The sequence below is a fragment of the Gordionus sp. m RMFG-2023 genome, chromosome 2 (genome assembly GCF_954871325.1).
Source record: "Gordionus sp. m RMFG-2023 chromosome 2, tfGorSpeb1-WG-v2, whole genome shotgun sequence".
NCBI classification, from domain to species: domain Eukaryota; kingdom Metazoa; phylum Nematomorpha; class Gordioida; order Chordodea; family Parachordodidae; genus Gordionus; species Gordionus sp. m RMFG-2023.
The window spans coordinates 45570675-45626589 of NC_088776.1; the positions used below are offsets into that span (position 1 = coordinate 45570675).

General features: G+C 25.7%; 1 protein-coding gene across 5 annotated transcripts; it reads right to left on the minus strand.

Annotated features, from left to right (window-relative positions):
- Window positions 1-23743: 23743 nt before the first annotated feature.
- Window positions 23744-46118, minus strand: LOC135923386 (set1/Ash2 histone methyltransferase complex subunit ASH2-like). 5 transcript variants are annotated; one of them, XM_065458092.1, is made up of 11 exons: window positions 45975-46118; window positions 45813-45904; window positions 45677-45769; window positions 38088-38171; window positions 37226-37539; window positions 33098-33390; window positions 32844-32921; window positions 32661-32750; window positions 32140-32405; window positions 31746-31838; window positions 23744-24288 (listed from the first exon to the last, which is right to left on the minus strand). In XM_065458092.1, the coding sequence occupies exons 1-11, from the start codon at window positions 46045-46047 to the stop codon at window positions 23878-23880; spliced, it is 1887 nt and encodes a 628-aa protein (XP_065314164.1). In that variant the 5' UTR covers window positions 46048-46118; the 3' UTR covers window positions 23744-23877. The 5 variants fall into 5 exon arrangements, with proteins under 5 accessions (XP_065314164.1, XP_065314165.1, XP_065314167.1 ...); XM_065458093.1 differs by having other exon boundaries at window positions 23745-24288; window positions 45943-46015; XM_065458095.1 differs by lacking the exon at window positions 45975-46118 and having other exon boundaries at window positions 23748-24288; window positions 45677-45750; window positions 45813-45875.
- Between the last annotated feature and the right edge of the window lie 9797 nt (window positions 46119-55915).

The following is a 55915-nucleotide window of genomic DNA, read 5'->3' on the forward strand; positions in this document are numbered from 1 at the left end:
ATATTTTGCAAGTAAAAATTAGATAGTTGAACGTTAAACAACGCGGATGTTTGGAATGTATATTATGCTTTGCAAGAATGTTGTTTTGGGGTATGGGCTAGAAATAATAATGCAAATTTAAAATTAATACAAAGTTTTAAAAAATTAATAGAGTAGGTAGCAGGGTTTAAATTAATACATTTCGCCATACATTAGTAAAATTAATTTTTTCTTCTGTATTAAAACCTCAGGCTCTTTGGGGGTTCCAGTGGCCAAGGAACCTACTTTTTAATAAACAAGTAACAAAAAATACAAACCAATAGTTCAGTTATTAATAAGGCGTCAATAGATAAATCATCAGAGCCGTCAAAAATTGTCATCTCTGTCAGATTAATGGGATTAACTTGAGTCGTTTTGGAGGATAAGTTTAAGTAATTACAATCAACGTTTAAATTAGGAGTTAAAGCTATGTCGAATAAAGTTACCTTGAGTCTACCGTACGAATTACCCATGACGGTTAAAACCCAAAAATTGTGAGCTTTTTTAAAAATATAAATAAATCAAAATATAACGAAAAATAGTTAATTATTTAAAATATAAAAAGCGAATATTTAAAAGCTATCAATATTTTTACTAGAATTATTTAATCAGTATATTTCATTTCCATTATTAAAGGCACATGCGCTACAGGGGATATAACGCATGATCGTCATTCAAATAAAATTGTAAAGGGGGGGGGGAGGGGGTTAAATTTTTTTTAAAACTAATTTTGGGTAAAAAATATTGTAGAAGGGGATAACATTTTCACTGGCTAAGAGAGGGGGGGGATTGCAAAAGTTGCAAGTGTCGACAAAACTGATAGATAATTTTCGATCAAAATAATTTATTCAGTTAAAAAATAATGTTAAAATATAATTCAATAGTAATTTATGGACCAATTTAATATGATATATTATATTTTTTGAACTAACTGCATTTTTTATGGGTGCTCCAAAGTCGAAAAATTTTTCAAAAAAAAAATGATTCTCGCATATATACATTATGCGTCCAAACTCGATTTCACAAATTTCAATAATAAATAAATTTTAAAAAAAATAAAATTGTGACTTTAGGCGAACATTTATATATATAACTAGACCTGTGCGCCGACAAACTATCGGGGGCCGGCGCAATTTTCAAAAAATCCTATAGACGGCCGGTGGCGCGCCGATTTTTAGCCGCCGTCAACAAAATCGGCGTAAATCGGCGCAGTTATAAATTTTTATAACATAAATTTTTTTAATTGCTTATTATTTAAAAAAAAACGAATATACATTACTCTACAGATATCTCGGCATATTTTTTAATATTTATTTAATAGAAAACTCATTATAAATCCAAAATCGATTTCGTAATTTTATAATTATCATGTATAAAAATTATTTTATTTAAATTTTCGGGATAATAATGATCCCCTTGAATTTAATGTCAATCCAGCGGTAGAGAAAACTCTTTCACTAGGTGTGCTAGTCACCCAAATGCAAAATTTTTTTTGGCAAGCCTGGAAAGATTGGGAAATTTACTCTTCTTTTCTCTCCAAAAATTTAGAACGTCCATATCTTGAGAATATCGTTTTCCAAGAAAACTGTGGCATTCTTGTTCTAAGTCACCTAACTTGGAATCATAATTTATATTTGTTGAATGTTTATTTGCCAATTTTGTCAAATAACTTAAACTTAATAATTCATCTTGATCCTCATTAGCTATATTTACTACCTGATTATCATCATTCTTGTTTTATTATAAATTCTGAAGCTGAACAATTTTGCTCTATTAAATACTTTGACACAATTGTCAATTTTTGAAATTTTGAATCTAAAAGAGAGACCAATACCTAGATAATTTTAAATAAAAAATAAAATATACTTATATATTATTACTTGCAGACTACACCGCGAAAATCGTAAAGTTTTTTTTAGCATATTTTCCTTAAGTGAAATGATTTCAGAACTATCACTATCATTTACTATTCAATTTGTTTCAATTTCACTTCTAAGAAGTAACGCCAAGTTTAAAGTAGGCCGTTTTTGTAATGAAAGAAATTACAGTTTCTTTAAATTTTGAAAGAAATGCTAATCGTTCTTCTACCAGCTTAGATTCATAATTTGATAATTTGAGAAAGTGCTTCCTAATTCTTTTCAAAACATTATTAATTAAATTCTTATTTAATCCAGATATATACTATGCGTGGAATTATTATCATTGGAATTGCCAATTTGAAAACGGGTATCCGGGTATGGATCAATGCTGTCAAGATCTAACATGTCTGATGTTAAATTTATTGTACTTAGACATTTTTTTGATCTTCCTCGAATTCAAATTCAACCTCTGCAGTTTTATATCTTAGAGCAGTAATAATTTCTCTAATTCTTTTGCAAAAAAATTTCCAGACTATAGATTTTTTTCAGAGTTGTTAAAGTATTAGATACTGTATCTAGATATAAAAATGTGGTATCTGTATCTAGATAAATTTTTGATTAAAGTATCCGTATCTGTATCTAGATATTATTTTAAAGGTATCTGTACCTGTTTTAGATACTTTTTAAGATACATTTTGATATACTTCTATTTAACGCTTTTTTATATTATAAATTACTTGAATGTAAAATTTATTTTATTTCATAAGAGCATATAACTTAATATTAATATATATATTAAAAAAAAATATATATATATATATATGTAAAATATTAAAACTTATATATAAAAAAGAATATATAAATATTAATTAAATATTATGTCCAAGTTATCAATAACAAGCAAATTCTGATATTACAATCCATCACAAGGAATTTGACATTTTTAATTACAATGGAATTGGTATTTTATTTTATTTTATTCTTTATTATATTAATTTTTAAGATTAATATTGATGACGAAAATGACAACATTCTTCCATGGTCAATTTATAGAACATATTTTAAAATAATATCTCAAAATAAAGAAAACAAATCTCTGTTAGTAAAATTTTTGTCATGTCTACCAAAAAATATGCAAATTTCAGTTAGCATTACCTCAACTTGCTACATTGTAAAACATTTAAGGGTATAGATACTAAATAAATGTTTACAATTTTAATTTTAAATTTTAAGAGAAAACATCAAACACTCTTAATCCAAATAAAAGAGGGGAAGGAGAAAAAATCTATTAAAGAAAATATTGGACTAGGCTCATCGTCCATTGATTTGACCTCAGACTTTAACCCAAACCACTTTAGATGATTTAATAACTGATTTTATTATAGATAGCATTCAGCCATTTTCAATTGTTGAAAATCCTTCATTTATAAAAATGATCAAAACATTAGCTCCACAAAAAAATATAATTTGCCGACAGACAGTGGTTGTTACTGAAATCTAATAATTATTTATAATCATATATTATATTATTTTATTAATGATATATAATAATTATTTATATTAATCAAATATTATATTAATATCTAAAAATCATTATTTTAGTTATATTTTGATAAATGTGATATCGAGTCAATAAATTTTTAGATCATTTCATAAATTTTTACAATAAAATCCTAATTTAGGTTTATTCAAACCTTATCTAAGAGTATAATAAAAAATGTATCTGTACATAGATACATTTTAAGTTATATCTGTATCACGATAACTTTTTATAAGCTGTATCTGTATCTAGATAAATTTTTAGACGATGTATCTGTATCTAGATTCATTTAAAAAGTATCTTTTAACAATTCTGGATTTTTTTATTATCCAGAGTTAGGATACTAAAATTATTTATAGAATTATTAAATGTAGATGCATCCATTTTAAAAATATGTATAACTATTCAATTAAAAATTATTTTAATTCAAACTTTTTACAGCGAGCCCTTAAATTCATTCATTTCCATCAATTATATATATCTAAAGAGACTAGGTATAAAGGAGAACCAAATAAAAATTTTGAGATAAAAATGATTATATATTTAATCCATAATTTAAAATATTAAAATAAAATTAATCGCTTTATATATCAGTAGGGATGTATTTGATACTAAGGAATATGCGTTTCACCCTAATAATTTTACAAAAATAACGTTTATAGGAGTAGTGTAGATCAAATCCTAGTTTTATTTTATTTACCTGCCCCCCCCCCCCCCCAAAAAAAATCATATGACATAGCTTTCTCCAAAAAGGAAATGACGATATTTTTCTAACAAGTTAATATTATTCAATCAAACCTTCTCTGCAAACTGTTATTGCATGACCATTATTGCATCTGTATATACCGCCTCCAATAATACGTGCACATAAATCAACTATAATATCCGGTTCGTATCTAAAATAATCAATAAAAAAACAAAGATATATAAGTTTAAAGTTATAGTTATATTATCATAATATTTTAAAAATTCAATAATATCAACTTATTTTAATATAAATCAGTGGGCATCATTAGGAAGTATAGTTGGGTAATTACTACATTTTTAGCCGTTTAACTCAATTTTTAGCTGACTATCACTTTGTTCCAGATTTTTCTTAAAAATATAGCAATTTGAAAGAAACTAATATAAATTAGCCTTAATGTTACCGGATTTTCTCCGGCATGCGCCTGTAGATTGAGATGGCCAACATTCAGCATTACCCAACTATACCAGGAAGGAGCACGCTACACTAATTTGTAGTTTTTATTGTTAAACATATAAATGAAATTATATTTTTATAACTTGGATTTCAAATTATAATTGACTTCACCATTATCCGAGTGATTTTTGGATTCCGTTGTCAAACCGATTTCCGCATCAGGTTTTCTTTCGCGTATGATAGTTTTCCATATGATAATATTGCCACTGACGGTAACGCAAATAAGGAATTGTTGATCATCATTCTCGTGTAATGTGTGATTTGGAGGAAATTTTTTCGAAACGATTTTAATTTTAGCTAGGGTGCTGCTATTAAGTTGTTTATTTTGGTTCGAAGGTTCAAGCCAAAACATATCTATTGAAATATATTTTTTTTTAACAAATTATTTTTGAAAAATATTTCATTTTCTAATACGACACAAAAAAATGCAAACAAAGTATATTTTAATTTTAATTTATGGAACATAATAAAATTAGAGAAAGGAGTTAAATATTCATTTATAGCGCAGATTTTTAAAGTATACTAACATGTAATTAGAATACCACTACCCTGTAAATATCAGTAACTAACCTTTGAACTACCTTGATTCATCATGAATTAAAAATATCAATTTTAGGATAAAATTGTCTGAAACCAGTAAAAACAGATATTTTAAAATTTAAAAAAAATGGGCGTTGAGATTAAAATTTTTTTAAAAAATTTGGAAAGAACCCGGGTATAAGAAACATAATCCTGAATTCGCCAAACTTCTGTATATATGCACTAAGTGTATAAAAAAATTTGATATTTAAACTGAAATGTAAATTTTTATAAATCTAAATTTATAATTATAGCCAGGGGGGATAAATCTATAAATGTTTTTTAAAAAAATTGAAAACTACAATAATTCTTTTCTAGTGATGGTCGAGCGACACTCGTTACCCTTTCCTGCAGGCACATGATACATGAAAATTTTTTTTCTTCCGAAAATAACAAAAATATAAGTGTTCTTCCTATAAACAAAGTCCATTTTATTCCCGTGACATTTTAATATTAGGCAATCTAGACCACTTGGCTTTCTTCTAGTGATCCAAAAAGTATCTTAAAATATCGGACTAGAAATATGAACCTTTCATTAATCCGTGATTCTATATTATTTCATTTCATATATGTTTTAATGCTATATACTTATAGTTAAAATTAATATAATGATTAAAATTATAAAAATAAATTAAATTAAAAATAAAATTAAAAATATCTAAATATATATATATACTTGCGAAGGAAAGATTGAAACACTTTTTAACCACTTCGGAGTAAGATGAACAAGAAGTAGGTTGTTCCTGAAGATATTCAGAAGAAGCGAGTAATACATCTTCATCAAACCATTCTTCATTTCCTTGACAAATTTCATAGTATTTAAGAGTCAAATTGGTTATCTAAATAAATAAATTTCATTTTTAGAAGACATACAGGGTCATTCAAAAAAGGAAAAGTCACAATCAAAAAGGAAAAGTTTCAATCATAAAAGGAAAAGGTCCGATCAAAAAGGAAAAGGTTCAATCAAAAAGGAAAAGGTTCAATCAAAAAGGAAAAGTCCAAATAAAAAGGAAAAGTGTCAATCAAAGAAGGAAAATTCCCAAAAAGAAAGGAAAAAGTCCGATCAAAAAAGGAAAAGTGTCAAACAAAAAAGGTTCAATCAAAAAAGGAAAAGTGTCAAACAAAAAAGGAAAAGGTCCAATCAAAAAAGGAAAAGTGCAATCGAAAAAGGAAAATTCCCAAAAGAAAAGGAAAAGTGTCAATCAAAAAAGGAAAATCGTAATTTTTTAAAATTTTTTAAAAAAAAATTATAAATATTTCAATTTTTCTTAAATTTTATTTATTTTTGTCATTCCTTCTTATTTTATTTCTAACTTTTTGCGATTTCTTTACTTTATTTGTATCTTTTCTCAATTTATTTTTCTTCTCATTTTTGATAATTCTTTTGTATTTTTAAAAATAATTTATAAATTTAGGTCCATTTTTTTAACAATTCTTTACGTTTTTTTTTCATCATACATATGTCGTAATTTTAATATCCGGGATCTTCACGGGATTTAAAGTGATCCCTTTAAAATTTCAATTTTTTAAAGGATAAAGAACTATACGGCATTATCACGTTTGAACCATGATATAGAAGAATCTAATTTTAAAAAGCGTTTTTCGCGCGTTTCGTTTTTTAATTTTATTGTTATTCATTAATTGTCAATGTTGTTTTTTTTGGCCTTATGAATTAAGATATATCTAACATAGGGTATCAATCGATAGCTAATCAAAAGATCTATTCAACTGGAATTCAATATCTCCCCCATAATGGGCTGGTTTAGGTCTTGGGGGATCAGAAATATTTTTATCAAAACAAAATATCGATATGGGTATTAAATAAAAGCTAAATTTAATATGGTTTGACTGAAAGTCTTCATTCTTGGTCTGGATGGGTATGACTTGGTCTGGGTGTAAAGAGGAGGTGTATGGAGGGGGGGGGTGTAAAAATAATTTTTTTTGATATGGGTATCAAATAAAAGGTAATAATAATATTTTTTTATTGTAATAATAATAATCACTCATAGAGGGCGGGTCTAGGTCTTGGGGGGTCAGGAATATTTTTATCACCACAAAATATCGATATGAGTATCAAATAAAAGCTAATTTAAATATTTTTAGATTGAAATTATTCATTTTTTTTCTTGATGGGTATGACTGTCAGGCCCTCAACATATTAACAAAATGTCTAGTTGAATAGAATTTACAGAAATAAAAGAGAATGAAGATAAAACAATTTTTTAAATCTTTTTTCGGTTCCACAGTCATACCCATCAAGACAAAAAATGAATAATTATAATCTAAAGATATTAAAATTAGCTTTTATTTGATACTCATATCGATATTTTGTGGTGATAAAAATATTTCTGACCCCCAAGACCTTTTCCAGCCCATTATGGAGGTGAGATTGACTAACAGTTGAATAGATCTTTTGATTAGCTATCGATTGATACCCTATGTTAGACATATCTTATTTCATAAGGCCAAAAAAATCAACATTGAAAATTAATGAATAACAATAAAATTAAAAAACGAAACGCGCGAAAAACGCTTTTTAAAATAAGATTCTTCTATATCATGGTTCAAACGTGATAATGCCGTATAGTTCTTTATCCTTTAAAAAATTGAAATTTTAAAGGGATCCCTTTAAATCCCGTGAAGATCCCGGATAGTTATAATCCCTTTAAAAATTACGACATATGTATGATGAAAAAAAAACGTAAAGAATTGTTAAAAAAATGGACCTAAATTTAAAAATTATTTTTAAAAATACAAAAGAATTATCAAAAATGAGAAGAAAAAATATAGTAAGAAAAATAAATTGAGAAAAGATACAAATAAAGTAAAGAAATCGCAAAAAGTTAGAAATAAAATAAGAAGGAATGACAAAAATAAATAAAATTTAAGAAAAATTTTAAAATTTATATTTTTTTAAAAAAAGATTTAAAAAATTACTATTTTCCTTTTTTGAATGGGAATTTTCCTTTTTTGATCGTCACTTTTCCTTTTCTTTTAGGAATTTTCCTTTTTCGATTGACACTTTTCCTTTTTTGATTGGACCTTTTCCTTTATTGTTTGACACTTTTCCTTTTTTGATTGAACCTTTTTTGTTTGATACTTTTCCTTTTTTGATCGGACTTTTTCCTTTCTTTTTGGGAATTTTCCTTTTTTGATTGACACTTTTCCTTTTTTGTTTGGACCTTTTCCTTTTTGTTTGGACCTTTTCCTTTTTTGATCTTACCTTTTCCTTTTATGATTGAAACTTTTCCTTTTTTGAATGGGAAACCCTGTAAGCCAATTATACGAAATTAACCCTATCATGCACATCACAAGCCTAATTTTTTTTAGTAAAAATAATAAAATTCTATTTTTAAATTAAAACTCGTAAAATAGTGTAAATATGTTAATTAGAATATTTTATACATCCCTTTCGACTTTTTATTCAGATCTCTCCCCTTCTTTCCTCTTTATATATAAATATTGTATTTATTTTTTCTTAATCACAATTTTAAACTTCTATATTTTGTTTTATTCGTCGATTTACTCTTTTAATTATAATTTTATTAATTGATTAAAATATTTAAATAAATCATAGTGTATTATATTAAAACATTATGATATAATATATGAAAAAACGAATGGCTTATTCATATCAGGATTTTCTTAAGAGGGAGGGGAGGGGGTGAATAAATTTCTGTGGGGGGAGGGGCGTTCTGTCGTATTTTCTTAGCCTATATATAGCTAGAAAATATTTTTAAAGGATAGGATAATTTTAATAAAATACGAAATTGGTTACCGATGGTATAGAAAAAAGTCAGAAACAAATAAGAAATATATTTTTACTAATTTGTATAATAAATAATAAAATCCATATATACATTAATACAAAAACGTAGTAATCTAATAACTAATAATGTAAGATCTAATTTTTTTTTTAAATTTGATAATTCATTAATTATTTCAGAATTAACTGGTTAACTGGTATTAATTCCCGATGAATATTTAAGAGGGCTAAACTAGTGAATTTTATCTTTAATCTCATCCGAGGATGACAAAATTTGAAAGTTATTCAACAATTTATGATTCAATAAACGTTCCTTAATTTGGGTTAAAATGTATCCATAAGTGGTATAAAATCGTCATTATGTTCAATTAGATGTAGCCCCCAAAGATTTCAATATATTAGAGTATATATGGACCACTTAATAATTATAAATTTTCAAGAGACCCTTGTAAAGAGAAATTAAGATTTGAATTTATTGATTTAAAATTGGCGCCTACTCACCTTCACAAAATTAGGCTTATTGTACTTCACAAAATTGGGCTTATTGTAAATATTGTGTTTTATTTGGATCAAAATATGTTGGTGAAGGTGAGCAAAAATTAAAGTGATTGGTGAATTGCCCATATATACATTGGAAAGATGCGGAAGAGAATTTTGAAAACCTCAAAACCCGCAAGAGTACCAATTTCATAAGCCACCCTTTAGGGTCTCATATTTTATACCCTTATAACTACTTATTAATTTTATAATGATCAAGGTAAAAAAAAAATAGCAAGTGAAAATAAAAGAAAAATATCTCCTATTATAGATTCAATTACATGTGAAAATCAATGCTTTGCATTATGAGGACATCTAGATTTAGGTTCTATAGTTAACAATTATACCAATGAAAATGATGAAAATTTTGGTGAAATTCTCCGAAAACTAGCCATTGGGGATGAAGAGATCAGGATTGACTCATTGTGCTACGTATTTAAGCCATACTATTCAAAACAAAATCATAGATGTGTGCAATGATTTGATATTTAAAAAGCGTAGTATCCAATAAGTCTCCATTCTTTTCAGTTTTGACTGGTGAATCAACAGACGTATGTGTAGAGCAAATGTCGTTTTGTGCTCGATATTTATATTCAGAAAATGTATATTTAATTTGTATAAAGTTATTATCATCTATAAAGATGAACATGAAGTTCAAATAAGAGGATATTTTGCAGTTTATTCCTATTCAAGATATGAGAAGCGAAGATCTTGCAAACATAATTGGATTTTATCTAAAAAATTTTTAATTAATGTCAATTCTATACGGAGACAAGAATATCATGGTGCCCCGGCTATGAGTGGTCATTTATGTGTGGTTCAATCTCAATGGAAAAAAAATACCCTCCATCAATTTATGTTGAGTGTGCGTTTAATTCTCTAAATTTTACTATTTCTAACTGTTGTTCAATTCCTGTTATTAGAAGTACCATTGGTTTATTAAAATTTTATTTTAATTATAAAATATTATATAAAAAGATACAATAGGCAACGTGTAAGATATTTTCAAGTATCCAATGAGATCCAATGCAAGTTGTCAACAAGAGAAAAATTTATTTGGGAACATTGATCATAAAATTGTCAAAATGTGCCCAAAAAGATGGATTTTTCGACTAAAATCAATTACGGTTTTTCTTGAACTAATAATATACATGATAAATGTTGCGTTCGAAGAAATACATGAATGTGCAAAAACGCCAGTGGTGATAGAAGGAAATAAAATAATGAAAGCAATTCCAGATCCTGAAATTTATTGGTGTTCATTGCATTAACACGCTCTTCGGCTACACAATATTATTATACAGAGCCTTGCAAAAGTGAACCAAGATATGAAGCATTGATCTTAGCAGAAGATGCAAATGATGCTGTTTTACCAATTTTTTAAGATTTTTAACATGGTTCAAAAAAATTGCATTCATATAATATGATAATAAACAATAGATTGGCATCAATATTCCATTTGTTTTTGTCACCACTGGCGTTTCCCATTCACGTATTTCCTCGAATACAACATATCACGTTTATTAGCTCAAGAAAAACAGCAACTGATTTTAGTAGTAAGCTCCATATTGTTGGGTACATTTTGTCAAGTTTATTATGACGGTTCCCAAATTCTTCCTTTATTAGGCAATCCTTGAGGACATTGGATCTCTTTGGATACTTGAGAATATAATACACTTTACTTATCGTTCCTTTTTAAGTATATGATTATAATTAAAATAAAAGTTTAATAAACCCATGGTACTTAATAACAGGAATTGAGCAACAGTCCGAAATATCAAGAAATGAGACGCAGAGTGAACATGAATTGCTGTAGGGTATTTTTTTAATTAAGATTGAACCCCACATAAATGGCCACTCATAGCAGGGGCACCATGATATATTGTCCCAGCATGAATTGATAATTTTAATTTTTTTATGATAAAAACCAGTTATGATCACAAGACATTCGTCTCTCATATCTTGAATAGGAATAACCTGTAAAAATTTTCTTATCTGAATTTCATCTATATAGATGATAATAAATTTATACAAAATAAATATAAAGTTTACCATTTTCTGTATATAAATATCGAGTACACAACGACATTTGCTCAATCCCACATATTTCTGTTGATTCATGCACCAAAACTGAAAATAAGGGAGACTTATTAATATTGGATACTATTATTTTTAATATCAAATCATTGCACACATCTTGATTTCGTTTTGAAAGGTAGGGCTTAAATATGTAGCATTTTTTGGTTCAATATGTTAATCCTGATCTCATCTTCTTCAATGGATTGATCCAAAATTCCCGGTTTAGAGACATTTTACCATGCGACACTTTATGAAGGGACCAATATGTATTTATTTTTATTTTTTAAGAAGTCAAAACTTAAAAAATATATACATTAAGTATAATTATTTAAAAGCAATATATAAAAAACTAACAAAAATTAAAACTTTACAAAAATTAAAAATCGATAAAATTTAAATACAAGAAATTAAAAATATTATAGAGGCATAGATTCGTGAATGGATATGCAATTGGATCTAAATTATTTCAAGAGATATTTCTTGCCTGAGATAAAGATTTATGGTCGTCGAAGATGTAAAAGTTGTTTCCCTAAAGTTTTTAGGGAAAGTGAAGCTATGCCAAAGTTATCTAAAGTGGCAGTGACAAAGGTAAAAATATGGCATTTTCTAGTAAAAAATGTGTGAGTCGCTTCGAAGTGTTGGCGGCCTATAGTCCCAAGCCAGATGTAGTTTTCTAGCCCAATGAGTGGATGTTATTCCACCTGGAAGTTTGTTGTCTAAGCTATTGAGTCCTACAGACTCTAGCATTGCCTGAATGAGAGTACCTTTCGTAAGAGAGCATTATTTGAAAGATGGTGCGAATATCTGCCTTTAGAAAATCTGCAATAGACTTGAATTTGTAATAAACAGCAGATGTGTGGGGTAACTATATTTGCGTTGAGAGAGAGACCAATTGAGATCAGTAGTTCTTCTGGGAATAGATAAGTGCTAGATTCTTAGTTAATTTCATCTGATTTTATAACATAAGCAATAAAACAATTTAATTTATACTCTTTATTAGTAATCAATATATCACAAATATATATTATAAATAAAAAATTTAATTGCAAGAAATATGGGCAATCGCTTTTAAAAATGTGAAAAATATCGAAATTCCTGATTTTTTAATATCTTCATATTTCTCTGAGAAGTATGATGTTTTGCCCATTACGACTTAAAGATATAGGGCCTTATGTATGTGCATATCTTTATGACCCCCTTTAAAAATTTTCAAAATGGCGAGAACATTAGCATAGTGATTTAATTCCATAAGGCCAGCCTTGGACACAATTGTTGTTCGGAGGACATCATTTAACATATAATTGTACTTCACATTACATTATAAGGAGGAGGTGCAAAATTATATAGTTGTCCTATAATTTATAAAAAAAATATATAATTTTAACTAGGATTTCTACGTATTCGGATGTAGGTCTACTCAATATGATATAAGCTCAGAGGAGCCTTTCATTTATCCAAATATTTCAGCTATGGTTTCAAGTGCATATCCAAGATTATCCTCTGGGCATAAGTAGGGGTCGATAAACAAATGCTATACAATTGGAAGTCATCATTAGACTGATAGACTTATTTTAGTCCCAAATAATTTATTTTCAAATACGCGCTCCATTTTAGATAGAAATAGCATTTATCTGTGCCTGTTCAGAATCCATTAACATCTTCATCGGAAGTGCTATCGATTATTGTTTTAGCTCTTAAAATTTAAATTATGTCTAATTAAATATAAATGTTTACGTTTATCATCCTTGCATATGACTCATTCGCTAAATAAAATCATCACATCTTATCAATCAAGGCAGCCGAAACTTCGAATTTTACATTTTGTCACTTATACATTAGGTGACTTTAGCATTAAAGCCTCATTTTTCCTAAAAACTTTAGGGAAAGATCCAATTGCACATCCATTCACGGATTTATGCCTCTATATTTGTAATTTTTCATATTTTTTTAAAAAATTAGAAAAATATGAAAAATTTTTTTTGAAAAAAAGATAAATAAATAAATAAAATCGTGTGATAAAATGTCGCATGACAAAATGTAGCTAGGTAAAAATTCCCATCATTTTATTTGTATCATTATTAAATATAGGACCTGAATCTCGATGTTCTCTTAATGCTCTACGTCCCCATATAATTATTGCCAGAGTTGGGCAGCGCGAATACTTGTATCTAAGACACAAGAACCTTTTGTATCTTGTACTCAGTATCTTTCTGACATTTCTAATAAGATATTAGTATCTGTATCTAAGATCCTTTATTCTGAAAAGAATCTTGTATCTTTTTCATTTTATTGACTTAAGATACAGATTCTTTTTAAATTTATGTTTAAAATTTTACATCTTACAGTATATATTATATTCTCTTCGAGAATCTTGTATTAATTTCCTTATTTTTCCCACCATTTTTTAATATATTGACATCCAAAATTAGGTGAAAAATTTACAACTCATATTAAGGTAGATAGATAAAAAATAACAAAACCAAAACGATAAGTATAGATAATATTTAATATATAAAGATAGAGTATTATTACCAATTTTATTTAATATTTTTAATATGTAGGATGATTAACACTCATGATAGTGAAGAAGAAGGTAGTGAAATTTAAATTATAGAAATAAGTTCCCTGAATCATATTCCAATCTTAAAATTAATTTTTTTTAAAATAAGAGTTAAAAAAGACAATGTACTGGTTAGATGTAAAACTTGTATAAACAAAAAAATGATAAATAGTTAAAAAACAAATATTGTTAAACTTATTAAAGTATATTATTTATGTGTAGTTAAAAGGGGCATAAGTTATCTTAAAAAATCAAGTTTACAATATTGTCTACCTTTATTAAAAGCTGTCCAAGATGGTATGGGCAAAATATTTTAAGAAAATATTTTCATATGATTTGAATATAATGAGGCTTTTCTTGGCATCAAATCACATCCATATTTTAAGAATTTATGAATTGAGTCGGTTCTTAAAAAAAATACCTTCAAAATATAATTAATAGAAACCCTAAATGTAGTACCAATGTATATAATCAAGCTAAAACTATAACACCAATAGATAAAACAACTAATAAAGAAAATGATGATGATTTTTCTTTTGGTGAAGCAAATGTTGCTGAGTTCAATCATACAAATAAAATCAAATTGGAAATTTTATAAAGAAAGTCGAAATACATTATAAATGCTTAATTATTATCCTTACTTTACGGAATTTTTTTTAAATATAATACTGCAATACCTTCATCAGCTCCAATTGAAAGGTTATTTAGTTTTGGCACAATGTTAAGTACGCCGAAACGGCAAAGGTCTAATGATAAATTATTTGAAAAATTTGATTATCTTATAAAATAGTGAATGTATTTTAAATACTCTTTTGCAAATTAATATTTTAACTCCCATAAAAATATCAGTCTCTATCTCAATCTATGCTAAGAATGGGCTAATACTAATATTAAAATGCCTGATTATTATAATTAACTCACCATTAAATATTTTATTTATTATTGTAAATATTCATTCTTATTATATGTGTATGTTATGTTCTTCACAAATAATTATTAAAACTGTATTATATAAGCTATTCTAATTTAATTGGTAATGATAATTTAAAAGTATCTTGTATTTAAGATACTCTAATTAAGCAAAAGATACAAGTATCTTTTATATTTTTGTATTTTAAAAGATACAAGTATCTGTATCTAAGATTCATTTTTTAACAAAGAATCTGTATCTATATCTAGATTCTTTTTCCGAAGGACCTGCCCAACTCTGATTATTGCATCTATAATAATAGATATTTTTCTCTTATTTTCACTTGCTATTTATTTAGTCACCCTCACAATCCCCTAACATTAACCCTCCAATAAATGAGGATCGATAGGGAATAAAATATTGATATCTTTATTAATTAATCAACTTTAATTTGGAAGGATTTTTATATACTATAAGTTCTTTCTTAATAAAAATTAATAAAACAATGGACAAATAAAAATACACAAAGGTTTTGGGTAATTTCTTTTAGGCCATTTCCAAACCAAACATTTTTTCAAAAGGCTAAGATATGTTTATGTCAAAATTTTTTGCTTCCAAACAACAAACGATTTCTATTATACAGCTGATTTTTTAGAAAGTATGCTACTCTTAATCTAATATTATTGTTTATTAAAATATAAAAAGTATATAAAATAATTACAGGGCCAAATCCTTTTCAAATAGGCTATACAAACAGAATAAACAAGCTAAATATTTATTTCTTAAATTGATTACTTTTATTAAAATATTATTCAAAAGTTAAGTTTATTTATATTATAAAATTTGCATTATGACCTAAAAAATGAAGGCAATGAATATCCTAAATATATAATACATGTTTTACAATATTTAATTAAAAGATGCATATAAGAAAAAAATAAAGGATAATGATAGAAAATTTATTGATGCTGCTATAACTTATAAAGAATTAAAATTGCATTATATGGCATTCCCCATAACTGTGGAATAAATCAGTTGCAAGGTTTTTTTTGTAAATATGTAATAATTTATAATATTTCAATAAATATGTGTAAATTGTATAAAATTTTTATAAAAATTTATGCAATTGAAAAAAAATATTTCAATAGATATCAATATTTAATATCTGTACTGTACAGCCCTATTTATGTCTAATCTTATACATTATAAATATAGTGTGGTAAATAAATACACATTCAAATTGAAGAGATTTATGAATTAAATTCATTCTTTTAAAAATACATAACAAAAGGCTATTTTGTTATTTTAAATGAATTTTGAACTTATATTTTTTGACGTTCATTTCTTAGGCTTCTTTTCTATATTTCAATTTTTTAAATTTAAGCAAAATTAATTTTAATCCTATTTTGAAATCAACAAAGTTTGTTTTTAAAGCTTAGGTAAATTGGGGTATCATAACCCTGGGCTATCAAAAGTCTCTGTCTGCCCCTCGTCAGATCCCCTAGATTTTAGAAGGTATGAGTAATAAATGAATTAATATTTGGATGAGAATTTGTTTTCTCTTATTTTTATAAAGTATGGTAGCAAATCATATATTTATTTTATTTTAGGCAATGATTTAGTTATTACTTTTGATAGATAAATTAGAAATTTGTCTATCTTTTATGTATGAATCAAAATTTAGCCTATTTTGATGAGAGGTGGTTCCTAAATTATTCTTTATTTTAAAAAATGTTAATACAGTATATTAGTAACTTCAATATGAATAAATAATTGTGTAGGTAATAATAAATCATCAACAAGTTATAATCTAAAATAAGGTATGTAAAACCATCATCTAGCAATAGTTTACAAATAGAGAGGTGTTAGTCAAATTTCCAATTCAAAATCAAACAAAGAAGAAATATCTGGTGGCCCATCATTCTTGACAGGTTAGCTATTAATTATAAAACAAAAATTTTCAGAATTAGGGATATAAGGCTACTCTTAACAAAAAATCAATTTGTTTCTTTTTTACTATAGAGCAAGAGAATCTAAAATATTATAATTTATCATATTCATAAACCAATAAAACAGATTTAATTATATTTAAATCCATAAAACAAATTTTAATAAAAAAATAATTTTAATATTAAAAAGTGTAGATAAGTTAAATATACCTTTTTCCCACTACCATCACCATGTTCCAACTTAAATAAGCACAAATCATGATTGACATTCAAAGTAGCTACTAAAGGCCTTAAAACATTGTAAATCAAATTATCTACAATTATTTACAAAGTATCACATTTTAAATGAGAAATGGCAGCCTTTGTAAAATAATGATCATATATATTAGAATTTGGAGGGGAGAATATTGTTCTTTCAAGTAATGCAGGTATAGCTATATCTAAATAAAATTTTAACATAAAAATATAATTAGCAGATTAGAATAAATATTAAGTGTTATAATTTTTACTAATTATTATTTTAAAAAAAATCAAGCATATAAAATGAATATTTATAATAAAAGAAAGTTTCAAAAATATAATTTACATTTGGGTAATGACTCAATAATAGATATTATATCAATTCCAAATTTATTTTTAGGTATTTCTCTTGATGCAGTAATTAAAAATGTGTAATATATGGGCCCAATGATATTTGAAAATGGTTTAAGGGAGGGTTTCTGAAAATAAAAAGTCGGTATATACTTGTAGAAGCATTTATACTAATATAAAGATCCTATCGTGAAGAAGAATTAAAATAAAATTATCATTATTCCATTTTATACAGTGCGAAAAAATTAAACTACTCGGATAGTTAGAGGAAAATATAGTTTTCAAATTTTTATTCAACATGTGCAAAGTTTTTTTAAAAATTTGAAACCTAACCAAATAACAATGCACTATTTTTTTTTGTAGAAATACAGGTATGATGCAGTTATTTTCGCAAAGAATTTCTCATTATGTAAAGACATTTTTCATATTTTGCTATCATTCAATTTGAACATCATATAAGAATATAATTAGAAAAATGTCAATATCTCTATTTTTATCGTTCTTTTTCATATTTATCAAATAAAAAGAATAAACCTTCATAAATTGATTTTATTTAATTTTATTGGAATAAGAGTATCGCCTCTGATAGCGATACTCTGAGTTAAAATTTTGTTAACTTTCTCTTTATATTTTTTTTATTATTATAAAATTAAATTAAATCCAAAGTTTATATAAAATGAAAAAAGTGATTTTTACAATTTCGTTAATGTAATAAATATCATCAGTCATTTACATAAAAATTAATACATCTGTTAAAATAAATCACTTTATCAAATAAAATATACATTAAAAAAGTGTACATTACAACATGCCACCCATTACTAAACCCAAGTGTTAGGGGTGATTGATAATATATGACCAATAATATACGAAATATAAATACACATCTGACGTTTTTCATTTACTCCAAACTATATATTTAAACATTCCGCTTATTTTGGTGTCTATAAAATTTTCGCCGAAAATAAATTATCTTGATCGACTTTATAATAAAGAATTAAGAAATGCGGCTTTATGTCCATAGGAGGACGCCGTTTGATTCGTCTCACGAATAAGAATAAAGAAATGCGGTCTTTTTTTGTTTTTTTTTGTCCAAAGGAGGACGCCGTTTTAGTCGTCTTACGAATAAGAATAAAAATATTATATAATTTCTCCGGCTACAATTTCTCTGTAATACCGTAAATTTATATTTCCCCAATTTGCATAAAGAATAGAATATATTTTTTTAAATATTTCATCATAATTTTCTCCAATTCGAATACAGAATATAATGTAAACAATTTATACTCAAAATTTTCATACACATCTTCCCATTATTATCGGTAAATCATTTAATATAATTTCGAATATGATTTCGCAAACATTATTTGAATATCCTGGAATAATTTCCTTATATTCTTGAATAATTTTATATAAGGCTTTAAATTAAATTTTTTTTTAGCGAAGCAAACATAACGTATACAATATCTTTAAAAAATTGGTCTTTATAGGAATTTCATTTCTTTGAAAGAATACCAATAATGTCATAGATAATATAGTAGGTTAGGTAAAGATTTCAAATAATTTGATGCATATATTTTATTCCGCTATTACTTTAATAATAATATTCACTTGAAATAAAACAAATTCTCATTTAAAATAATTAATTGTTTACATTAAACTTATAATATATTCTTTAAAAAAATTCTAAATAAATTTATTTGCATGAAAATTTTTTTTGCAACAATGGTATTGAATAAAAGTATATCTTATAATAATTAAAACAATCTCAAAAAATTAATTTATAGGGTTACAATTAATATTAAAAAAATTAATATATTGTTATTTTAGTAATTAATAGGCATCATGATTAAGCAAGAATTTATATATTTTACTACAAGAGAAAAATATCCTTCATAATTTTGTGATTGATAGATATAGATTTATAAGGGGAAAATATATATGTCATAATTTAATTAAAATGTTAAATTATTGATTACCCAGTCCAACTAATTAATTTCCCATGCAATTTACATTAATCAGTATATTTGATATCAATGAACATATTTCTATTTAGTATATTCATGATATGACACATAATGGTTATTTTAGAAAAGAAAATTAGTTAATATCATCTTAAACTCCATCATTAAAAAAATTTGATTCTACATTACTTTCCTTATAAGGCAAATTATTTTCGTAAATAAAAAATAAGAATATTTTAGGATTATTTTATATTTAACATTTTTTTTCTCTTTGAGCAATATTTTCTATAAAATAGAGCATAACTTCTATATGTTCAATTTGTCTATAGATATTCTTCTTTTTTTAAAAAATAGAATATTTTATTATGTATTTTTATATAGTTGCACAAAGTTATTTTAAGCTAATAAATTTAAAAAAATTTTTTAAATAATTTATAGACATTACACTGACTTTTAATGAAAAAATTATATTTCGTGTAACAAATTTTTTTAAAAATGAATGTTAGTTTTGAATGAGAAATTGTTTAAAAGAATAAAAATAGGAGTATTGACATTTTTTAAATGTTTGAATTGAATTATGACAAAATTTAAAAAATTCTGTTTGCATTTGCTCTCATAAGAGTTTCTGTAAGAAAAAAAACGCCCAATCCAAGTATTAGCACGATTCTCTTTAGAGGCAGGTCAATAACAATTGAGGCAAGCATGCTATTCTCAAATAAATATTGTAGCATATATAAATATATATATAACTTGGACTTCATGATATTCTCTATTGCAATTAAATAACCATTTATACAAATTATATAAATCATCTATAACCGATAACAACATTATAATAATATAATCATAAACATCCAATATAAATATCCTCATCCCATTATATAATTCCCAGTAATCATTCTGAACTTTTCTCCATCTCCAAAACCAGAGGATGTAGATTTATTATTCTTGTCTGTCAATCACCGTGTTCGGTAGCTAATCACTACCAATATATTAAAATTTTATATAATCATTTAATTTAACCCTTCACTACAAAGGTGGGGTAAATACGACCCCACAACTTTTATAATAATTGTAATACAAAACCTAGAAGATATTCCGACCTGGTTTTTTCAGTAGTTTAATATTTTGTAACAAGGAATACAACTTCCAAATTTCATGATTATTGATTTGATAGTTTTTGAGATATATGCTATTTGTTGAGCTTGGGGTAAAATATACCCCACCTATGTAATGACGTAATTTTTTTTAATCCAATTTTTTTTTGTTACTAATTATATTTATGTATGACAGGTTAATAAATATAATTGAAAAAAATATAATTATATCTATTTTTTGATTGATATATATGACTATAAATTTGAAAATTTTATATTATTTATTTTTTCGGTGGAGTAAAAAATCATAAATTTAACATATGATTTTTAATTTGAATTATTCTGGTGGGCCTTCATATAATTCACGTCCGCTCATTTTGGGCAGGTCTATGACCAACGTGCTAGATAAGATAAGAAGTGACATTTTATACTTTGAAAATAGAATTATATGCTGGCAATCAGCCTGAAGCACCATATAAATTGAGAAATAAGCCTTTTGATGTGGTTGAAAGGTTAATTCAGCCCATTTCTAAGAGTAATAGGAATGTCACCACAGATAACTGGTTTACCAGTTATGAACTTGCTATACATTTATTAAATTCCCATTCATTAACAATAGTAGGAACTTTAAGAAAAAATAAAAAGCAGTTTCCAACATCATTTAATTAATTTTAAAAAGAAAGATATTTGTTCAAGTTTATTTGCCTGCTAAGATAATATGACATTAGTATCATATGTACCAAAAAAGTATAAGCATGATGCTTTCTACCCTTCACTATGATAATAATATTGATACATCAACTGGGGATTTGAAAAAACCAGAAATTATCACATTTTACAATCTCACCAAGACTCGTGTTGATGTTGTGGATCAGCTATGTTCAAATTATTCAATATCCAGAATAACAAATAGATGTCCTATGGCAATTTTTTATAATTTGTTGAATATATCTTGCATAAATTCTTTAATAATTTATAAGTCCAATAATTTAAAGGAGATTAATAGATCAAAGTTTATATTAGTACATAAACTGCTAAGGGATAATATTGGGAATATGCTTAATATAGAAGAATTAAAACCTATATCAACCAAACAAAAAGGAAGTGCTCCTCTTGTCCAAGAGTTAGGGACAAGAAATCCTCATTTATTTGTTCAAAATTTATATGCAAAGATCATATTTATGTAACATGTCGTGAATATTTTTAAAAAAGATGCATGAACTTTAATATCAAATATTTTTTTTAATATCTGATGTTTTATTATAAAATTTATTTAATTATTACTATAAAATATTGAATTAATAAAATATATAATCAAATTTGCTTCCTTTCATTTATTTTTGGTCATATCATATGATTAAGAAAAGTTCCAAAAAAGATTTTTTTTTTGAGCAGCTTTAGTAAAAATATCATAACTTTATTTAGAAGTAAATGGAAATCTAGAAATTTTGTATTTATTATCTCAATATTTTTACAATAAGTGTGTAAAATTTTAGGTCTTAAATTTTATTATTTTCTGAGATATAGCTATTTAAAATTTGGGGTAAAATAGACCCCACCTATGTAACCGCGGGAGTTTTTTCCACCTATGTAGTGAAGGGTTAAATATATAATTTCGAAATAAAAATTTATTTCTTTTTATATTTAATAAAATTTCAAATAAATTTGTGATATAATAGAATAAAATTATTAATGATTGAAAAAGATAATAATACCAACCGAAAAATTTCGGGAGTTTATGCAAAAACATTAGAATCGCAGGGCAGTCAGTATGACACAATCACATAATGGTCATTTAACATACACACAGAAGGGAAAGGTATAACGGAATTCATCTTTTTATTTGAAATTTATGCTAACCCATAAGATATGAGAACTATATACACCTTCTTGCAAAAATATGTTTTCTTATTTTTATAATTTTAAAAATTATTTATATATTTAAAAAATGTTAAACTGAATGTTATAAGATATATTCGATTTGTCACATTTTTTAAAATAGGTGATTTTTTCTCAAATAAGATCATATCTCATTTCCCAATGCGTTGATTTTTCCAAAATAAAAATTCGACTTGAAATTTTTAGGTTGGTAATTTTTATTTTATATCATTTTTAACAGTAATACCCCCCCCCCTCTTCCCCACGACTATGTATTAGTTAATTTATTCTTTTTATAATATTTTTTTTCATTATTCAAAAATAACTTTTTTTATTTTTATTTTAAAATCAAATCTTTAATTGTGTTAACATTAGGTTTAATTCTTTAATGTTTATAAAATTCGTTATAAAGCTATTTTCAATGAATTTATCTTTTTCTATTCAACTTAATAAATATATATATATAATAAACACGTAAAATTTTAACTGTATACCCCCTCCCCTAACCCCATAAGTCCAGGTTTAAAAAATCAATATAGGCTTAACAAGCTACACCTCTAAAATTAATAACTTAAATAGGTACCAGATGATACCGTAGTGGTTTCATTATATATGTTTCAAAATTTGAGCTACAAATACAATTGTAAAAATATTAAATTTTAAAATTGTGTCGAAAGGGACCCAACTAAAGTAGTTTTTTATAAGTTATGGCTACCTATCATTTTATTAATAATTTTTTAAATTTTAGTTAATTAAAATATAGTTTTTTTATAGGAGAGACTTGCAAATGGTAAAATTTTTTGGCCCGGCGTGGAAGTTTAGTTAATGACTGGCCAAGCTCAATTTTAGATTAATCCTGCCCAGTTTCAATTTTTTACTAAGGTTACCCAGTCTAGCCCATTTTATAAATTTGTTTTTAATTATAAGGCCTAAACCAATATATGTGTTGATGCACACCAAAATAAACAACTTATAATTTGAGGGAGTGATTAAATTAATAACACTATACTTATGAATTATCGCTTCTATGAAATATCAAATTGCTCAAATATACATATAAATTAGAAAGAAAGAAAGCTTATGAATTTGGTGTGCATATAATGACTATATACTTTTAATGTTAAGAAAATTACTTATTCGTAAGCCATACTTAACGAGAAAACTCGTGAGATACGATCATATTTTTTTGTGGCATGACATCAATATATTGATATTTTATAAAAGTGGGTTCGGAATTATTCACATATGACAAATAATAATATACAAAAATCAAAATAATTATATTTACAATCCAAAATGTGTCATTTATAAACATAATTTAACAATTTAATATCTAAATATACTCGAGATTATATCTTTAACTTATCTCGATTACATACAAAATATAGAATATCATTTAAGGCTTGTTGAGCAGAACAATAACTAACTAAATCTGAGACTGGTAATGCCTTCATGTTACAAGGAAAGATAGAAGGAGGGTATTCAAACTGAGGACCAGGATTAAATGAAACAACGCTATTGAAATATATAGAGATGGCTGGATGGTAGGTTCCCTGAAATACATTATCGAAAGCTGTGTAGACCTGAATTTTTGAATCGTTAAGTGTATTACTTTGATTAATTTCTTCTTCGCTAGCATGGATTTTGAATTCACGATGATTATTTGAAAATTGGTTATTATGGCTATAATCACCATAAGAGAGTGATTCTTTTGAAATGTCTTTCTTCTCGACCAATCGTCCATTTTTATAGAAGGCTATCTAAAAAATTTATTGTTATGAAATTAGTAATATATTTTAGACTGTGTCCAAAACAACAAAAAATTAAATTCACCTACTATCGATTTAACGAAAACAAAAATAAGATATTTTAAATATAAAAATAAAAAAATTCCCAAAACATAATTCTAAAAATTCTATAATTTCATTAAAATTTGCGAATGTCTGTACATTTCGAATTTTTTTAAATATTTGCCCGAAATAAAGACGTTATCAATTAATATAATTTAAACTCTATAAATAATACAATTTTATAAGGTTATAAGTTATGACGAACCTGAATAATTAAATATAGAGAATAAAATCATTTAAATCAAGTTATAATTTATTATTTCCAATTATGTATTCAACTAGTAAATCCTTAAGTTGATTTTAATTTTTCTTTTTAAATTTAATATAATTTTTTTTACTATATCTTAATTAAAAAGCAAGGAATTTTACAAAAATTTTTGTTCATATTTATTTTTTACTGCCACGCACGACCATACATATATGTTCCAAATATTCCATAAGATCCTATTTTATTATATTTATTTATTTATATACCAATTTCATAGTAAAATATATTGTTTTATAAATTTTAATAATAAAGTTAAATTTTACGCAAAAAAAAGGAAGATAAGATTGAAGGTAAAGTATGGGTATTTAAGGTTTAAATTGTTTTATTTGAATAAAAATAAGTTATAAAGAGTGAAATATGGGTTTAAAGAGATTTATTTATTTTTTAAGTTTATCATTTAAAATGTTAACAATATATAAATGGAGATATAAATGGAGGAACCATTATATATGTTATAAAATATACTTTTGGGAATTTTATTTTGGACCCATTGGATATAATGGGAGGTAATAATATTTTTGGTATTATATGTGTTGATTTCAATTTTTAAACCCAGTATTTTTATAATAAGTGTTATTTTATGTTATTTGGTAAGCAAGCCTCAAGACTCATTGAATGGAGAACAGGTATCCCGTCATAGGAAAATCAGACCTCAAGATATGCAGGACAGAAAAGATTGCTTAATATTTACTTAAATTTTGGATTATAATTGGCCTGAATGAATTTTTTTTTGAAATATACTATAAAAAAATTATAAAAAAGTTATAAAAAATGGTAAAAAGAAATAAATATGAAATATGTAAATTAATTTTAAAAAAATAAAGAAAGAAATTAGGTGATGAAGATGGATTGATAATCAAGAATGGGTTATAAATAGTTCAAGTTTTTTTAAATAGAAAAATAATGTGTAGAGGTAAATTGATAAAAATATTTTAGATTTTATATATATAAAATGTGGATTTATTTATGTAAATGATAATAATGGAGGGAGCCATTATATAATATTAGAATATTTTTATGTTTAAAATGTTGATTCAAGGTTTATTATATATTAACGTCATATTGTATATATATATATATATAAATATTCTTGATTTTATGAATATAAATGTGGATTTATAATAATGGAGAGAGCCATTGTTTAATAATAGAATATTTATATGTATTAAATTTTGAAAGTATAAATGAAATGAAGAAAATCGGCTATTTGATATTTAAGATCCAGGGAAAGGGAGAAAGTAGTGGAGTTCATCATATAATAAAAATATGTTAATTGGGATCAGAAATTTTGTGTTTAATATTTGAAACTTAGGATTAAGATTGATAGGGAGAAAATATATTAGGGATAATGTAAAAGGAATGAATAATGATTACATTTTGGATGTAATTAATAAAATTTTGTTAATTGGGATCAGAATATTTGAAATCTAGGATTATGATTGATAGAGAAGAAATATATTGGATAATGTAAAAGGAATGAATAATGAATACATTTTGGATGTAATTTAAAATAATTTTTTTTTTACTTATTTTGTGTAATATTCTGTGTAATCAACTTAATAAACTACAATGATGCAATGGATCTATGACACATTAACCATTAAAATTAAATGATAATCAACAGTAATATTCTGTCTAATCAACTATAATGATTTTGTCCAATAAATTATAATGATGCTGGATAAATATACCAAGCTTAAAATAGAATGATCATGACTGACCAGTGATACAATGGATAAATCAAGCTATGACTCATTAACAATAAAGATTTAATGATAACAACAGTGCAATGACAATTGTTATGTATAGTCAAAAAAAATAGGTAGTGACAGCTCAATGAAAATTATGTATAGTCAAAGAAAAAATATACAACTTCCTGAAAAAAAATAAGAAAATATATGATAATAATTTTTATTTAATAACCTTTTATTTTTAAATATTAAACTTGGATTCTTATAAACTCAAATTGTTCATAACACTATTTTATTTTTCTTCGTATATATTTAAAACAGATAATGATATAATTTTTCGCAATTACAAAAAAAATATTATATAATAATAATCTCTATTTTTCTATATAAACAAAAAAATAAACATACATTTTTATTAATAATAAAAAAACAAACACTTATCGAACATGTACCCCCTTTTCAAGATAAAACATGGGGTACATGTAAAAATCAGCGATATAAACTAACTACATATATATTTATTATTTTAACTAAAAGTGTTAACTATTAAAACTTAATCAAACACAAATTAAGGAGCATTAATCAAAACATCTTCCATATCTCTAGAAATTCCTTCAGCTCCTATCACCATTTCATTCGGAATCCTCGATTTAGAATTAATAGGTTCCCTGAATTCATTTATCAATCCCTCCCTTGAATGCATCATGTTCGAATATCTTGACATCCCATTTAATGAAATCATTCCTCCCATTTCTCTTGCCATTTGTGTTGTTCTCGGTTGTCCGTCATGTGTCAACCTATTCATTCCATTGCTATGTTGAATCCTACCACTTGGACATTCCTTGGTTTTATGTCCTTTTCCATTGCAATTGAAATATATCACGTTTATCGGCAATTCTACGCCTCGCTTGCATATTGGATATATTTGACCATTCATCATTCTAACCCATTCCATTTGATGATGAAGGACTATTAGACAACGCTAATCCTTCTCCTATTTGTTGCTTGATCCAATTGTCATGCCATACATTTGAGAGTGGATTGGACATGTCCAATGAATTTATTTGCAACATGGTACGATTGCATTTTACATAGAAGGTATCCATTTTTATTTTCTTTAAAATTAATTTTCACAATTTTACTACAAATCAAACTTTATAAAAGTAATTCTTTTTTTTAAAAAAAAAACCAAACAACCTCATTATTATCTTCACTTTTTTTTGTTTCTTTCTTCTCTTACCCTTTATTTCCCTATTTACTACCAGTTGTCTTTTCACAATTTACATTTTTTCTCTTCTCAATTTTTACTTCTTAATTCTTTAATAATTAATTACTTTTATAACCAACAATTTTATATTACAAACTTATTACAATCCCAACTCATTTATCTTCCCATCTCCTTTTACCAACGATAAATAAATGCCTTTTTCGAAATTTACGTTTCTTCTCTTCTCAATATCGCTTACAATTTTTATAATCTTCTATTTTTGAGTAACGCTTAATCCGTTGGTAGTAGAAGTAAAATATCCGTTACCAAGAATGGAAGAGATTTTGGCGAACTTAAAAGGGGCAAAATATTTTTCGAAAATATATTTATCATGTGCATATTTACAAATACCTATAAAAGAATGTACAAGGAAATTATTGACAATAACAACGTTTAAAGGATTATTTACTTTTTGTCGGTTACCGTTTGTGTTGAGTGTGTCAGCTCAGATTTTTCAGCGTACGTTGGCTGCAGTTTTTCAGGGTTTGGAAGGAATTTTTTATTATATGGATGATGTTTTAGTGACAAGGGTAACGGTTGAGCAACATAATCAGAGATTGGAGGAAGTTTTCATAAGAATCAGAGATAAGGGTTTAAAAGCTAGTCGTGAAAAGAGTGTTATGGGAGTAACTGAAGTTGCATATTTGGGACATAAGATGAATGGGTCGGAAGTAAAACCGATTGATAAGAATTTGATGAGTTTAGCGAATATGCATAAACCTGCAAACAAATCTGAAGTTCAAGTTTTCATAGGAATGATTAATTATTATCATAGATTTATAGCGGATTTTGCTAGAATAGCTGCGCCTTTGCATGAATTATTAAGGAAAAATGTAAAGTTTGAATGGTAGGAGGAACAGGAAATATCATTTGAGAAATTGAAATTAGTAAAGAACCTGTTTTGGTATATTTTAATAGTAATTTGGAGGTAATTTTAGCTGTAAATGCTTCCAACAAAGGAGTGGGAGGAGCGCTGTTACATGTAATTGAGGGTATGGAAAGGCCGGTAATATTTTTCTCGAGAGTATTTAGAGATGTAGAAACGAGATATTCGGTGATAGAGCAAGAATCATTGGCGGTTATTTATGGATTAACAAAATGCCGGGAATATTTGATTGGAAAAAAATTTGTGGTGCTCACGGATCATAAACCGTTGATATATTTGTTTAAGAAGGATAATAAGGAGTTGATGATGTCACCAAGACTTCAGCGTTGGTTGTTGTAAGGTAGTTTTGATTTAAAATTGAAATATAGGCAGGGAAAAGAAAATCATTTACCAGATGTTTTATCGGGATTAGGAATGGATGAAGAAAATAATAGAAAAGAGGATGATAAAGTAGAGGCATTGATTCGGATATTAACGGGAAGTTTTAAGGGTAGTCCAACTATGTGGAAGGAAATTCAAAAATATACTTTAGAGGACAGGGAATTGGATTTGATAAAATTATGTTTGACGGGAAAAAAAACGTGGAATGATAAAAGGAAATAAATTTAAAATTATAGAGACGGAATTGATGATTGTTTAATGAGAGGAAATAGAGTAGTTGTACCCAGAAAATTTAGAGAAAAAGTTTTAAATATGCTACATGCGGGTCATCAAGGAATAGCGAAAATGAAACAATGGGGAAGAGAATATGTATGGTGGCCTGGGATGAATGAAAAAATTAATAATTTAGGTAAAAGTTGTGAAATTTGCAATGCCTGGTCTAATATGCCCCGGAAAGAAAAGGGTTATAGTTAGCCAAAATGTAGAGGTATTTGGGAAAGGGTTTATTTAGATTTCTTTGAATGGGAAGGAAAAAAATTTATTTTGAATGTGAATGCATTTTCTAAGTGGATTGAATTTGAAGAGGTATATGGCTTGACCACGGGAATAGTTATAAAACATTGCAAGAAATTTCCGAAATTTGGGATTCCAGGTATTTTAATGTCGGATGGCGGGCCGGCGTTTGTGAGTTCGTTATTCAGGGATTTTTGTTGCAAAATGAATGTGAGACATATAATGGCACCACCATATCATCCAAGTTCGAATGGACAGACTGAACGAATGGTAGCCATTGTAAAAAGTTGGTTAAAGAAACATAAAGAAGGGAAAGCTGAGTTGTGGATAGTGCAGTGGGAAAAGATGGTAAATCACCTGCGGAAAAAATGATGGGAAGAAAAATTAATATTTTTTTAGATATGTTGAAACCTTTGGATAAAGATGTAGGAATTGAAGATAATGTTATTTTTGAATATGTGATTAATCAATTGGTATGGGTTAGGATGTATGGAATAACTGGAAAATGGGAGAAGGGAGTGATTATAGGTAATGTGGGAAATAAAATATTTAAGGTTAGATTGGAGGATAATAGTGAAGTAACGAGACTTCGAGATCAACTGAAATCGAGATCAGCTGAAAACAAGGATATAAATGAGTATTAAAATTTAAAAGAAATATATATATATAGGAGGATTGTAAATGCTTGTTATCTGAGGGAATTATGGAATAATATATTGTAAAAATATTTAAGGGGTAAAATGGTTATGAATCGCTTAGTCCAATGGTAAAAATAAAATGGTTATGGATCGCTTAGTCCAATGGTAAAAATATATGAGTGAATGTATAGCATTGTGGTAAAAAAAAATATGTGTAGTTGATTAAGTTGTTGTTTTAAATTGTATATAGGAGGGTTCAAGTGGTATTATGCCAAAGTTTAACTCTTTTTAATTTTTTTTTATTTATCGTTGGTAAAAGATGGAAGATAAAGTATGTATATGAGTTGGGATTGTAATAAGTTTGTTATATAAAATTGTTGGTTATAAAATGTAATTAATTATTAAAGAATTAAGAAGTAAAAATAGAAGATTATAAAAATTGTAAGCGGTATTGAGAAGTGAAGAAACTTAAATTGCAAAAAAGGCAATTTTATTTATCGTTGGTAAAAGGAGATGGGAAAATAAATGAGTTGGGATTGTAATAAGTTTGTAATATAAAATTGTTGGTTATAAAAGTAATTAATTATTAAAGAATTAAGAAGTAAAAATTGAGAAGAGAAAAAATGTAAATTGTGAAAAGGCAACTGGTAGTAAATAGGGAATTAAAGGGTAAGAGAAGAAAGAAACAGTAAAAAGTGAAGATATTAATGAGGTTGTTTGGTTTTATTTTTTTTTAAATTTGTTATGAGAAATTGTGTTCTTAAGTTTGTTTTATTGTGAAAATTAATTTTAAAGAAAATTAAAATGGATACCCTCTAAAATGCAATCGTAACATGTTGCAAATAAATTCATTGGACATGTCCAATCCACTTTCAAATGTATGGCATGACAATTGGATCAAACAACAAATAGAAGAAGGAGTAGCATTGTCTAATCGTCCTTCATCGTCAAATGGAATGGGTTCTGGGAATGGTGAATGGTCAAATATATCCAATACGCAAGCGAGGCGAAATGTAGAATTGCCGATAAACGTGACATGTTTCAATTGCAGTGGAAAAGGACATAAAGCCAAGGAATGTCCAAGTGGTAGGATTCAACAGATGTCTTTTAGCAAAGGAATGAATAGGTTGACACATGACGGACAACCGAGAAGAACACAAATGGCAAGAGAAATGGGAGGAATGATTTCATTAAATGGGATGTCAAGATATTCGAACAATATGATGCATTCAAGGGAGGGATTGATAAATGAATTCAGGGAACCTATTAATTCAAATTCGAGGATTCCGAATGAAATGGTGATAGGAGCTGAAGAAATTTCTGGAGATATGGAAGATGTTTTGATTAATGCTTCTTAATTTGTGTTTGATTAATTTTTAATAGTTAACACTTTTAGTTAAAAAAATAAATATATATGTAGTCAGTTTATATCGCTGATTTTTACATGTACCCCATGTTTTATCTTGAAAGGGGGGTACATGTTCGATAAGTGTTTATTTTTTTATTATTATTAAAAATGTATGTTTATTTTTTTGTTTATATAGAAAAATAGAGATTATTATTATATAATATTTTTTTTTGTAATTGCGAAAAATTATATCATTATCTGTTTTCAATATATATGATAAAAGAAAAAATAAAATAGTGTTATGAACAATTTGAGTTTATAATAATCAAAGAATATTTAAAAATAAAAGGGTTAAAATTAAGGTTATTTATTTACTATGCTTCCTGGTAGAGATTTCATTTTCTTCAATTGCGCTTCAATTTCATCTTTTTGTTCAAAGTAGAAAAATCCTTTAAATTTGACTAAGGGCTTCAATGAATAAAAAAATTATAATCCGATTTTAGGTATAGTATATAAATTAAACCAGAAAGATTAAAACTTTAAAAATGATATATTCTATTTTTGGACAATGTCCTAATGATAAAATATATGCATTTTTCCTCGTAAAGCATCATTTCAAACTTTTTTGATTATGTTTAAATATAATAAGTTTAAAATTACAATTAATAAGTTTTAAATGCTTATTTTAGATAAAATGCTATAAGGGTGAAGTAAGAAATATTTTTTTAATTAAAAATTATTCAATATTCATTACCATTTCATTACTTACATTAATTTTACAGCTATCGTCGATCAGAGAATGGCCACCGGGAGATAGCAATTCCTTATCATTCTCTTTTAAATGGGTAGTTTTAGCATTCAGTTTACTCGTATAAATTAAAGAGGGCAAATGAATATAACAACCTATCACATCACCTACATTATAACTAGCAGAGTTGTTGAAATGAACCCCTTTTGATTGATGAAACAAGGTTCCGTGCTTAGAGCGGCAAGAATAGCCAAATTTATCGTAACCTAATGGCGCTTGTAGATTGGCTTCGATATATGAATTTAAATATTATTTTTTTAAAAAAATTTTTTAATTTATGTATGGTAAAATAATGTTATAAGTAATATTTAACTCGCAATAAATACATTTAATTATAAGCCACTAAATAATTATGCCAAATAGATTTTAATATTTCTTAAGTAGTTTAATTATCAATTAGCCTAGCTGTTACATCCTAATTTTTAGTCTAATTATATACTGATTCAATAAATATTTTTTTAAATAATATAAAATCTAAATACCATAAGGCTGAGCCCATCCTATTCTAGCAGCAGTATTTTCAGACATTTCTACAATTTTACATTCGAAATACCAGGTTCCATGATTTATTCCTTTAAAATATGGTATATATTTTTTTTTTCAAAATGAGGAAATAAAAAAAAAATTGTGTAAAATAGTGGTAAAAAATAGTTTAAAAGCATTACCATGAGTAGCTCTAATCATAGAGTACCCTTTCTCTCCAGTCACTATTAGGCGATTATCATTAACCTTCAATTGATGTGCTTTTATAAAAAAAATTATTTAAAAATCAATCAAAACATGGCAGCTTGAGTAAATATATTATATTATAAATAATATAATCTCGAAATATTCTTAATTATCTTACTATGAATTATTATATATAAATGAAGTTATTAACTCAGATATAAATTATTTGTAAAATGTACTGAACAATTACCTCTATCATTGAGTGAAAGCGTGACATGCGGTGGGACAAAGGTTCTGTAAAGAAAGGGGGGTATGGGTTTACCAGCTAACCACCCGCTTTCTTCACTGTGAAATTGAGAAGCATATGGGGCATTCGGATCTGGTTCCGCCAGAATGTAGCGATAACCATCCTTGTTAAATGGGTATTCAGTGGGGTTATACGAACCATAATTCGCAAAATTTGGAGTGCTTACAATATTTGTAACGTTTGAAACGACTGACGAAACATTTGAGAAAGTTAGCGTAGATGTGATAGTAGGTTCACTGTAGGAGAAAATACGGTAATAAAAGTAAAGTAAGATATACACTTATATTATTTGCGTTAAATTTTAATATGTTTCATATTTTATTTAATAATTTGATTTATTTGTTTAGAAAAATTTCTCATTTAATTATGTTATAATAAACAGCCAATGGCGACCAAATAAGACATTTCTTGGTGTCAAATCTTAAGCTATTAATTCAACGATGTATCAATATTCTTTTTTTTCCTGCTGATATCGATACCAATAGGGTATTGGTGAGGCCAATCACAGCGATACCGATTTTTTTTAAATGAAATATAATCCACAATAACTTTTTAAAAAAATTTATAAGATTTTTGTCAGTTTCTATTACCACAACTTCATGCTAGAGTCTATAAGAGGAATAAAAAGATTTGGTATATATCGTATATATAAAAAAGGTGTGCATATCCCGGCTCTCGGCCCTTAAGAATATTTGCATAAGTTTCCTGGCCTGGCCTGCTAATTTTTTTTTAAAAAAGAATTGCCCGAAGCTCGGCCCGAAATTAAAAAAAATATTGTTCGAAGCCTGCGACCAGAAATCTTTTATAAATTCTTGTCCGAAGCCCTGCCCGTGACATTATTATCATATAAAAAGAATGTATAAATGAAATTGCCCAAGCAACAAAAGACAGTTATAATAAATCAAAACAATTTGAATGAAATTAAAACTTTTTGCATATATTAAGCTGCTAATAGATCTAGACAAAAATGGTATTGTGCCGCATGATATACTTTTTTTTGTGTTTTGATGTTTTGTCGCGTGACTTTTTGCTAAATTTTGCTTAAGCTTAAAATTTGTATGCTTATAAATAAATTATATTAAATAGGTAAATAATATTATAATATTATAAATATATAATATAAATTATACTATATTAATTATATAAATAATATTAATTATTATATTAAAATTAAATCATATTAAATATTACAATTATATATTACTAAAATTTATATTAATACAATTTATATATTTTTCTTTATATCAAATTAATTTAATTTAAATATATTAATTACTTTAAATATTATATTAAAATTATATTATGTTAAATATTACAATTATATATTTATTAAAATTTATATTAATATCATTTATATTAAATTTGATTTTAATATTAATTATGTAGTATATATGCTCATTTTTTTTAAAATTATATATATTTAAAATAACATGTAAACTATTTGTAAAATAAATTTTATATAAAACCTATATTAAATAAAATAATAATTAAACATTTAATTAGGTGTGATCAATGGGGCTTATAGACCCATGTATGGATATGCAGTTAGAACGGCAGATTTCAGTTGATATTCTCTGTCGAAGGTAGAAACCTTCTTTTGGGTCATCTGTGATTAAGCGTAACCTTTGCCCTATTGTTTTGAATAATTTTAGGGCTTGGGGTCCAAATGATCCACAGGTATCTGAGACTACTGGAACAAACAAAACATTATTAAGGTTGCTATATTTGTTTGTTTTTGTGTTTACGGCTTTCGTGATAGAGTTGGAAGAAAAAGATCTGGCAAAACGATCCACGCAAGTATAATCCCAGGCGAGAGGTAGACCTTGGTTTCAAGGGACTAGCGTCATACCATCTGGTCTGGATTGATTTTCGGGGCTGAGGCCGGATGGTTCCAGGGTGGAGAGAATATTTGAGGATTTAAAGGTTCTGTTGATGATCGAATTGATAGCATGGTGTCTGGGTAATCTGCCTTTTGAGAAACGACAGTGAAGGGGGTGGTGTCCAAGACTATCGATGTGGGTTTCACATAAGACGCATGATGTAGGTGTTACGATTTCACATCCTAAGCGAAGGCCTATGGCTATTCTGAGTTCTTCGTTGGTTAATAACAAGCCTAGATTAGAACTAAGTACAGTTTCTAACCATTCATATCCTAGATGGCATATGGGTGAAGTTGGAATTATTGGATCTGGCAGAGGGGTCATATTATTGTCATTATTAAATTTTTCTTTATATGATATTAATCTAATATTAAATATTTAAATAGTAAAATCTATTTAAACTGTAAAAGTTAAATTTTTAATATTTTTTTAAATCTCTCGCTTCAAACTTATAGGGGCTATTTTGACAGCCATTTTAGCTTATTTGCCTTTTTGATATTTTTAAGAGTATATAGAGCGCACCCGAACCGACAAAAATATCGAAAGAATTTTGAGTAATAACGTTTTTACCTTGATGATATTTTGAGTAGAAAAAAATAAAATAATATTTATTTATGAATCAAATATAAGATAAAATAAATTTATATTTAAATAAAATTTAAAATATAAAATAGTTTGTTTTTTATATTATCTATTTATCATTATTTTATTATAAAAAGTTGTGTGCCATTTTTTTCCTTCTTTTATCATATATAATAATTCTCTATTTATCTACATCGTTTTTATTTTTTTATTCTATAGACTAAGTCTAAAATTTTTATTTTAAATTCAAAGTTTTAAAATTTTAATGAAATCAATATTAAATTTTTGAAATTAAAATTTTTTAGGATTATATTTTGGACATGTTTTTTTTATATTTAAAACTTATTTTTAACATAATGCGTGGATGGGGGGGGGGGGGGGTTTAAAATAATCTGTTTGAATTGAATATTATTTTTATTTTACTAACTTTTTCCATTATAAAGAAATCCTATATAGAAAATGTGTATAAAAATGTTATGAAAGCCGGCCCCAGCCTGACCCGAAATTATTTTATGTATGACTTCTCAACATGTTAAATTTTTGCCCAGTAATCTATATATAAATTTTCCCGGGCCAGCTCACAATCCGGTGTTTACAGATCTCTAATATACAATATAAATATGATATTATTATGATAAGATATTACAATAATAATTATTAATTTATAAATAATAAATGATATTATTATGTAATAAAAAATAAATATTATAATACGCTCTTCTATATCTATCTAAATTAAAACTTCGGAAATAGAAAGGAAATCCAATAAAGTACACTAATAAATAACTTATGATAAAAAGCTTTAGACAATCATTAATTTATTTTATTTACCATACTCATCATAAATAATATATTTGTCTTTTTATTATATAATAAAAAATCTGTCTTTTTGGTCTTAGGCAGAGTTTAAAATGCTCTTCAAAATAAAATATCTTCAAAGATTTTGATCTCTGAAGGGGTTTCGAGAATGCGCAAATTACATTTTTGATCAAATTTTACCTAAAATTCCAAATATTTTTAAAGTAAATCTTTTGTAATTTTTATGCAAAAATTTTTTTAATGATCAAATCTCAAATTTATTTAAATAAATGATGTTATTTTTTTTTTAAGAATCTTAAATTTTAGAACCTTCAAAGATTTCTCTATATATTGTGCAAAAAAATATTTCTTATGACACATTACGAAGATGACCGATGTTTTAGCCAATCCTCAAGAAGGTACTGGAACTGGGCAGTTCTAAATGGTGTTTCAAAAAAATGGATTAACGTGCATAAATATGTAAACATTAATCATGGATAATCTTCAATGGCTTATACAATATAACAAAAGGTTAGTGTAGTGTGGCAAAAATATACCTATTGATAAAATAGAATGCCTCAATAATTTATTTTATAGTCATCAAAAGTTAATTATGATATTAACAATATTTAATTCTATAAAGTATTGTATCGAAAATCTAGTGTAGAAGCATTTTTAAAGAGTGTATTGGTATTTAAATATCTTTAGTATCTAGATACATTTGAAAAGTACCGTATAACCACCAAATTTATTGTTGGAGATACTACATAATTATAAATGAAAATTTTGTCAAATATTAATAATCATTTACATCTTATTCCTCTTATTCGCGATATTTCCAAACATCTGTTGAACGTTGTCAATGTGGACAGGGTCTTTTAATTCACCATTGTTTACATTTTTATCATCGAAGAAACCATTGAAATCAGAGCTATCAATAGAGCTAGCTTTACGCTTGTTAGATGGATTGACCCTTCCTGGATCTAAAGAACCATCATTTGAATTCAAAAGTGAAATTATATCCGTAGATGTGTCACACATACTCTCCGTTTCAACAGTGGATAATGATCGAAAAAAAATAGATCTTGATATAGTATCGTAGACAGGACCTATTTTCAATAAATCCTGTTTTTTTTGTATGTATTAATTAAATTCCCATATAAAACAAATATTAACAAATAATTCAATTATTCCTGAGAGGAAATAACTATAAAATAGATTTTATAAATATAGGCGAAATAAGAAAAATTTTAAAATTTACAAATATTTTTCTTCTTCTAAGAATGAAATCATATATCAGAGATGCACCGATTGATCAGTATCGGTATCGGACGATACTTTCAATTTTAAGCGAATATATTAAAAATGTTGTTTTAGTATACATAAAGTTATATAAAAAAAATTTCAAATTCATCTAAAAATGTATAAGCCGACAAGAAAGAAAGAAGGTGTTGATAATTTTTTTCCCTATTTCTTTAATTTACTTTAAATTTTATAAATGATAAATAAATATTTTATATCTTTGCCTTTTCTTTCAATAAATTACATTTTTTTGTATCGACCGGTGCTATGTTGGAATCGGATTTGGTATCAGTGTAGGCTAAAAAAAAAAAGTGGTATGGGTGCATCTCTGTCCTATATCAAATATAATATATTCTAAAATTTTAAACAACTTCTTCTTTGAGTCCATAATGTTCATCCATAGAAAATTCTAAGTCATCATTGATTACTCGTGAAAATATATCTGTCTCACTCATCTAAATTGTATAGCAAATAAAGAGTGTTATATAATAATTAAAAATTTTCATTATTTAAAAAACATAAAAATTTCAGGCTTCAAATAACAAAATAATATCGAAACCAAATAAGCATAAAAAATATAATTCTTTCAAAAATTAGCAAATAAAAAAATTACTCAATGACACGTTTTATAGGAAGGATTGAGCACTTTTCTCTATCGACGAGGAACGCGTCCCAAAGACAAAACATATAGAATGATTTTATATAAAATTTATAACAAGTAAAAATTTTTAAGTAAAATATTTAATGTGCCTAAAATATTAAGAATTATAATTTTTAAAAAAACTTTCGCACTTTTCAAGTGATATTTTCCCCTGTTTTTTACGTTTAAGACTATGTCCAAAACCATTTTAAAAGAAATTGGAAAACTTTCAAAATTTCGCAAGTTTTAATAAAATGGTATATATTAAAATTCTTAAAATTTATAAAAAAAATTTCTAGAATTATGTTTGAGAATGTTTTTATTTATTTAAGGCTGCGTCCAAAATCTTAAAAATATAAATAAATAAAATAATAAATTTTGAAGAAAAAAATAACATAAGCTATTTTTAATGTAAAAATAAAATGGTGTCCAATTTCATTTTTCGGTATTTATAAAAATTTATTTTTTAAAAAAAATAACAGTTGTTAAAGTATCTAGATACTGTAGCTAGATATAAAAATGTGGTATCTGTATCTAGATAGATTTTTGATTAGAGTATCTCTCTCTGTATCTAGATATTATTTTGGAGGTATCTGTATCTGTTTTTAGATACTTTTTAAGATAAATTTTGATATACTTTTATTTAACGCTTTTTTATATTATAAATAAAAATACTTGAGTGTAAAATTTATTTTATTTCATATGAGCATACAAATTAATATAAATATATATTAAAAAATTATATATATATGTAAAATATTAAAACTTATATATAAAAAAGAATATATAAATATTAATTAAATATTATGTCCGAGTTATCAATAACAAGCAAATTCTGATATTACAATACAGTCCATCTCAAGAATTTGCCATTTTTAATTGCAATGGAATTGGTATTTTATTTTATTTTATTCTATTATATTAATTTTTAAGATTAATATTGATGAAGAAAATGACAACATTCTTCCATGGCCAATTTATAGAACATATTTTAAAATAATATCTCAAAATAAAGAAAACAAATCTCTGTTAGTAAAGTTTTTGTCATGTCTACCAAAAAATATGCAAATTTCAGTTAGCATTACCTCAACTTGCTACATTGTAAAACATTTAAGGGTATAGATACTAAATAAATGTTTACAATTTTAATTTTAAATTTTAAGAGAAAACATCAAACACTCTTAATCCAAATAAAAGAGGGCAAGGAGAAAAAATCTATTAAAGAAAATATTGGACTAGGCTCATCGTCCATTGATTTTTTTTCCAAGAGACCTCAGACTTTAACCCAAACCACTTTAGATGATTTAATAACTGATTTTATTATAGATAGCATTCAGCCATTTTCAATTGTTGAAAATCCATCGTTTATATAAATGATCAAAACATTAGCTCCACAAAAAAATATAATTTGCAGACAGACAGTGGTTGCTAGAATTTCCCAAAGATGGGAGAATGAAAAGAAAGAAATCATTAAAAGTCTAATAGAACCATCGTTAATATGCACAACAGCAGATTGTTGGAATGCCTATCGCCGGTAAACATTTAAATTTGTATAATAATTTAATTACAAACAAATTATTTGAGCAGTTTTAAGAAATGTTAATTTTTAGTTCATACATAGGAGTCACTGCACACTATATAGATCCAACAAGTTTGGAAAGAAAAATGTAGCGTTGGCTTGTAAAAGAATGACTGGTAGTCATACATATGATAAAATAGCAAAAAATTTACAAGATATAGCAAAGGATTATTGCATACAAAATAAAATCTCAAAGACCATTACTGATAATGCCAAAAACTTTATTAAGTCTTTTAGGCTTATTTTATTATAAATATAAACATAATATTACTTATTTATGATAGAGTTTTCAAGTTAATTGAAATATTAGTGAATCCATTGATGATCTGGAAGATGAAGAAACAGTTGCACCAATATCAATATCATGTCTTTATACTACTGCTCAGGATTTTGAAATATCAGAATCATATATTTTACCTAATCATCAATGTTGTGCCAGTCACACATTGAATCTTGTTGCCACTCAGATGCTAATAGAGCCTTGCAGTGTAAACAATATCAGAGGGTAAAACTATAATTTTAATTATAATATTCAATATTTTATTCCTTAGATATATAGTACAACATTGTCTAAATGCCAAAATATATGGAATAGACAAAATAAATCACAACAGTTGAGATTATAAAAAACAATATTGGCCAATATTTCATATGTCCCAATATAACTAGATGGAACTCCACTTATAATGCTTTACAATTAATGTCAGAAATTATTAACACTAAATTTGAAAAATTGGACAAGATTTGCGATGGTATAAAACTACCTAGATTTTTATCTAATGAATGTGATTTTATTCATAAATATTGTTTAGTAAGTTATAAATAAAATTTATATATACAGTATTATTTTAAATGAGCTAATCAAGCCCAAGTTTACTTGATATCCTGTAGGGAGATAAACTATTTCCCAGATCATTATTAAATTGAAAAATTTTAAACAAATGAACCTGAAATTTTGTTTACCACTCTTAAATGCCTTACTTAAAGGAATTGAAGATAGGTAAATTAATAATAAATTAATCTGTGTTTAATAATTCTAGGTTTATTGGGACAATTTTTGAAGATGAAAATATTTTGGCAACTATGCTTCATCCTTTTTTTAAACTAGATTGGGCATGGTTGCAAATGGATGAAAATTTTAATTAAAAAAAACAATTAATACAAAGATTAGTTGAGGAATTATCAAAGTCTTCAAATGAGTGCAAATTAACCTGTGGAAAAAAACCAATAATTTAATATCCGATTATTTTCAGTATCCCACAGCAGGAGATATGATTGTTAATGATTTAAATTCTGATAATCAACAAATTTTATAGTTTTTTCAAAAATGAATGCCGAGATTTTAGTATTTTTAAACAATATCCTGATATAAAAATGTTATTCATTAAATATATAACACCACAATCCCTTCCAGCGCCCCTGTTGAAAGACTTTTTAGTATAGCTAAAAATGTCTTTACAGATAAACGAGGATGTCTTAATGACCAAAATTTTGAAAATATTTTATTACTGAAATCTAATAATTATTTATAATCATTTAATCATATATATTATATTAATATCTAAAAATCATTATTTTAGTTATATTTTGATAAATGTGATATCGAGTCAATAAATTTTTTAGATCATTTCATGAATTTTCACAATAGAATCGTAATTTAGGTTTATTCAAACCTTATCTAAGAGTATAATAAAAAATGTATCTGTACCTATTTAAATTGTATCTGTACCTAGATACATTTTAAATTGTATCTGTATCAAGATAACTTTTTAGAAGCTGTATCTGTATCTAGATAAATTTTTAGACTATGTATCTGTATCTAGATCCATTTAAAAAGTATCTTTTAACAACTCTGAAAAATACTAAAAAAAATAAATTCGAATAAAAATTTATTTATTTTTGAAATTTTTATAAAAAATTAGTAAGTACAATTTTCAATGCTGTTACTTTTTATAAATTTACTAACCCAAACGATTATAGCCTTTTATATTAATATATTTTTTAGTGTCAGAATATAATTTTATGGAAAGCTTAAGAGTGCACAGGAACCAGGGATGTGAACCCGAACCCTCGTATTTCTAATGAACCCGAACCCCTTTTAAAAGTGGAGGGTCCAAGGGTTCTAGGTGTCATAAAAAAATTTTTAAATAAAATATTTTTTTAAATTTTATTAACTTTTTTTATGGAATCATTTATTTAATCTTCGCGTTTTTCTTTCAATTTCTTCCTGGACTTCCATTTTATTTAGAGATTGATATCATAAATTATTTTCCAGTGTAATAATATTTTATTATGTAAATTTATTAATACGCTATTTTATAGAAATACATTGATTATTTTAAAAGTGAATTATTTTATAGTACAAATAATAATATTTTAATTTAAATGATAATGCACAACATGTTGGTCCTCAATTTGTATGAAACTAGAACGATTATTAAGTTTGAAAGATTTCTGTAATGATTTTATTATAAGGAGCATGTGAAGTCATTTTGTCTGAAGTTGATTGGTGGCAAATAAAGGACTTTACTAGTGTATTAGTTCCTTTAAAAATAACAACATTAAGATTACAATCAGAACAATTATGTTTAACTGATTTTTATGGCATATGGATTAGATGCCGATTAGATTTATAAAAATTTACAGTCCTTTTTATACGAAATATTAGAAAACATGAAAATTCGAGAGCAACAATATTTGCATGTTGTATATGCTTCTATATATTTAGACCCTCGATATCAAGTTTTATTGAGTATTGAGCAAAAACAAATGGCTAAAGATCATCTTAAGGATTTATGACATAAGCAAAACTCCATTATTTACAATATATTGGAGACTACAACAATACTTATTGGTTGTAGTGATAATAATAATGATAGCAACATTGATGATCTTGTAATTTTACTTTTAGATAGAGAAAAAAAAATCAAACATCAGATAGAAAGGAGGATCAAAAAATGCCTATTGCATCTTTAATAGTAAAGTTCTCAAAGTTAAGAGAATAAATAAGGAATAAATATTTTAATATTCTGGGAAGAAAATTCTTCAATATATCCAGAATTATATATATCTTATCTAGAATCTTCATGGCTGTACCGGCGATACATGTACAATAATTTTATAAAGATAACTATCTATTTTGGGTAAGGGTAGAACGTGAATTTTCATCTTTGAAATATATATTGTCTACTATCTCAAGGATGATATTTTAGAAGATATGTTGATTGTGCGAGAATAAAACATTTAAAATATAAAAAATTTCATTTTTAAATTTATCATTTGTAAATTATGAATATATATATATTGAAGTATAATAATAAATGAATTTTAAAAAAATCTTACTTTGAGTCATTATTTTTTCCATGAACCTGGACCCGAGTCCTTTAAAATTTTATTCTTGTACCCAAACCCAGACCCTTTTTTATGTCGAATGGTTCATATCCCTGACAGGAACCTCTGGTGTAAAAATGACTTAAAGAGATTCTGTAGAAAATATGAAAATTTGAGAGGAAATTGGAAAAACATACAACAATTATGATCACTATGTTCAGTCGTATCTTCAAATATTTAATAAATACCTAATAATTGAATCATATCAAGCATTTTAAATATTTTAATTTTTTTAAAATTTAAATGTGTCCAAAGTGTTTTGTTATTAATTTGCAAAAATTTTAAAATTTTAAGGATTTTTTAAAAACATTTTGGACCCAGCCTTATATAAATATATTATCGTTAAAATTAGAAAAGTTTCTGAATTTAATTTTTTGATGTTAAAAAAATAATTTTCCCTATTTTATTTATAAAAATATTTAGGACTTTAATTGGAGCGCGGGGGGGGGGGGGGTGTTAAAATTGTAAAATGTAATATCATTGGTTTGAAGTACTTGATTATTTAGTATTCAAATTAACAAATATTTAAATATTATCCAAAATTTGTTTTAAAATTCTCTCAACTATTTTGTTTAATTTATCTGATAGTGTTAAAAGAGTCGAAGAAAGACTTAACTTAAAAAAATAGCAAGGCATATTCAGCAAAGTTGGTGAAGCTTTGATTGTCATAAAGATAAAGAAATTAGATTTTATAATCTTCAGAAAAAGTTATCTGATTGTGATATCATAATATGGAATGGGAGATTGATGATATCCAATAAATTAAGGAATGCAGGGCTAAAAATAATTCATCGGGGACATCCTGGTGAAAATGTAATGAAATCGATTGGCCCAGATTTAATATCAACATAGAAAATTATATCAAAATATGTTCTGGATGCCAGAAAAATAAACCTGGAATTCAAGAAGTACCTCTATATTCTTGGACTGTAGATAAGGAATCTTGCAAGGGAATATATATTGATTTTGTTGGGCCAGAGGACGGGCTAATTGGGGTAAATTCCTTTCCCAAATGGCTAGAAGTTAATCTAATACAAAATACCTCAACCGAGGCTATGATCAAACGTTTAAAAAATGGTTAATGCTAGGTTTGGAATATTTAAGTATATTGTATCAGACAATAAACCACAATTCATACCTATGGAATTCCATCGTTACTGTGATTTAAATAACATGTCATATATGTTCGGCACCCTATCATCCAAAAACTAATGGATTAGAGCTTACCTTACATACTTTAGGTCAATATTATGCAGCAAGTGTCAATTTCTGATATAGAAAATAGTTTTAACACCTATCAACTGGAGAGAATAGCTTTATGTGGAGATATCTTGCCAAGATTTTGTTTGTAAGACAATTGAAAACTAGCTTGGATTAAATAAAACCAAATGTAGAACATGAGATTGATAAGGTAAATTAGAGACAAAGTAATAATCATGACGAAAGGGAGAGAATTCAAGATTTCACAACCTGTTTGTTTTAACAATGGGAATACAAAAGGTTAAAAAGGGAGTGATAAAAGAGAGAAGTTATATTCATATATCGTTGTCCTATGCAGAAATGTGCAGATCAGCTAAGAGATCATTCAATTATTCCAAGTTATGAAAGTTCATCGGAAGTTACAGGAGTAAATGAAGCAGGTATGTAACTAAATTACGTTGTTCATCAAGAAACCATAAATCAGAGGTTATTGAGGAAATTTAAATTAAAAATGTTTGGAGAAAAAGTAATTTATATTAATTCGTCAAAAATTATTTTAAATCCATTTGATGACATCAATATTGATATTGATAATTTATTGGAAAATTTAGAATTTGTGTTGAAAGAAAAAACTGTCAAAACAGAGATTTAAAAAAATTATCTTGGCATATATTAAAATCCCTACTAAATGTATCAAAAAAATATTAAAATGAAGAAATATGTGATTTATTGAGGAAATTATTTAATAAAATGATATAAAATATTTTGCAATATGCAAATGGGCTTTTAGAAAAAAAAGGGAAAAGGTAATTAGTTATTTATAAAAAATTTATTTATTGAGTATCCCATATAAATTTAAAGGTAATATTAAATAACAAATTATAAATCAATGTATTTCTGGTATTAACTTACCAAAGCTAGATAATAAATTAAGAATTTGTGTAGTTTAGCCTAGAGGTTGGCAATGGGTGCGTATGTTATTTTGCCTGTCTATAATTTTTAACATTTACCTACCTATCCCCTAACAGTTTTCACAATCCATTTAAAAATTAGATGTTATTTTGGATATATTCTTTTAAATTAGATAATATTTAAATATGGAAAGTAAAATTATATTTTATATATGCAATATTCTAAGGCCTACAATATACCAATATCTTATCAATATAATCTTTCCAATTTAAATATTTTTGAGTGGTAATAGATAATGCTTCCAGGTTTCCTTCTATAAATGGTATAATTTCCTTCAATCAAATCTTTCAACTGAAAAATGGAATGTTATTGTACTTTTTCCTTTGAGAAATACTTCTTGTTTGATTTTTTTATAATTTCCAAATATCTTAAATTTCCAATAGTTGTAATTAAAATTTGTAACATAGCTATTTATTAAACGTTATATAAATATTCAAGTTTTTACCAAAATAAGCTATAAATTTATATTAAGATCACTTGCAGATTTTCGGAAGAGGTTTTCTTTATTATCAGTTTCACATTCTTTACAAATGAATATATAATTAGTCATAAATTTTATAGGACTAAGTAAGCTATTACGAAAAAAAAATTAATAAAAAACTATAGAATATATGCTTGATAATAGTACAAGAGGCATGAACCCATTTTAAACACTTTATACATATAAAATCAAGTTCTTTAATATCCCTTGAATTTCCACTTCAATTTATTATATAATAATTTCAATAATTATGTTTTATACCAATAGCATTTATTAAGTAATTCAATATTTCGCCCCTCCATCATTATATCAAATCTCGATTCAATTTATAAATTTTGAATTTATGAAAGAATGATTATTTAATCCATTTGAAAAATTCTAAATTATGATCGGTTAAAAATAAAAAACATAAATGGTATATATACTGAGGGTTGTTAATCGATCCTTTTAAAAAGATCGAATCTCTATCACAATCATTTCAAAAAAAGTGGATCGAAATACAGAATTGACTTTTTTTTAAAAAGGATCGCTATCACGATCCTTTTCTTATTTAAATTTCTGAAGGAAATTTCTGATCGATGCAAAATTAAATAATATAAAAATAAACTAAATGTGGTATATATTTATTGTAATTGAAAAATATAATATAAGTATAAAAATTAGAATATATTTATTTATAATTAAAATTAGCCATTAATAATGAAAATTTTTTAAATTTATTATCATTTAAACACCCACGTCTTTAATTATGCACATGTTTAGCTTTACTTAACAAGCACTCCACAGGAGCGCTTGATGGCAAATTGTGTATAAATATTTAGTTAACATATGTATTAAAAATATTCATTGAATCATCATTTGAATAAAAAAAATTATTAATAGAACGAGCATTTTGTGAATAATTTTTCCCAAAAAAGTATATTTCATCCATACCTTCATTTGAAGCATCTGCATGTGGTCGATCTTGCATACTTTCCAAATGAGAAATTAATCTTTCTTTTACCAATATATTTAATGGCAGATTAATATAAGGCCAATTTAGCTTAAATTTTGGGTGAGGGTATCTGCAAAACTTAGCCTTATTAACACATAAATAAATATTTTATTAATCATTGTAAATAATTCTTATTATATGCATATTGTTATGCTCTTCACAAATAAATAATAAAAACTGTATTTTTAAGAGTTAATTACTTCTAAATGCCTTTTGAGGTTTGAATTGCTAATCTTTGAGATATTTTGTTCTTACATAAAGAGCAATTTGCATTGATTATTGTATAGTTACTTCCATCCGTTTCACGTAAAGTAGAATACGTAAATTATGAAATGGTGAAAAACTCATTCTCACTTATATCTGCTGTCACAGTAATAGTATATGTATTATCTTCTAAATCTTTGGAGGACATTATTGAAACCTAGAATTTATTTATATTATATATAATATAATTAAATAAATAAAACTTTTAGGCTCTAAATCTCGTTCTAGATAAAATTTAGGTGTTGAAATATAAAATATGGTGGAATGGAACTTGATAAAATATGATGTAGATAAAAAAAAGGGAGAAAATGTAAAATAAAAACGAATAAACAACTAAAAAGGAAACAAATGAAAAAACTATAATTACATTGACTAGTGTTAATCTACTAAATAATTTAACCGCATATAAAATAGTTATGAATTGTAATTTAATTGATATCCTTCTTGAAATATAATACAGTTTTATTTTTTATAATTGTGATATTAATAAATGGTATTTGAATCATTAATATAGAGTAGCTTGATATTTAGGGCGTTATAATTAAAAACTCAATAAAGAATAGCGCGAGAACGCTACCGAATGCGGCAAAATATTTATTAGGGTTAGGTGTAAATATTTGAAAGGGGTTTGCCTCAGTGAATATCCTGTCATATAAAGGTGCCCTACACTAACAACAAAATAAATCAGCTATTTTAACAAATCAATTAATTTATACAATTGCATTTTTTTATTAAATTTGATACTTGCTTTGCTTATACTAAATATGTTTATTTATTGTTAATTCCGCTAAATACTGCAATTTTACTTTTTATTTTGTTTCGGTCAAGCGGAATAAAGTCTTCTACCTAAAGCGGCAATGGCAATTTATCAGAGAAATTGCATTGCTATTCGTGGTTCCATATAACAATGCTGGTAAAGCTATCCCATTTTTCTAATTATTTTTGTTTATTGTATTTTGAGTTTATTTTATATATATAAGTTTACCGGAATTTTCTAACAAAAACATGAGAGGACAAAATACATTAATAGCATTTTTTTTTCTATTTTCTCTCATTCAATTCGAGCATCATAAAAATAAAATAAAAAATATAATTGCCCATATTTTCATCATTCTTTTGAACGAATTCCCAATTAAAACGCACATTAAAAATAATATTTTTTTAAACTAAGCTTATAATTTATTTAAAAAATCAGCTGAATATTTATATAAATATTTAAAAAATTCTAAATATATTGAAACAATTTTTAAAATAAATATAATTTACAACGAAATAATTAATTTATTACATATAAAAAAATTTTTTTATTGTTGTTTTAATAATTAATGGATCTCATGGTTAAGCAATGATTTATATACTCCCTCAGTTCAATAGATAATTTTTATTATCCATTTTAAAATTTTTTTTATAAAAGATAAATATTCATAAATAAAATATGTTCCTCCCAAGGTTCTAACTAATGCACGGCATATATTTTTTAATTAATATTTTTTATATCAATGAAGAAATTTTCTTTTAGTGTTTTCAAGATGACATAATTATGGATTTTTTAGAAAATAAAATTACTTGATGTCATTCTTTCAACTAAATAAATTCTATATTACTTTCATCTTATATGGCAAAATTATACTCGTAAAAATAAAGATATTTAAGTATTATTTTCTATAAAAAATCACAACTTCTTTTTATTTAAAATTAATTTTTTAGACATTCCGTATATAAAAATAATATTTTTTATGCAATATCATTGAACACAAAATTTTTTAAACAAATAAATTTATTAACAATTTTTTAAAAAATAATTTTATAGATATTCAGTTTTATTGAATAAATTATAAGTTTAGTGTAAAAAATTATATATTTTAGTAAATGTTGGTTTAAATGAGATATTGTTCAAAAGAATGGTAAAAATAGGGGTGTAATGAAATTTTTTAAATTTTTTTTTTCAATGATAACACAATATAAAAAATGTTGTTATATATTTAGTGCTCACAACATAATAAGAGTTTCTGTTTTGAAAAACAACGGCAAACCCTAAAATTTTTTAATGTCATAATTTGTTTTTTTTATATGTAGAACATATTTTTATAAATTCATTTTTAAATAAAGAAGAAATTAAGAAACGTTGGGAAGGATAGAAAAGTGGGAAAGCAGCGGGTTCTACAAGAGTGGTAAGAAAAATATTCAGGGGCTCTGTGAAGATTCAGAGTTGAATGGTTTACGAATTTATGTAATCTAAAAGTTACTCTGGTAACTATTTCGGAGGATTGGCGAAGAAGTGTAAATATCTCGGTCGGTATAAAAATGAAAAATATTCTTTTCATTAAGGGTCTTATAGGGCAATTATACTCTTAGAACATGCTATGACGGTATTTGAGAGAGGGTTAGAGAAGGATAAGGAACAAACGTAGATCGATATAATGCTGTTTGTTTTATACCTTCTTCGAAAGAACCGGTATTTTTTAGAGAATTCTTCGTAAGTATTTTCTTTAAAGGACCTAGGTCCTAATAGCTCTATCATATCTTCCTTCTAATCACTTTATTTAAACAACCGTTTAGGTCACTTTTTATAAAGTTTGACATATAATTAAAAAAATATATTTTAATCTCTTTTAACGAGAGTATCTAACTAGATATTCTCAGCTCATTGTGGATTTACAAAAATCGACCTTGTTATATGTTTCACATCACAAAGTTTTATTTATAAATGTTTATTTATTGAGAAAAATAATAATGATAATGTGAACTAAATGTAAGTGAGGCTGGGGTTGATAAACCCCGCGGCTAATCACATTTTAAAATTAAATATACCAGAAAGGTAAAATTTTATCCTAATATACCTTTTATCAGTTTACATCTATAGAAAAAAATCTTTTGAAATAATTAATTATAAAAAAATTTTATTTAAGAAATAAAATTTTGATGAAAAATCAAAAGATTTTTACATGACCGAATTTTAATTTTTATTAAAATATATAATAATTTATATATAAATTAAATTTTATAGAAGTTTAAACATTCTTTAATAATTTGAAAAGGTTTTATGAGCATTTGTCTAGATACTATATCAACCATGATTAGTAAATTAAGAGCTAGCGCGGCTTGCTAAAGCATACATGTCAATTCATTTGATTGATTATTTTTAGTAATTATTACATTATTTGATATGGTGCAAAAATACAAATCCAATAAAATTACAAAGGGTCATACATTTTATATTAATTATTATCTAGTAGAAGTATATCAAAATTTGATGAATTGATATTATAATGGAATAAGGCTAAAAGTATAAATATTGTAAATCAACAAGGTACACTAGCCAACTAACAGGTAAATTTATCTACATTATTTAGCTAATTTTTAAGATATAACCACAATAATTTTATGTAATTTTTAAACAATTTAATCAAATTTTGGCAATATTTAATAATAGAGATTATTTAAATAAAATGTAATTCGTAATGGTTAAGATTAATTTAATATTTATATATTATTTTTAAATGTAATTTGTAAATTTTATGTCCTTATATCAACATATGATTGATTAAAATTATGATGAAGATTATTGTATTAATTTTTATATAATTTTTAGGCAATTAAATCCAATTTTAGCAATAATCAATAATAAAGGTTATGTAAATAAAAATCTAGATGGTAAAGGTAAAATGAATGAAATATTATTTATATATAATTTTGAAATGTATAAATTTGATTTTCTTATATTTTAACATTTGATGAATTTAAATTTTGATGAAGTATAATATTATTCAGGGGCGTAGACTAGGGGAGGGGGAGGGGAGGGGGTTTGGGGTTGAAACCCCTCCATAACCTCCGAAAGTCTTTTTTATTCTGAATAATTTCATTTAAAAAACGGTTTCAATTTAGAAATAAAATAATATATATGATATCAAAATGAAATATATTTTAAAAAGACAAATAAAATTTTAAATAATCACATGATTTAAAAATATATATTAAAAATTATATGAACTAAAATATTTACCATCTCAATTCTTGTGAGATATCGGTTGCTTTAAAAGCTATCTATGAATCAAAAGTTATCAAAATCTAATGTATTGAATAAAAAAAATTTGATATTGCTACAACCAACAGAGCAAGAATAATTGTAATAAGTGATGCAGTCATTTGGTTAAGGAGGCATGGCTTATCATTAGAATCTTATAGAATATCTGCTGGCCCCTTAACACTTGCATACTCTTCTCATAATGAAGGGAATTTCAAGGAATTGTTGAAACTTTTATGCAATAATAATGATAACCTATAAAGCTTTTTGAAAGCTCAAAAATGCCACCTACCTTAGTCTAAGTATTTAAAATGAAATAATAGCCATATGCAAAAGATTCATATTGAAAGAAAAATCTACAAAATTGAAAGCATCACCATGTTTTAGTGCTTTGGCGGATGAGACTTCGGATGTTGGTAACATATAGCAATTATCCATAGCAGTAAGGTTCGTTGATATGGAATCAGGTGATTTCAAAATGAAGGAACTCTTTGTTCAATTTATTGACTTACATAACACTAAATCAAAGACGATAGCCAAAGAAATTTTAGCATTCCTTCAAGACCTAGATTTAAATTTAAATCTAATGAGAGGCCAAGGATATGATGGAGGTCCCTCGATAAGTGGTCACGTTAAAGGGGTGCAGTCAAGAATTAGAGAGTTTTATAGAACAGCTCTATATGTTCACTGTAGTTATCATTGCCTAAATTTGATGATATGCATGCGAAATTCAAAACATCCGGAACAGTTTATGTAAAAATATTTTAATTTAATTGGAATTTATTCGATTTTATTATGTATATCGTCTGTTTGTGACTTTTTCACATCACCCAAGAAGAGAAAGCTTTTTATCCCAACGTTTGATGATATTGATTCAAATAATGAAAAAAAAACTAAAATATTTTGTCCAACTAGATTTATTAAAAGATAAAAATCAGTAAGACATTTCATCAAATTATATGAAATTATTTTTGCAGCGTTCGAATCCCATATCAAGCAAAAAAAAGATTTCGTAGATGCTGAAAATCTTTTGCTAGCTTTACAAAGCCCCATTTTTTAATATCAATTCAATGTGTATATTTTTTATTTAATTATACATATGATTTGATTTTAGCAAAATGCTACAAAAAAGTGATTTGGATTTAAGGGAGGTTATAAATAGGGCAAAGGATATTGTTGAAATATTAACAAATATCAGAGATAATTTGGTTGAAAATTTCATGAAATATACGAGAAAGTAAAGGAGATCGCTAATACGTTTAGGATTGAAATAATTTAGACCTAGAGTAGTAGACAGTCCAATCGCTTAAATATTGATGCATCTACGATTGAGGATTTTTAAAAAATAAATATTTTTATTCCTTTATTGATACACTTTTATTTCAATTAAAGGAAAGATTTATTAGGCATAATTTTATTTTAAAAAGCTTTTATTTTCTTCTGTCGGTTGAGTCTGAATTGTTGATTACACTTAAAACGCGAGAAGATATTAAGAAAATCTCAGAGTTTTATTCTGATGATTTATCAGGATCGTATGATAAGTTATTTTGTGATATCGATGGTATAAAAATTTTGATAGAATAGAATGCTCTATGAGACTAAAAACTGCTTTGCAGCCCTTTCCATGTGTAATTGCACTTTAGATTCCCTGCCTATTTTTAATAAAAGTATTGCATTCATTTGCAATAAGAATTATTTATATTTTGATTCATTTGTATTAATTATAATTGTTAAATTATATTTTTTAAATATAGTACAAGAATTACTTATATTTTATTGAATTATATATTTTTTAAATATAGTTATTTACAATAAATTTTTAATATAATAATCTGTATAAAATTTCTACATTTTGAAATTTATTTTATTGTATATTATCATTAAAATAAATGCATAGTTAAAGTGATGTTATTTATATTAAAGTAATGTTATTTATATTAAAGTAATGTTATTTATATTAAAGTATTTTATTAATAAATAAAATCAATATGAAATTCTCTAAAATTTAATTAAAATAATTATTTACTAAATAAGATATATTGAGTTATCATAAAAAATGGAAGGTTGAGGGGGGGGGGCAATTTTTCTTCTTCTTTCTACACTGGATGGATTAATTTACAGTTGACTAAACATAGATTAATGCTTCCAGCCGCTTATTAATCATAAATTGGCCAAACTTCTGTTACTAATATTTTTTTTCATTTAAGCTGGCTACTATATTGGTTAGACACGAATAAAGCACATAATATTGTCAAAATTTAAAAATAAGGATTGGGGCGAAGCCCCCCCTCTCAAAAAAGTCAACCCCCCCCCCCCTTATGAATGAATCCTGGCTACACCACTGGTATTATTTTGTATTAATTTTAACTAATTTTTAAACAATAAAATCAAATTTTGGCAATATTTAGATATTATGTAAAAAAATCTAAATGGCAATGGATAAGAGATTAAAATATTATTTATATTTTATTTTTAAATGTAATTTATAAATTTTATGCTCTTATATTTTAATATATGATGAATTAAAATTATGATGAAGTATAATATTATTGTATTAATATTTAAGTTATAATTAATATAATCGAATATTTTATTTGGCATGTTTATTTTAGGTATTCATGAAAAGAATGATAAGCATAGGATGGAAAATTCTATGAGGTTGGGAAACAGGGATTTCAGGGTTTCTATCTTCATTATTTGACCATAATGAAAGCAGGACTGGTACACATACATAATTGGTTTGTCTCAAGATCAAAATAACTTTATGGGATATTACAAGAGGTTCAAAAAAGTGAAATATTTGCAAAAAAAAATGATTCACAAAAATATTTGCCTTGGTTGTAAGCTGGATTATATAAAGCATGATAATGGCGAAGAGTGGTACCAAAGCAAAATTTGTCAAGGATGGGCACATGGTACATGTTCAAACTTCAATAAATTTTTATATCTCCAAAATATTTATAAATTAACCAAAATTAAAATTTTTATATATAATTACCTTCAATTTATAAATATTATGAAATTTGAACAATAAAACTAAAATTATTCTATACGTATCATTATTAATAACTAAAAATGCATTTCAAATCATTATAGCCTAACATACCAATGGTTTGGGAAGACCCTTGATGTGATTTGCCTAACTCCGCTATTGGGGCTTGTTGGACAAAATTTTCACTTTTAAAAAAATAAAATTTTAAAAATATGATTATATTCTAGAAATTTTTTATAAGGCACCTTTATAGAGTATAGTCTTAGGTATCTATTAATGTACTGTTTTTTATAATATCTGAAGAAACACAGTAGCTATAGCCGATTTTGCAAAATCGTTTCGAGTAGCCCCTGTCTCCCCTACTATTTTTATGTTTAATTTTATAGATGTAAAGATAATTGTTTTCTTTTGTTTAAATTTTTGAATGTAAGATTTTTTAAAATATATTTAAAAGTTATTAGGGCGCACAACAGCCATCAATGAAAAATAATAATAAACTGCTGCGGCCATCCCAAATCTCGGCGTATGCTATATTAGATATATTTATTCAAATAAAGAAATAATTGCGCATTAAAAAGATAGCATATTTAGAACAAATTTGAAATATTTAGCTTCAAATATTTAAAATTTATAAAAGTCAACTTATTTTAACCCATTAATTCTCCACTCGTGATCTCCTAATCATCTTGTAAATTATATTGTCTAAATTATCTTTAAGACCCTCTAACAAGATAAAATATCATAAATTGGGTAAATAAAATTATATGGGCAACTCGTAGGGGAGATGGCCTTTACCCTGATGGATGTAAGACAGGATCATCAGTAAAATTCTCAGGAAGTTATGAAATAATTGGGCTGAAATATCATGTGAATAAAATTCTTAGAGTGGTATTTTTTAGATTATTAAATCCCTTTATCCTTTAGAGGTAATTTTGATATTTCGAATCTTAAATATTTAATATTCATTTAAAATATGGAATAGAATTAACCTACCAGGTAATCTCATTTATATGCTACAAGTCTACAAATTTATAAGTAACAAAAAAATGGATATAAGAGTGCTAATTACCTTATTTCTTTAACAATTATTTGGTGTTTCACAGAGGTAGTGTATTTCAGTTAGTTAGGAGTAAAATCTATTTTATAAGGGGGGGGGCGGATAGTAAATCTTTAATGGTTTAGGGGATGTAGAAGAAGCTAAGTCGGGATTTCATAATTAACTTACATATTCAGTCATTTTATAATTTAATCATATCATATTTTTATCATGCGGGGGGGGGGGTCTCAGGGTCATTGAACTAGAGGGCTCTGGTTGCCTAAACTTATGTTCAATTCATGATCTATATTTATTAATTTATATAAAATTAGAGCATCAATAAGTAACAATCTATGGAATTATGAAATAATTAAAACTCATATGATGATATCTTTTTCTTGGAACATTTAAAAAATTAAAACAATATATAAAATTTTTAATAAATTTATTATACTCAATGATCGCAAAAATAATTAATATATATGATTGGGAAATTTTTTTAGCTCATTTTTAGTTATTCGTTTTTAGTTTTACGGTATCTTATTAACATTATCCCATATTTTCTATATAAACATACAATTTTCTTAATTAAAAATTAATGCTTTTTTTTTGTATTGTAATCGATAA

Coding starts and splice junctions, on each gene's coding strand:
- LOC135923386 (XM_065458092.1), bottom strand. CDS start 46,047: ATGACTAATTATATATTCATTTGTAAAGAATGTGAAACTGATAATAAA. Junction 33,391..37,225: donor GCGAATAAGAGGAATAAGAT/GTAAATGATTAT, acceptor TTTCTCCTACAG/TGAACCTACTATCACATCTA. Junction 32,406..32,660: donor AGGATGGGCTCAGCCTTATG/GTATTTAGATTT, acceptor CATATATCGAAG/CCAATCTACAAGCGCCATTA.